This window comes from Lonchura striata, chromosome 9, assembly GCF_050655825.1.
Source record: "Lonchura striata isolate lonStrDom1 chromosome 9, ASM5065582v1, whole genome shotgun sequence".
Lineage (NCBI taxonomy): Eukaryota > Metazoa > Chordata > Aves > Passeriformes > Estrildidae > Lonchura > Lonchura striata.
Genome location: NC_140711.1, coordinates 8,621,788 through 8,693,876, shown reverse-complemented (window position 1 = coordinate 8,693,876; position 72,089 = coordinate 8,621,788). Strand labels below are relative to the sequence as shown.

General features: G+C 39.8%; 1 protein-coding gene across 1 annotated transcript; it reads left to right on the top strand.

Moving 5' to 3' along the window:
* The first annotated feature begins 18,836 nt into the window (after positions 1 to 18,836).
* SLC25A36 (solute carrier family 25 member 36) lies at positions 18,837 to 49,214 on the top strand. The gene is made up of 7 exons (XM_021553639.4): positions 18,837 to 19,006; positions 28,012 to 28,182; positions 32,644 to 32,721; positions 35,301 to 35,401; positions 42,761 to 42,827; positions 44,305 to 44,594; positions 45,316 to 49,214. The coding sequence occupies exons 1-7, from the start codon at positions 18,966 to 18,968 to the stop codon at positions 45,507 to 45,509; spliced, it is 942 nt and encodes a 313-aa protein (XP_021409314.1). The 5' UTR covers positions 18,837 to 18,965; the 3' UTR covers positions 45,510 to 49,214.
* Positions 49,215 to 72,089: the final 22,875 nt, after the last annotated feature.

Genomic DNA, 72,089 nt, shown 5'->3' with positions numbered 1-72,089 from the left:
CACCCATGAGGAACTACTCACTCCAAGTACAGCAAAAATGCAGCTGCTGCTTCACCTCCTCCTGCAATTACTGACGTAAGACCTGCAACACGAGGTATAACTGCTGCCTAATTCAATCTGAGTCAATCTTTAGATGCTTTTCTGCTTCCTATATCTGAATCATAGGAAATAAGGTTGTGTAAACATCTGGACTCTGATATCTGAGTCAATATAAAGAGAAAACATTTTGAAAAGTATCATAGCGCTGCTGTAGAAATCCTTGCCTTACCCATATCTTAAGTACAGCATGCAGTTATGGTCTCTGCATCCCAAGGATACAAATTAATTAACAGGAAGTAAATATAAGGGAAAATAAATAGATGAGAAAGATGAGTGCATATTTCCCAGGTGTGCATAATTCCTAGAACTACAGTGATCATGTACAGTTTCTAGAACCAGTGGCATTGTCCTCTGTTCTTTAACACAGCAGGGAGGATTGTTGGCTACCTTGCTTGATAAAAGGAAAGTATTCCCACATAAGTTTGACCTTAACTTTGCTAATTCCTTCCCTTTCTCTGTCCTATTTATGTAGTTTCCCTGGTGTAGTGTATTTTCAAGGATGGTGCCTGACAGCCTGTGATTGATTCAAATTGGTGTGGCTGCTTCATGAAAACTGGATCTTATTAGCTTAAATCAATTAAAAAGAACAGGAGATTCTAAGGGGGAAATAACATTGGAGTAAAGGGATTTTTTCCCTGAACCAACAGTATCCCTATAATTATTTTCAAATAAATTACATTATTTAATATTAATTACTCAGATAGAAAAAGGACAGGAAATACAACTGTGGCTGAGCTGAAAGCCACTCCCATGGAAGTCTTACTGAGTGCCACTGATTTGATTTTGAACAGGCTCTCACTTTCTCTAGAATATGCATTCTACATGTTTATTTGAAGAAATCTGACTCTGCTTTTTAAAGCTGGGTATTGGAAATGAAAGAGTCTCCCACAGAGCAGTGGATTCTGTACATATAAGTGAGATCCAGCTTCAAGACCTTCTCAATGCCTTACCTCAATGCATTACCATTTTCTGTCTCTGTTCCTCTCTGCACCCAAGTGTGTGGCTTTGCACAGAGCTGGCACAAACTCTTCCCTGATGAGTGCTCTTCACAGAAAGGAATTGTTCTGCTAAATTTATAACCTTTCTTAAAGACACTTCTATTTTACTTCTAGGGAAAAAAGTAAAGGAAAGTCTGAGAAGGTCTGATTACTTCTGAAAGTCAAATAATTGATGTTCTTGATTTAAAGGAGGTGGCTGTGGTTAATTAAAATATCTGTAAGGTTTTAGGGTCTGTATTAAAGAAGCAGGAAAACAAAATATTGGGAAGTTGCCAAGTGAATGGTCCAGAGACTCTGCAGCCAGGACTGAATTTATAAACACTAGAGGAAATTCTGCTGTCCCTTAGGCAACAGCTCAGCTGTAGAAGGGAAGTATGAAACCTAATAACCCTGAGCTTGCAGGGCCCATGGCATCAGTCATATACTGCTTTTAGAATGTCCATCCTCCTAACTGAATTTATTTCAGTGACTCAGTTTTTAAGCCCCCCTTCAGCAGTAGCCAAATTAATATGCAAAACTGAGAATTATAGGAGTAGGCCAAATTCAGCCCTGTGAACTTGGCATAGCTTCCAAAGTTAGTAGAGATCTGAAACAGCTGAGAATGTGGCTCTCTGACCATTCTCCATTAATTTATGATATAAAACAGACAAGACAACCTCAGCACCTGGGAATGCTGAAAATTTGCAGTGGAAGTTAAGAAGAATAAGGTTTACATACACAACTTTTTTGCTTCAAAGACCAAATCTTGGTAGTTGTTTTCATTCATACTATTTATGCTACTGTCTTTATTGTGCAAGGAGACCTGCTGATCAGAGCAAGTGAAAAGAGAACCTGTCCTCAAACATATTTTCTGATTTCTAGCAGAACAGAGGAGGGAACTAGAGTTTTAAAAAATAATCTCTTAAAAATGTAATTGAAATAATACCATCTTCCCATACCTATATTCTATCAAGGGTTGATTTCTTTCCCAATCTGCTGGCCAGGTAATGCCATCACAGCAGCACATTTTTGCACCTGAAGTACCTTTGTGATATAAATAAAACCAGGTATGAGTGAAAATTAATTATACCAGAAAGCAGAACTGATGTTATCAAAGCAATTTCAGAGTGCCTTGGAGATCAGTGAAGTGTGGGTCTATTTTGGTAACACTGAGAACCAGCTGCACTATTACATTTCCCTGCTGTTGTGGCCAGCAAACAGCTCCAGCAAATACACTGCCTGCACTCATCAGCAGCACCAACCTGCTCCTTTCTGCACGTTCCCCACAGGACTGAAGGGGAAAAGCACAAGCTGCACATTTTTGAGCAACCAAAATGACTCTTTTTCCTTGCCTTGCTCTTAACTCAGTCAAGAACTGAGCAAGTTGGACAGATCTCAGGCTAAGCCAAGGAAATTTTCCAAAAGCAGCTGCATCTGCCTTAGTTTATGTCTGGCTAGAAACCCACAGTAACACCATCTTACAAATGCTGGTATTGCTCTGATTGAAGGCAAAAAATTCATGCAGTATTGCTTTAGATTTTTAAAATTTAAAGGCTTGTGATGCAAGGCATGTTTTGAGTCAGAGTTGGGTTGGTAACTTTTTTTCTTGCCAAAAGATAAGTTTCTCTCATTCCAGCCATTGCTAAATCTATTTGATATTTGGACACTATGTAGCATCTGATTATTCTGGTATTAAGGTTACATTGAGTCAAAATCTTCAGAAAAAGCATGGATAGCACATGAATAAAAGCTATCTAAGCAGCCATTGTTTGATAAATTACATCTTTGATCCAGATTTCTTTATAACTCACACAAGAGGGTTTATATAATTTGTTACTAATATTATAAATTAACTGTGAGGTTATTAAAAAAAAAAAAAGCCTGTTTCCATTTTTACATAAAAAATACTCAGACTAAGAGAGGCTGTGTATTTTTTCCAATTTCTTGTAGAGATGTCTCTGTGAGTAATACTAATGAATATACAAATTCCATTTCATATATGCTCTGCTCTCAAAGCCCTGTGAAGTCAGCAGAAGCAAGCCTGCACAGACTCCAGGTGGACTTCAGAGAGCACAGTTTTGCAGCCCTTTCAAAGGGGACTTTTTTTGAAGCAAAGTTAGCATATAGATGAAACTACTGTTTTTACAGCATCTAAATGTGCATTATGGGTCAAATGTCTTAAAATATGCTGTCAAATAACTCTGGCTTGTACACATATTTAGCCATTGGCAGAAACAAGCAGCAACTTTCCAAAGGCCACACATGCTAGACCCTTGAGATCAGACCTGCTTAATAGTGGTAGTATTAGCAATACTGTAATAGGAGTAATTTGATTTTTTTTAAATGCATATTTAGTAACCAGAAGGTGGTGTTACAATGCTTTTGTAGCTATCTGTTCAATATGTACCTCACACACCAATCTCAGGGGTCTTGGTGTTTCTGTTTTACTCACCTCAGTGCTGAGGAGCCTTGCAATAGAACATTTTGTGCTTTCACACTCCCTTCCCCAGCATTGCTGATAACAACACAACTGGCTGGTTTTCATTAAAAGATTTTTAAAGAATTTATACAACACATAATTGCATTACTGCTTTTAAAAAGGCTGCAGTTTCCAGCTCTGCCCTGCTGAAAGGCACCATGAAACACCAATAAAGCACATGCCTGTCTGCTTTTGGTCAAATACATCTTTACTACAACAAATTAATTTTAGGCCCTTTCCACCAAAGGTTGGACTTGCTTCCAGCTGAAGTTGGGCTCAAAATGGGTTGTTAAACACAGCTCAAAGCTTGGCAGAGAGGAACTCAAAAGCAACATGGAAGGGTGGGGAAAGTACATTAGGATTTAATAACATCAGCAAAAGAGTATATGGCAGTATCTTTGTGCTGGTGGCAGTTAAAGAGTTCAGGATCAACTACCATATTTAATTCATATTGCTGTAGATTCATTTGCTTTGATGAAAAGCTACAATTTGGTAACTGCCTGGAAAACACTCTTTCCCAGCACAAGTTCTGCTTTGCCTTATCATGAGCTGTCAACACAACAATTCTCTTCAGAGCTGTTGCAGGTCAAACAGGGGCAGAACATAAAGGCCAAATCCAAATCCTTCTACATATCAAAAGGAGGGGAAGACTACAGTAGCTGTTAACATTAGTTCTAGCCTGAACTAGGACTTCTGATTTCCCATTTTGCAATTTTTTGAAAAACTCATTTTTTCCTATAATCTCTATGTGTTTTTCCTAGATAAGGAAGTTTCTCTAAGATATATCAGTTGAGAAACATTTCCATCTAACTTCAGAATGAAATACAAGCTTTACATAAATATGAAGTCTAACACCTGAGGGAACTCACCACACCACAGGGCAATCAAATCCAATCAATCTTATTCTTAACTTCGTCCCTATCAGACTGAGAACATTTTGTCCTTCACCTCTGTGACTTTTCCAGGCAGTCCATAGAACCACTCCTTTTCTCTGCTCCTTTCTCACAGTAGTGATATTTTCAGCCAAGCTTTTCCAATGCAAATGGAAGCAGTGAGCTTGTTTTGCACTGCTAGCAGGGATCTTCCTCTCAAGGATATCAGCAGCTGTTAGTGTTAGCAAATCCAAAGTTCAAACAACTGTCTCCATATCATTACTGTTCTCCATAAATCTCTCTTTGATTTTGAAATCAAACAAGTCAACCAATACAAGGCCTCTAGCTACTCTTTGCATTGAAGAGTAGCTAATTTATCTGTTCTCAGGATTTTCAGCTAAAGAAAACACTTTGAATATAATCTCTCATATTGGTCCATAAAACAAGTTTGGTTTGTGTTAAGAATTGAAATGCCACTCACTGCTTTCCATGAAAAAAAAAATTCTCTCTTAAAAATCAAACAATGCAAAAGTAATTTACCAATAGGAAGAAAACAACAAAAAAAAACCCAACAACGACAAAAAAAAAAAAACCAAAACCACCAATCTTCAATAAAAGTGAAAATACTCAGTGCTAGTAAAAACCCAACATCTTGAGCTTTAAGCTGTCTGACTTCCTGTCCATTCTCTACTTGACATTTTCTCTCTTCCTATTTGAGATATAGAGGTTTTAACCAGATCCTACCCAGCTTTAGCCAAGCTGGCCTCTTCATCATTGCATGTTCTGGCAATTCTGCCACTTAGAAATTACTGCAGTCTATAAAGTCTTGGGGTTCTCGGCAGAAGTACTAGCAGGGAAAACTGCCTTTTAGAGAAGTGCTGCAGCACAGATGGTAATAACAAATGCACTGTGACTCAAGGCAATGACTGTGTGGATAGGAGAGGGAAAGCAGCAAGGGCAAGGGGAAAATCCGGAACAAATCAACGTTTTATCAATGTCCTGCTGGAAAACCTTCCGAGCTTGGTGCCTTCTTTCTCTGAACACATGGCTGAACTTTAGGTCCAGCAGAGCATGCAGTGACCGTTCTCATGTTGCTATGCACTTCCTTGAGGAAGGAACTGACTGATGAGTGTGAGGACAGTCCCCAAGCACTCACCTGTCCCACATTCACTTCCAGTCCAAATGCTCCCCATGCACAACAGCTGAAGAGCCACAGCATAGCCACAGTCAGCAGCCAAGTAGGATAACAGAAAGATAGGGAGGGAAAAGGTATTATCTCATCTGTCCTATCTTCTTGGAAGCACAAGCTGGTTCTCTGTGCTTAATAGGGTTTTAAATATTTCTTAGAAACTTGTCACTGAACCCAGGCCTTATGGGTTTTGCTGATTAAAAAAATCGTTTTTCTCATTCTTCAAAGCACATCTCAACATAACTCATAACTAATCCTCTTCTCCCTTGGCATTCATACCTACAAGAGATCTACTGACAGTGTACTTATTCTCAGTACTGCACTACAGCCTAGCCAAACTCAGACTTAGCTCTTTAGAACTCCTTACTCTTTAGAACCTGTGAGAATTATAATATTTGCTTTTAGACTTAAATTTCAAAATATCAGACTGGCAGTTTTAATAATACAATTACAGATAACTAAGTCTTTGTTCTGGTAGGTTTAATATACCAGAAATTCAGGCATACTGGCTACAAATGCATGCCTGCAAAATAAAATTTATCATAACCCAGTTGCAAAGCAAGGCTTGGATATTTTGATGAAAATTTGAAGACATACCTTTAATGCTGGTCATTAAATCAATGTGAAGTCCTGACTAAGTGCCCATAACATTACCCATTCAAAATGCATGTTTCATAAGAGTTCATGAAAAGGGCATCAAGCAGTGGAAGGAAGGGCAGAAAGAGGCTGCCTTTGCTCTGAACCTTCAGGAGTAAGTCACCAAACCTTCCCCTAAAGCATCTGCACAGTTATGGCTTTGGGGTCACCAGATGTGCTTGAATCACTTCCTTAATGCTTGCTAGTATGAATGCTTCAAAAAGGAAAATAGGAAAAAATATTATGCATTGAGCTATTCTCTTCCGATATAGCCCCACATAGATGCTGCTTTTGCAACACACTTCCACTGCAGGCAGTAGCTTATGTAAATTATTACTACAATAAAAACATACATTCATACAGTTAAGGAACTTCATAATTTACTGCAGTTTTCTCTGTGGTCTGGATTTTGGCTAGCAAAGGGTTAAAACAAGAAGCATAGACAGAGCTCTGGGCAGTAGAAAGCCAGTTTGCACTGCTAATTCATTTGGGGACTCCAAGGGAACCTTTCCATCTTCTGCTCTAATATCTAAAAAGGTGGATGTGTCAGACATAAAAGAATCTGTGCTCTTGCTGTAGGCACTTCCACTTGCAGGGTTCTTGCAGAAATGTTGTTACAAATGGGTCTGCATTTGCTCCAAACCTTGCCTACAACACTGATAGGCACAGAAAAAAGCAGCTTTCTTGCTTTGCATACTTGTCATAAGAATGGAGAAAGGAACAAACAGGGAGAGAATAAGCATCAGAGACAATGCAGAGACAAGAAGGCTTTGACTGGCTTAGAGAAATGCAGCCTGTCCCTGCTCCTGTCAGGAGGCTGGAACAGGAGCTCCTGCCAAGCTCTGTACAATCAGTAAGTTTCCACTCTCTAGCTGCATGAGCACATATTTTTGTCTCCAGGAGGAATGTTAGATCATCATGTGAATAGGAATGGTGCAGAGTCCAAAGGGCTCCAAGCAGGACAGACACAGATATTGATGAAAACAGTGTATCTAGAGAAGTTGAAAACATCCCTGATAGGAAAAGGACTTTGTTTATTAAAATAAATACATGAAAGGGAATTGCTGAGTGCTTCCATGACCTGGAACAGCTCCAGTTCCAGGTCATGGAAGCACTTAGAACTGAACCACTTTTCTGAAGCCAGCTGGTTTTATCTGAAAGTAAATGCCAAGAAAAGAGGATAAGCAATACGTCAGGTCAGATCTTAGCTGCCCCACTTCACCCTGAATTCTCTGTAAATTTAGAACCTCCCAAAAGCTGTCCTACTATTTTTGTCTCTTATAACATTTAGTAACTTCACCCTTCTATATGGAAAATTGGAATTTCACTGGTTAGACTCCCTGCACCTATACCTCAATGCCACATTCTCTCTCTCTCTTTTATTTCTTTTTTTTCAGTTTTGTGCCATTGGGGAAAAGGGAAGACAGTGGTATGACCATTTCAAGTTTTGGAAAGATACCACAAACACAAGTCATGCAAGGTTCTTGAATGAATATTCAGAATGAAATAATCTTCAAATACTTTTTCACTATTTACTGCTTTATAGACTTAAATGCAATAAAACTATTTTATAGTCAGAAAGTTAACACAAAAATGACCAATCTAAGTGAGTTTATCTACCAATCCAGACATCTCTGTGGGAATAACCTTTGATATCTTTCACTCAGCCTTATTCCTGATTTAATTCTGTACACAAACCTCTCTCTTGGGTGTGGAAACATGTGGCTCCATCCATCTCACAACTGGCTCTGCCTTCTTGCAAAATTATTGTGCAGTATCCAGTGCAATGTAAGAAATCACCATCAACTACCAGAGTATGTTGTCTTTTAGCTCACTTTTCTAACAAGGTTCCTGTAAGTCCTCTGAACTACAGCCAACTGAACACATCTGTTGTTGAGCAGAACACAACCCCATAAAGAGGTACTTCTCTCCTCTGCAAACCCAAGATTAGCTCTTGGAGTCAGAACAACCTACTTCCTAGTTTTGAGGACAAACTCCCTGCCAAAGCACTTCTCAACAGATGTTCTGATTCAGCACTTTCTTTTCCTGTCAAACAACAGTCTCAGCAAAGGCACCTCTACCTACTGAAGACATCATTGCTTGGGGCCTGTGAAACATGACTGGAAGCCAAAATATACACTCAATAAAACCAGAGATAAAACCATGGTATTTATCAAGTCTGTTAGATTATAAGACAGTGGAGGAAAAGAGGATATTAATAATAAAGGTCAATGGATAAATACTGAAGTCTCACCTACCATCAAAAAGGTCATTGTTGGCAAAGACATTTAGGAAATAACACACTTAGGTTCCTTTAGAGCCTGGAAGTGACACATTGAAGTTTGCTCAGTTTTATCCAAACTGAAGTTTTTTCCTTCACACATATGTGCACCACAATGAGCTTTCATTTTGAGTGTTGAAGTAATGCTAAAATAACTGGGAAAAAAACACTGGAAAATTAATGAGGTTGAAAAAAACCAAACCACTGTTTTCTATAAAGAAGACTTGGACATTGACATATTCGCTCCAAATCTACACTCTGTGTTCTATGAAAGAAGTTTGAGCACTGAAGTTTTCACCTGCCATGTCTGGATTATATTGCCTTTAAACACAACCAGTGATTTGGCTGCTTTCTCTAAAGCCAAATTCACACTCCCATTTAAGAAAGGGAAACACTATTGCACTGGAAGAACCCTGCTGTTTATCCTGCTTTTAATTGATGTCTCCATTATCTGACCTCTCAAAAAGGCTACCAAAGCAAACACCACAGTATATGTTTGACTCGCCTACTCTCTCCCTGCCCAGGCTGATTTATTGATTGCAGTTGAAGATTTGCCAACACTGAAGTGCACCTGATCACATTCTGTGTGAATTAAGTTCCACACAGAGTCTGAGGATCTGGAAATGTCATTGTTTGAGGATGCTCAGTTTAATTCCACCTGAAGTATTTCCTTCACACACACACAGCAATGCATCACCTCCAGTACAGTGAGAGAAGGCCCAAAATCATTAAAGGCAATTAAGTTGAGCCTCTATAGAGACTGCATTTCCAAATTCCAGCTACTGAATTTCTTGGAAACAGTAGTCAAAATATGCTTATCTGACCTGGTGGAACATGGTCTTTTGATCATCAAATAGTTTTGGGTTTGGGGTTTTACAGACTACCTAATTGCATATCATTAACATCATGGTATGTGCTCATGATGTGTGATTACACATCACTACTGTTTAAAAATATATGAGCAACATCCAACTGCAGCTGTAATATTCTGTCTTCTAAAGCATGGAGGAAAATGAGGAAATTGTTGGAGCTATATTTCTAAGTATTCTATCTATTTTTTTTCCCAGAATTAGGCTGAGATTGAAAATAAACTTCCACAACAACCCATTGAGATATAACAAGCAAAAAAACCCTTATGTTTCTGAAATGGCATCAGCAGCTGGAAGTGCTGGCAAGTTTCTCATGCATAAAAATTTCAGGATATATTTGCCATCTGATTTTAATTACAGTTCCTCCAGTTAGAAAATATCACTAATAACTACAAGCAAGAAGTGAAAAAGAGAACAACTTTCAATATATCCTCACACCTTCAGTTTTTTCTGTGACTAAGTGACTGAGGAAAAAAAAAGTATCTTGGACTTGGTCTAGGATGGAATTCCTAAAGGCAACTCAGAGAATTAGAAAACAAAAATCCCATCTGTTCACAGCAAATATAAGTTAAGTGACATTGAAAGTTTCACTTGTATCACTTAACATATGCTCAGATCTCAGGATTACCACCTCACTCCCCCAATAATTTAAATGCATCACTGCAATTCCTTTCAGTAACTTTCTTGCATAATATGGAATGAGGGTCCCTGTAAATAACATGGACCCTTTTTCTTGTAATGCTCACCAATGTATTTTGAACTACTTTTCACACATATATTTCAAAGGTGCTTTGAACGCACTCTTAATGAGGGTTCCTTCAATAGCTTTTTTATAAAGTGACAGCCTGAAAATTGTAAGGGAGTTGAATTATAATCTAGAGGCCTTGTTTCAGTGTTTTTTGTAAACAATAGGAAGGCAGTGTTCTTATTGTGATAAATCCTCAGTACTTGTCAAACCCTGAGAATAATACATTCTTAATTTAAGTTTATGCTTACCAGAAGGAAGCAGCAGACATAATAACCTTAGCTCCAACTCATAATTAGCTTACTTTTCTGGAATTAATTGCTGCAGAATGGAAAGTAACTTTACCTCCAAATGCTACAAATTGAGATTTTTAAGAAGAAAGCCATCTACCCAAGTACTGTCATTCAGTGCTTGTTCCTTAAAAAAAAAAAAATAAAAAAGACCAGAGGTTAAAGCAATTCAAAGAGACCTTTACATATTGTTAAAGTAAAAACCTGCCATTTTGTTACCAACATTTATCTCAGAAGCCCTCTATCACCATCCCAGAGATGCAGGGTCTACATATACTTGACAATTCTTTGAATGAAGTTGTAATGCTTCCCTCTTCCATCCTCCCTTAGATATTAGAATTGTCCATATCCATTTCTGAGGATTATTTCAACATCCAGAATGATGACTTTATTGGAGTATTCATTACTGGAGTATTCTTATTCATCATACCAACAAATCAATAACAGACTGTGAAGAACAATGGGAATGAGCAGTAGGAGCTGGGCTCCTACTCCTACTTCACCTTTATTCCAGTGGGGATGTTCCTTCCTTCCTTTGCAGTGACAGATGATGATTAGGAAGGAGAGCTTGGTTTAGAGTAACTGGTAGTATCTTTAAAAAAAGTAATGCAAAACATCTGCTCTAACAGAAGACAGACATAAGCCTCAAGTTACACAGCAAAGCTCCCCTCAGACTCCACTTCATGGAAAAATATGGTCAAATATCTCAGAATTTCAACACCGTGCTCCATTCTGGATAAAACGCAGTGACAGGCAAGGAGTCAAACTTCCACTAATCTGAACTTAGGGCTTGTAGAAAACAGAAAATAAAGTCAGTACTGTACTACACAGCTGGATTTAGGAACACTGGATTCTCTTTGGAGACACTTGAAGCACATGTCTGTTGCATAATCTCACACAGACTTCGCTTTGTGAGCACACAGACTGCTTGGCACACATGGCAAACTAAAATCAAGATAAGATTCAAATATAACTGGAAGAAAGAATAAAGAGTATATTCTTAGCCAGGAATTCTTGAATTTTGAGAGATGGAAATTGAAAATAACTTTTTTTAAAAAGAGAGACCAAAAGTTTCCTAGTATGATTACAAATAGGGGGCTTGAAATCTAGGTCACCATTGACACTGGGTTATGCAGAACTTCTCCTTCATTTATAGGCATAAATATATTATATTTTATCATGAAAATATAATAAATTCAATTTCCTCATCACTTCATGTCATAGGAAAAAAATTAAATATAGTTCTTCCCACCACAGTGACTAACAACCTAACTCCAAATCCAGTCAAAATTTTAAAGATTAGTTTGTCAAAGCCACCATCAAATCTCACTCATTTCACATCACAAAAAACACTGCTCTTTCCACAAGGCTGATAAAATCAAAGTCATCCAAGTTGAAATTTCATCAAGGCTAAGGCATATACAGCATGTTAAGAATGAAACTACTTGAGGTTCATTGTGTCTAGACTTAGAAAATATGCACAGAAGATTTTATAGAGTATTTTCAAAGAACTAGGGAAAGATAACTCACTGTATTTGATTACAGAACACTAAAGATAAGTGAGTTTGTGTTTCACAGGAGAGGAAATAACAACACTGAGAAATGAAGAGTTACCAGGGCTTTCTATCTGAGACTGTGGTGTATCCCCAGAACTTACACAAGCCCACTTGTGCTAAATAAATTCCAGAACAAATGGGGATTTCTCCTGTTTGACCTGATGCCCTGTCCCAGAACCATTATTGTTGAAATCTGTGGTATTGATGATTCTGAGATTGCAAAAACTCTTTGTCTTTTTGCCTTGTTGATAAAGAAGAAGTCATAATTTGTTTGTGCTGGTTTTTAAGGTTGTTTATTCTTGCTTATTACTAACATGTTTTGTTGCCCTGCTGTAGGTCTGTTTTGTAGGGCAGCATGTGGGGCTCTGCACTTCAGTGGGATGTTACAAACATTATATTTAAAAACTACGTGTGTTATATTTATAATAATGTGCTAATATTTATTATCTATGTTTGCTAATATTTATTATCTATGTTGAACAGTGTGTCCCCAACCTAAACTAATAGAAAAATGTTAACACTACAGTGAAACATGGAGGGCATGAAGGAGGAGAAAAAGGACAAGACACACCCAATTTCCTCCATCTTGTCCCCTTTGGACCCCTAATCTAGAATCCTAAAATTTTACTTTTGCACCTGTGCCACACTTAATTATTACTCATATCAAACACTCAGAGCTGGTAATTCATCCTGTAAGATTGAAAACTCTTTTCCATGGACAGAGATCACAGCCAGTGTCTCTGGGGCTCTGTCCAGGGGGGTTCCTGACCCCCTGCCACGGTCCCAGGCCTGCCATGGCAGCCAGAGGGAAGCCCTGGATTCCCACACATTATTTTTTCATCATAAATCTTGTTAAGTTGTTTTAAAGGTCAAGTAAATCCTTGTAAGGATCCTTGAAAGTAAAGTGTTCCACAAAGTCTTGAATAAAATAGAGCAACTTTCAAGTGTTCCTTTTGGTTTTGTTAAACATCTTTTAAACTGGCAGTGCTTACACTGTAAATAAGTTCTTTCCATTTCTTCAAGTGCCTTTTGTAGGCAAAGGAATCACTTCCACAGGCTGTTCAGGGGCAGAAAAACAATTACAATCTACCCTTTTAAAAAAACAAACCCAAAAAAACTTTGTTCCCTCACCATTTTGGAAGTAAATGAGACTGTCAGAAGAATCTGGAACATAAGACATTTCCATAGCTTACAGGAAACACTGAAACTTCATACAGTGAAAATAAAATTTGAAATAATACTTGCCCCATTAGGATAAACAACCTATTAATAATACTCAACATTTTCCCTTTGTAGTAGTAGCTGCTATAACAGTTTTCCTTCTAATTATGGTTTCTACACTTCAAAATTGAGGCTCTGAGTTTTGTGTCATGTGCATAATATAGAGGAAAAAACAATATACTGTGCAGCTACACACCTAAACTTACAATGAATTATCTCTTGCAAAAAACAAAGACTCCTGGCAATATGTCTTTAACTGGTTCATTAGCAGTAATGAAGCTTATTTCTCTAATGTACACCTGGGTCAGCAAATTCCTTGTCCAGGCTTAGACAAGCTGGAGAAGTAACATCTTCTCCAGATGGACATTAATTATTAAACCACATTTATCAGGGGAGAGCAGCAAGGTAACTCACTCCCTAGGCAACTGCCAGTGGCTTGAAAACACTTCCATAACCTCCATGCATACCTAGGAGAGTTGGGTTTGCTCAGTTGTCCAGAGCAGGCTGCTCACATGAAACACCAAAGGCCAGCACAGCCCAGAGTGCAAAGTGTGCTGCTGTGATCCCTCCTCTGCACTGAGACCCAGCCTCTCCAAGAAACACAACAGCCAGGTGCAGGCAGTAACACATGACTGCTAAGCTCCCTGGATTTGCTTACTCCATATTTGCAAAACTTAGGCAGTCACACATTCATTCACCTTCACTAAATGAGTCCCACTTCCTTCTGCCTTTTGATTTAAAAAAAATGTAGAAGTTATGTTTCATTTAGAAGTGAGTAAATTTCTCAAATATTTGAAGGAAATTTATCTCTGAGCCATGGGACATAGCTTACACAGCTCTCTCAAAATAAGCTAAGGACAGAAGCTCTTGCTATGGTGATGGGCTAAAACAGAACTGCATCTTGGATTCACACCTTTCAAAAGAGGGATGCCTTGACAATGTAACCCACCCATCTTGCCACAATTTGAGACTCAACTGGGCATAGGATGCATACAACATTAGAAATCTTTCATTCTACCCTCCAGATGCTGTAGAAAATCACATCACAGACTCTCACTTTTTCTTCTCTACCTGAATTTATTAATGACTCCTGGTGACTCTGCTAATATTGACCTTTAGCTTATGAAGTATTTTACTACTCTGGTCTCCGTACTTTATTGCTCTGACAGATTTCTTCAGCAGAAATCATCTTTTCTTATCCTTTATTTACCCAGTCTAAGCCAAACAAATCTTTTAAGTGTTCCTTGATATGATAAGGCATACATTTGGCAGATAATCTCAATCACTTTTCTGTACACCTCATTCTCTGAATAAACCAGCTGTAAAAACTGACAGCCTGTCATGCAGATTTCTGACCACGGCTGCCATGAGGGCCAGCCATGAGGAATTATCTCCTTTACTCTGTAGTAAGTACCTGCATGTTCCTGACTGTAAAACCCATATACCACTCTCCCAGTGCTCATTTACATGGCACTTATATCCCCATCCCTTTTTTTAAGATCAACTGCTCCTTTTTTCTTTTTTCCCCAATTATTATCGTTTTTGCCTGTCCTCATTTATTTTCTGAATATTATGTAAGCTACAGACTTTAGATAAACAAGCAACTATGCAATAGACTTACAAATATGTATTTACAAAGGTTTTTGTGTCCTCAAGGAACAAAAGAGGCTGGTCCATTCTCAAGCAAAAGAACGCCTACATAAAGTATAAAGACAGTTGTTTATCACACCATCCCTGTTGGCTTTCTTGGTCAAAAGGTTATTTCTAAATCTCCCACTGATCTGTACGATGGTTTTGATTAAACATCTGTCTTGTCTCATTCTGCTTCCTTATTTGTGAAATGGAGTTAAAAATATAATAATAAACAGATTGGTTGAAATGCATCGATAAAATTGAGACACTTTTTAAAACTCTGAGTGGTCAGATTTTGCTAGGACAGAGTATGTGTCTTGTACTTTACACCACTGCACAAATTCACTTCTACCATTTCAAAGGAGCAGTACAAACACACTCATTTTGTTCACTTTCAGAATCAGTACACTTTATGAGCTAAAATATTCATTGTAATATCTTGCTATGATTCCAGATTTGCAACCTAAAATATGTTCAACTCATGACAACAAAAACCTCAATTTCACCATTCATGGTGGTGGTATTTATCACTGGAGTCTGAGTCACATAAGTCAGAAGGCAAGTTATTTATAGGACAGTCTTAAGATTTTGGGATTTACATCTCTAAAATTCTTCTCTCTTCATTGAAAAGTTCTCTGAACATACTAGCAGAGAGAAAAAGAACACTATGTGAGAACCAAACCCCCATCTCCCTTGTTTTGAACAGTTTGTGGAAATAAACTAGATAACATATCAGGAAAATTGTATTTAAAAGGGGGTAAAAACCCCAAATCCACACCCCCCCAACAAAAAAACATCTCGTATAGCTCTCATATAACATGTACTAAAGAAACCCATGCAGTTTCTTCCCAGAGGCTTACTCTAGATCTAAATTTAACCTTTCCACCTTCATTAGCAATAATGAAGCAGCTTGATTTCTCAGTGTCATTAATAAGCATGAGCTCAAGTCTCATTTCTAAGCCAGACATATCAGGAGATTACTGCTGGCTGTTTAACAAGCTGTACTTCATCCACTTACAAATGTTGAATCAAATTGGTTTTAAAAATGCCTTCCATGGAACACAGAAAATAATATATCAAAAAGGAAGCCTCAATCACCCGCTACTCCTTTTCCAAAGCACAAAAGTAGTCATTTAAAGACTAATGTTAGCCTGACTTCCTTCTGAGAGCAGTTTTCCCTCTTGGAGTAATAGCCCACTCACATTTTGTTGCTGCCAAGCCCTTGGGATTTACCTTGTTTTGTGTACTTGTAAGGAGGTCTCATCTCAGCTGCCCCTGCAGGACCACCTACCTTTAGCCATTACAGTTTGGGATGTAATCCAACACTTTATCCCCTGGAATTTACAACTATGATAGTTCTTCAGGCACAGACCATTTCTGTCAGTACTAATTCTGGCCCTGAGACAGCATAGATGTTAAGCCCTGGAAAACTGTGCCTTCCAGGGGGAATATTCCTTCTCCACTCCCACCCACTCCCTTTGCAGCGCATGATTATTCAATCTTACTCCATCAGAAAGAAATACAGGAGAACGTCACACATCCTCGGAAAACCCACACCAAGTGCAATTACACAAAACATTACCTTGAGAAATTTAAAGAAAATATGGCATAGTCTCTGACAATTTCTCAGATTGTAAGTGTTGAGTTCCTAGAAATAAAAAACATGTAAAGAGGAGAACATGAAGTTAGTGGTCACAGTTTTGTGAATAGTCTACATTCACTCACTCTTCTAGAACCCCTTGAAGTATTAGAAAGACTAAAAATGAACATGAAGATCTTACTCATACAAGTCTTTGTAACATTGTATTTTTATTTAAAGTACCATTCACAGGCTATTTTCCCCACTGTCCAATCAATAAGGGGGTTACCATGGGTTGCAATCTTTTAATAAATCACTTTTCTTTAGGTTACTTCCTGGAATGGCTCTGAGGTTGCACCAGTGGGTCACCACATTCTAAAGGGCTCTTTTTGACTATTTCATTACTGCTGGAATTACTCCATTTCATTGTAACCTCAATTGTACACGATTGCACTTTATAGCAAGAACACAAATCTTACTTTTGTCAGCTCTCAGCCCCCCAGGCACAAAGCAGATATCAGAGGTGTGGCAGACTTTCATATTTTCTTTTACAATTAAAACACTCAATATGCACCCAAGGGTCCCACAACCACAGGACACTAAACCAACACAGTATTCTACATATGAAACAAGGAATTGGGGTCTTATAAATGGAAGGAATGAAACAGGGTGTTGGAGCAGCATGGGACGTGGATTAAAATTGTTAGTAAAACAAACTGTAAAAATTTCTGGCAAAAATTCAAACAGTAACAGCTGTAAAGGCACCAACACAGACAGCGAGAGCTGTTGGCAGACACACAGCAGGCTGTAACAGTTGTTAGCACACACACAGAAAAGAAGCACCAACTTTTTACAAAATACACAAAACAACATGTACAACAATCAAACTCAAAATTCCAAGACCAAAACCAATAGTAGAACTCATCAGACTCTTTTGGGGATTCTAACCCCTTTGCATTTCTTTCAGGGATTCCAGCCTTTTTTTTCAGGGACTTTAACCCCTCTATATCTCTTTAGGGGAATCCTATGCCACTGTAACATTATCACATAGACACCAGAACTAATTTACCTTGTATGATCTCATGGTTATTAGGCAGTTCTTTTGCACTGCACTTTCACCTCCCCAATTCAGGGGTCGTCAGGGGTCTTTGATGAAAGGCTTCCAGGGTCTTCTTCTCATCTGAATTTTTCAACTTTGCCCTTGGAGCATGTGCAGTTACAGTGTTCTTTGGTCTGTCTTTGGTCTTAACCAGCCTAAATTCTTTGATTTGTGGCTAACTGGATTTGCACTTATCAATTTTTCATTAGCACTATACTTCTCTATCTCTAAAGCTATCCACTTGGCAAGGTTTTTTTCTTTTTTTGTCTAATCAGCATTAAGCAAGTAGTGAACCATATATTAACCATTGTATTGTACAAAAAGTTGTGTTTTCAGGTTACATAGGTATAAAGAGCTGAGTCAGGTTATACAGGTATCAGGTTATATTGACATATAAAAAGACATTATTTAGGTTATATTGATATCAGGTTACATAGATATATTGGGTTATATTGATATATAAAAAGTCATGATTTAGGTTACATTGGTATCTTATAACTCAAGCTATATAAGCACCTTGTAACTTTGATCTAAGTTATATAGGCATCACTTAATCCCTAAATTTTTGAGGAAAACCAAGGTGAAAGCCACTCAGTGGGCCGGGATCCTCCCTCCAGGAACACCCAAGGAGCAGCCAAGGGTGTTTGGGTGCCTCTTTGAGGACATGGGATAACTGCAGTAGCTGAGGGGATGACCCAGAATTCAAGACTAAGAACAAACAAAAACTAAGGCCTCCCCACACCTCAGTAATGCTGCTGTTCTGGGGTGCTGAGGACACTGGGGCTGTTTTTCATACCCTTTTCCCCACATTTTCTGCACTTGCTGGTTGTCACCTTCTCAGCCCCAGCAGCTGCGGGTGCAACAGAAGGGGTCAGGTTGGAAAGGACCATAGGGCGCATCTGGTTCTGTGGTTCTGCCTCCGTGCTCAGGCAGGGTCATCCCGGAGCACCGGGAGCAGCACGGAACACCGGGGCAGCACGGAACACCGGGGCAGTACGGGGATGGCGCCGCCGCCTCACGGGGCTCCCGCCCCGCCGCCGCCCCACACTATGAGGCAGCGCGCGCGCGACGTCAGACGCCGCAGCCAACGGCGGCCTCTGCTTGACTGTGGGCTGGGAGGCTCGTTGCATATTCACGAGGTGGGCCCCGTGTCTGCGCTGACGTTGCGCCGCCGCAGCCAATAGCAGCCTGTGCCTCCGGGTCATGAATATTCATATCTGCATATTCATAGCCACGCACTTTGGGCGCTGCAGCGGCTGCGGCCGGGGGCGGGCTCGGCCCCGCTTCCCTCACGGCCCGTGTGCCTGCGGAGCCGCGCCGGCGGCGGGAGGCGGAGCCGGCCCGCCCCTATTTATGCCGAGCCCTGCCGGGAGCGGCGCCGTAAGTGTGGGGCGGAAGCGCCCGGCACCTCCTTCCTCCCGCCCGGGTGCAGGCGACGAGGATGAGCCAAAGAGACACCCTAGTGCATCTCTTCGCCGGCGGGTAGGTGAAGCCCCGGGAGCTGCTCCTGCACTTGTCCGGGTCTGGCCCCGCTCCCGTGCCCGCCGCGGGGCGGCCTGGAACGGCTGCCTGGGGACATCTCGGTGGGGCTGCCCCGCTGCTCCGTGCCCGAGGGGCCGCGGGGAGCAGGGAGGGGCCGCGCTCTGCCTCCCGCCCCGTGCCCCGAGGCCTTTCCGGGCCCGCAGCTGCCTCGGGCCCGGCCCCGCGTGTTGCGTTGTGTCACGGGTGGAGCGCGGGCCCGTGGGGAGGCGGGGGTGGAGGCTTCCCGTAAAAGCACCCCTCGGGTTTGGCCCTTATCTGTTTTGGTGGGGATGCGCGCCGGGCCCGCCGTGCCTGGGCTCCCCGCTGCCGGGAGGCTGCCGGGACTGGCCTGGCGGGCGGGCAGTGCCCGCCGGGCACGCTCGGCCGGGGCCGCTGTGTCCGCGCCATGCGTGCTGCGCTTCCTGCTGCGGCGTGGGCACACGCAGCTCCCCAGCCACAAAGGCAGAAGAAATGGGAGGGAAGAATGCACTCAGAAATAAAAGGGTTTAGCCTTAGTTAGGTTTGAGGTAACTTTTGTGCCTTCACAGCTATTAATGAAGTTTCATAATGTATGTTTTTAGGTTTCAGAATGTTTGGGCTGTATTTCTGAAGCCTGTGGTTCTTCCAGGGGCAGGGAGGGAAGAAGGGCACCCAGCTTAAAAGGGAAAGCTGGCGGCCCTGCTGGGCTTGGTTGTAATAGTGTATTTGGGTAGTGAGCATGACTGTAGAGAAGTGATAGAGGACACACCTTGCATCCCATGAGAGAGCTTGAAGCTGTGCTTTCCTTTTGTGGTCCTCGTGGACAAAAATTAGCTTGCTGCTTCTGGCCTGAGGTGTTTGAGGTAGAAGAATAGTGTATTGATTCTGAGCAAGTCTGAGTGACTTGGATGCTTGACAGTACTTTCTCTGCTTCTGGCACACTTTGAAGTATTGTACACCTGATCTAGTTCCTGTGTGGGAGCTTTATCGTCCCCTTGATTTCTTGCACCCTGTTTAAGAGGAGAGTGGTTATGCAGCAGGAGGCCCAAGATGTAGTAGTGTGTACTGTTTTCTGCAGATTTTGCATCCTTGTAAGCATTTAGAAAAACAACAGCAGGAGCTCAAGAAAGATCAGGAGCTGCTGAAGAGAGTCCAGTAGAGGGGTACAAATATGAGGAGGAGTCTGGAGCATCTGTCAGTGTTATGAGAACAGACTGGGGGAGTTGGGCTTGTTTTCTGGTTCAGTCTGGAGAAGAGACTGAGAGGGGATATTATTAATGCATATTAATATCTCCAAGAGGTGCCAAGAGAGTGGTGCCAGGCTTTTTTCAGTGATGCCCAGCAACAAGACAATGACAAGAGACCATAAACTAAAACACAAGAAGTTTCACCTCAACATGAGCAAGAACTTATTTATATTGGGTGGCAGAGGGTGACAGAGTACTGGAACAGGCTGCCCAGGGTGGTTGTGGGGTTTCCTTCTCTGGAGATATTCCAAACCCACCTGGACATATTCCTGTGTTACCTACTCCAGGTGACCTTAGCTTGGCAGGAACACCAGCCAATATGACCTGCAGAGGTTCCTAAGGATTCTGAGAGTGGTCCCTGATTATAGACCTTCAGCTTGACAGCTCTGCACAGGGGAGGTTACTGAGCACAACTGTGCTGCTCTATTGTTATGTCAGAAACAGGTTTATGAACATGAAACTTGAGAGCAGATGAGAATTGCTCAGTTTGCTCGTTCTTATTTATTGCTGAGCAGTCTGGTCGATGGGTATGTGCTGGCCAACTGGGTCAGGGGTTGTGCTGTGAGGAAGAGGCTGAGTATGAGCCACACATTTCCTATAACCTTAGTTCAGCCAAGTTAACACTGTGTATTTGGTCACATTTTGCAGTAGAGAAGTTTACTGGGGTTATCTCATGACTTTGCAAGTGTAGTGCACTGCAGATCACCTGAGTGATCTTTAGTTTTCAGTGAAACTTAAAAGGAAAGAAGCTTTGTAGCTTTGTTTGCCCTAAATTGCATCAGAACCTCTATGGAAACAACATGACTATCTCTATCTGCTGGTGCTTTTTTTCTCTTTTTTTTTTAAATATTCAAGTGCATTCTTCAGTTCTTGCTTTCTGTAATGAAACTTTGACAGATGACATTGCTGTTTAGTAATATAAAGAGGACTATCCTGGGATGTCTCTGTAGCTGCCTAGGCTGTATGGAGTTTTTTGTATATCTTCTCTTTTACCCCCCACTTAGTCAAATAGCTGTTGTCACTATAGACATTATGTTGGTAGTAGAAACTCAGGTGCTTTTACTCTAAACCAAGGATGCAGTTGAACATTCTTAATTCTTAAATTAAAAAGTCATGTAATTGAAATGTAGGATGTAGATCAACATTTTTAATACAAGTAGTAAGTTATGGCTGTTAGACTCATTTTAAAAAGTAGTAGAAAACCTTAGTGTTTTGCTTTATAGGAAATATTAATATGTTTTGCATATACTGCCTTGCAACCATAGAGTGAAAATTCAGGTGTTGGCTACAAAAATACTGTTCAGATTTTCATTATTTATTCTTCATTACCAGAAAGCTTATGACAGTAATTGCGTATCATATAAACTTCAATCAGAGCAGTGAATTTGTGTGCATGTTGTTTCCTCAGCAGAAGGAGGGGTTTGGGTTAGGAGGTGGACAGCTGCTTTTCTGACTTCACACTTGGATAGTCTCAGGTTTGCTTCTTTGTTTCACTCTTGGCATTTCCTGCAGAAATTTGGCTGTTTTCTAATTTAATGTGTGAGGAAGTAGAGGGAGGAGCTTCTTTATTTATCTTGATCATAGAAGTGTCTCAGTTGGTCTGTAATGTAATCATACTCTGTCTGAGGCTCTTAGCAAATCCCTACGGTGGCTAAAACGGTGAAGGTGCAGGAAATGTATTTAACCTAAGTGTTTGAGTTCTCAGCAAGATCAGAAAGGTACTGCTGAAATGTATGAAGTAAAGGTAAGAGATTTCTGATTTCAGAAGGTTGTTAATAATGTGTAGCAGGTATTGTGATGATGGGGGCTTTTTCAGAAAGGAGCCCCTTGAGCCATAACTGAGTAGCCAAGCACTCAGCTCCTCTCTGCCCTAAAACACATTTGTGGCATAACCGTGGATGTATTTCAGAACAAGTGAGAAGGAGTTTAGTGCTTTTCTGTCCAAACTTGAGATTATCTTTATATTCAGATCCAGTTTTGTGTGAAATAAGGCAGTGTTTGTTTAAAGCTTGGGGTTTGCTCCATGGGGTTATTACTAAATTGCGTGAAAATTGCTGTCAGTACTTGAGAAACTATGCCCCTGGTACTTCTCTCATTTCTTTCTAGATGCTTTGAGCTGTTTTTGCTTAATACAAATGTTATTGTAAATATTGATTTACCCATCTCTTGATAAAAGCTACACTGTTCATTTTGATGTTTGTTTTGGGTAATGGAACCCAGTGATGCTTGATCCCCTGGTGGTGTTTTTCCTGTTTTCACTTGTGAGTTTCTATGTGGCGGCACATTGGGGGATTTTACTTTTACACTGTTCATTAGACATCACGAGTTTGATTAGTATTTGTAGTTCATGGATGTGAGCTTAACTTGCACTTTAAGTTCCAACAAAGACTGGAACTCTATTGGTGAGTAGAGTGATTAAGGATTTGTGGCTGCTAGTACTCTAGTTGAACAGTATTATACAGGGAAAAACTGAAAATTTGGGATTAATGAATGCTGTTTCTGAAAGCTGTACTTGCTAAAGCCCTTCTCTATTCTCTGAAGACTGATAATATAAATGTAATATCCAAAGCTGCAACTTTGTTAATGTGAAAGTTACTCTGGTTGTAAGACCTGCATAAAACTACTGATAGACTCGGGACCTGAATTTGCAGTAACTGATGAAGAGAGGAGAAAGTTCTGTTCTGTTTGTAAATGGCTTGGATTTATTTTTTTTGACAGAATTTTGAGCTCAGTTTACATGCTGTTTTATTTGAGAGCCAGTGTTTGTATGGAACTTTCATTTTTGTACAGGAAAGATAAGTAGCTGGTAAAATACATTAATTAATGTAGACCAAAGATCAAGGTCAAGATTTATCTTTAAGTCTTTGAGGCTGTGGTTACAAACGTACTGTGAAAGGTGAATCTGAAACTAGCACTAGGCAACCATGGCTTTTATTTCATAAAATACACCATTATCTCAAGGAATTAAAAAAATGTGCACTGAAAGTGTTAATTCAAAGTCAGGCTACACTGGCATTTGGAATATCAGTCTGCCTTAGAGCATTTCTGGACAGTCCAGTGGCTGAATTTGAGACCCTCATCCATGCTGGAGCTGTCTCTGTTGGTACTTGCAGGGCTGAAAGGTCCCAGTAGAAGATGCTCAACTGCTCTGGACAAGGGCAGTGGCTCCTTAGCAGATACCTTAACCTTGCAATAATAAGAGGGAAGTTTTCCTCTTAATTCCTCTTATTTCCTCTTATGTCTGGAAGAACCTGGGATCCGAGTGCCAAACAGGTTTAGGTTTTTGAAGCATGTATTTTTTTCCTTGGGGTGTCGCACAAATAATGCAGGTGTGTCTGAGGAACATGGTTGTCAGAGCTGTACCTGTTGAACATTTAGCAGAATTTAAAGCCCAGTAGTTCCAGGCTTATTTCTGTTGAACCAGTGAGATGATGGTCTTCTAAAAAACCAGTTCGGATCAAATTAAATGTTTTGTGGGTAGCTGGGGCTTCTTTTGTTGCGCTTTTTTTTCCTTTCCAATATATGCTTTTTAGAGGAGCAATGTTCTTAGTTTAGGAGACCATTGCCATCTTCCTAGACTCTTCAGTCCAAGAAATGTCAAGTAGACGACTGTTCTTAGTTTGATTGTTTTTCTTTTAGGTTTGTTGTGATCCTGCACATAACTACATCTTGTGATGTCCATGTCTCTTGTTCCACTGAGTGTGACGTCTCTTAAATTGTACCAGAAGTCTCAAGTTGAAATTTTAATTGTCTAGCTTGACTGTATTAATAGTGGGATTTTAGTCTTCCTTTTTTAACCTATGTGTATAATTTTGTGAATTTACCTACTGATCTCTGCTTTTCTGTCTTTCAAATTACTTGGAACCTACAGGTGGATTCTCATGCCCTTTTATGATCAAGGTACTTTTGCTGAAAGTCAGCTTTGCAAGCTTGTTTAATACTCACGTGCTAAAGCTGAAGAAGGCTTGTAGTACACAATGATTAGAGGCAAATATCACATTTAGGATAGAGACGATGGGCAAGTGGTCTTCTGAATAGCATTCACTGGAAACTGCAGTAAGCATTCAGACATAGGAATGTCTCAGGATTTGCCATTCTTCACTTCCCATTTATACTGTGTCAGCAGGAGTGTGTTCACCTACTTATTCTAGCAGGTGAAATTCATCTAATCCTGGGGAAAAAGTTACACATTAGTAAATGTTCCTACAAGTCACACTTGTTGGGGCCTGGTGCATGCATGACTGGAGAAACTCAAGCCCAGAGTGGTTTTAGGTGGTAGTAATTTCTGAAGTAGTTTACAGAATCACACCTGCATTTTTGAGAAGAAAACTCCTATTTTTCAAACTGTTAAGAAATGTTTTTCTGAAGTGTTCTAATTCCTAATTTGTGTTAAACCACAAACTAAAAGTCTTCCCCTTAATTTGAACCAGTAGGAGGGGAGCAGGAAAGGTGGCAGCAATCTGCTGGCAATTTATAGAGCACTTGTTGTAGGCTGGAGCTGGTGGCTGGCTGTTTTTGACCTGCCAGGACTCAAGCACAAAAACGTTGCTGTCTCTGGTGGTATTCCCAGTAGTGTGTTAAATAAGCAAGGCTGGAAATACATTTCTAAGTAAAATACACTGTCCTTGATGCTGTGACAGAACAGCTGCTGTGCTTCTTAGAAGTTGCTTATTTGTACAGAGTGCATATTTTTAATTGTTTCTCTTCTTTGTTTACCCACAAGCTCTGTTTATTGACAGTTTTTCATAAACAGATTTTTGTCAAGCCTTGGGGTGTTTATTTTAAAGGTCAAGTGAAGTAGACAAGTCAGGATAGTTACTGGATATGCCTTTGTTTAGAAGTTTAATTAAAACTCAGTGGATCTTGTGACCCTTGAGAAAGTCCTGGTTCCTCAACATATCAAGACACTTCTTTCACTCCTTCAGTTTCAGATGTTGTCTCTGTTATATAGGGCTTTTTGAAGGCTGGGAAAGTGATCTGTTACTTTGACAGAAGTAGAAATTGGGGATTTTGCCAAGACTCACATTACAGAACCACACAGCACTGTAAAACTTCTTTGCTTTCTTCAGCTGCAAGAAGAAATTTGAGCAATCTTGAAGATCGGGGACTGAGAAGAAGTTTAATTCATCAAATTCCACTTAGTGGAAAATATTATTGGGTTCAGTGGAGACATCTTTAATTGTTTAAGAAAAGCCTAACCAAAGAAACACAACACCAAGAAACTGCCAAGGGTGCTGATTATTTGAAATTACTTGAATGGCAGAATGTGGTGCAGGAAAAGGCTCTTAAAGGGAGGCCGGTGACTCTGCTGCTTCTTCGGGATGCATGTGAGTGTGATGCTGGCTGTCCCTGACCAGTGACAAGACCAGCAAGCACAGAGTAGCTGGGTATGAGCCCTCTTCCCCAGTAATCCACTGCTGAGTGGAGGCTGGCTGCCCATCCACCCTGGATTCTGCTGGAAGTGCTGCCGTCAGGCATCGCTTGTGATTTGGGTGTGGTGCAGGGGAGCATGCAGGGCACGAGCTCCAGGTCTCCAGGTCAGTGTTAATCTTCAACTTCAGATACTTTTTCTGCTCTGATGTAGCGGGAGGGGGAGTGGTTAGAGGGGGTCAATTAAGGGCTCCAAACTCCAAGCCCTATTCAAGAATGCAGGTCAAGTTTTTTTGCTACTTCCATGGCATTTAGCTAATTAAAATAAATCATACCTTGTGGTTGCTCTTGTGATTACTGTTGCTTGAAAATAAGTTCTTGTGTAACCTGTCTAAAATCAAATGCAGAAAAGCTTTCAAGAGAGTAAGCTGGTTGCAGGAAAGGAAGTAAACTCTAAAGCCAACTTCCTTCATTGCCTGTACAGGCATGTTACCATGGAGTGGGGTCTGGCTTGAACTGCAGGAAACACAGACAGCTTTCTGTCTGTCTCAGAACTTTAGAGCTTCAGGTCAAATTGTTTTGAGAGCTGACCTACCTGTGCTTCTCATGTGCTGTTGCTGTCTTGAACATTCACATTACAGGCTCTTACTGTTTCCAGCCCTGGCTAAAATAAATACTAGCATATCTACTCTCTTTCTACAACTTATAATTTTAAAATAAGTCTATTTGTAGCTTACTGTTAGAAGTAAGTGAATTGCTTATGCAGAGCAGGCTGCTCTAATGTCTGTGTCAGGCTGTAACTGTATGTGTGCAGCACACACTGAAAAACTGTCTTTCATCTTCCTGTGATAACACTTTTTTCCAGACTTGCAAAGAAATTCAATTATCTTTCCTCAAACCTTGAAAGAGAATAGATTTCAGTCGAATGTTGGAGCTAGGGATGGGCAGGATGCCTTTAGGCTTAGTAATAGGATACCTCTAGGTCACTAGGTTTAAATGGAGTGTTCAGTGAACATCAAGCTTCTACTTGGCAGCTCTACTCTCAGTTCACAAACGGATGCAGTGCTGTATTTTTGGTGTTTTCTGTGGTAGAAGAGTCGCCAGATTACCCTCCTGTAAAAATATATAGGATATCTTGAGTCTTAACTATTACTCCTAATTTGGACTCAACTATTTTTCATTTTGGAAAACATTTTAAAATTTCTTGAACCGGCTTATAGCTTATTAAAGAGTTTGGGGGTGTTTGAGCTTCTTGTGTTAGGAAAAAAATAGCTGATAACTATCTTGTCATAATCAAGCAATTCTTCTAGTTATGTATATGTTAGTATATATATTTATTACAGGAAGCAAATATGGGCCTTTTGACTTTAGTACAAATTGTATTTATGTGTTAGTGGATTTCAAACTGAGCTGTATTAGCATTAATACTTGAACTGGAATGTAGGTTTGCTTCTTCGGGTTGGATTGTTTTGCCTTTTTAAAGGAGATAGGTAGTGTCCTGGCCAGAGTTTTAAGAAGAGTATTTAGCAATGTTAAGAGTACTGATCTCTGAAGGGAATCAAGAGACTGTCTTGGAACTCAGAATTTGTGGATTTGCTCTTTTTCCCTCCAAGGTAGTTGCAGAGCTAGGCTGAGTTCTGGAGAAGCCCAGGAAGGCTCTGAGCAGAGCTGGGCAGGGCAGTGTGTTCTGGCTGCGCTGTGGTTGAGCGCAAGGGCAGCAGCTGCTGTCGGCACAAGCTGTGCGTGGCTTGCCTTGGTTCGCTCTCGGCAATGAGGGACAGACTGAAGCAAATCCAGCAAGTCTTTACCTGCTCAGGCACATGAGCTCTTCTGGCTTTGCAGTTTCTCCTCTACAATACTTGCTCTGCCTTGCTGAAGTGGGCAGGGCTTGGGAAGCACTTGGACAATCACTGTTTTCATGGTACAGTGACCAAAACACAGTCGGGCTTTTGAAGATGTTACTAATTTACAACACCACAGATTTTACCAGTTTTTACACATAGTCCTATGTGCATAGTGCATAAATCTTTTCTGCCTTTAAGAGTTTTTGGCACTTTTTTTGTGGTCAGGAGCACACTAAACATTAAAAAAAAAAAAGGTAAAATTTACCATAAGAAGTTAAACATTGAAGCTACTGAGCTACTTTCCAGAACTGATTTGAACAGTGTGTACTATGCACCTTCACTATGTTTTGTCTGTTTAAATTTTCACTTCAAGTTCTGGGGTTTGCAAACTGACTTGGCATCTTGCTTGCCTTCAAGGGCAAATAACTGTAATTTCAACACATGTTCCTATTGGTTCTTACCAATTCTATGTGAATGTCAGTTTCTTTTTCTCTTAAAAACATGATGATGCTGTTTGTCTTTGCAGCTGTGGAGGTACTGTTGGTGCAATTCTGACATGTCCACTGGAAGTTGTAAAAACACGACTGCAGTCCTCCTCTGTGACTCTGTACATCTCTGAAGTTCATCTCAACACTCTGAATGGTGCTGCTGTCAACCGAGTAACCAGAATTTCTCCTGGACCTCTCCACTGTCTGAAGTGAGTGTACCTGGCACAAGGGTTTGGGTTCATTTTGGGGAGGGAGGAGATCAAAATCTGTATAAAAGATTCAGACTTTTATGTCTGTCATGATGCTGCCAGGAGGTGACTTTCCATATTTTGCCTTTTAACTGCGTTTCTGATTCTTTGAATGTCCTTCATGCTTGAGTTTGCATGTTGAAGTAGCCAGAGCATGTGTACCTTTACAGCTCACATCTCCAAACTGCATCCCCAAAATTCACTAACACTTAAGTGCCAGACTCCCATTTTCATCCTGAAAAAACATTAGTATAAGACTTTTTCAAACTGTTTTGTGTCCAAATCATAGAAGTTATTGAATATGGAGGCAATTAAAATTAACTCAGTTTGTTAGTCTCTTTCAACTTTCAGCATCCACACAGTTTTTGCCTTTGATTATCTTCTGGTGTATGTGTGACTTGTAACATTCTTTTAGAGCTAGTAAGAAATAGCTAAGGCTGGCTTTTGCAGTGATCTGTGTTGTTTGTGTAGTGCCTCACTGAATGGGGGCTGCCTCTCATCTCCTTGTTTGCAGTGCTTGTGTAGTTCAGGAGCCAGCAGGAATGTTGTAAGGCTACAGTTAAACAGCTTGTATGGCCCATAGGAAGGGTTCACTTTTCCCTGGGGACTCAAGCTAGCCAGTTCAGCAGAGGGGGAGGTACCTTCATTATTTGGGGATGAAGGGATATTTCCTACAGGAGAGAACTGCTGCTTCTTGCATTAGAAAGTTGGTTGAGTCTTGACAACTTCTATCTTCTGTTCTTAATTAGCAAGAAGTAGTTTGTAGAGAGCCCTTTCTGGTAGTTGAAGTGTAGAGTTTAAACTTAATCTGGTTAGGGTGTAGGATTTGCTTAAATGGAGCTTGTAACCAAATAGCTCCTTGAATGGAAGATCATTCTTTTCATGAAAGTTTGGGTTCAGAGCCTTTTTCATGGCTCCTTTTTCAGGGTTTGAGGAGTGAACGTGTTGGGAAAAGGTATGTGGAAAGGAAAGGCTTGGATTGTGACCAGCAAGGAGATCTGCTTGGCTTAGTGGTTTTTCTTGATGGAAGTAGAGGGCTTCAGCTTCTTTCTGAGTGTTTGGTTATGAATTTATTTTCTGTTTAGAAATGTATATTAATGAATAGCAGGTTGAATAGATGTGTTTTTGTAATGCTTCTCTGCTAGAAGCCTGCTATGCTTTAAATGCATCCACAAAACTGAAAATAGCTTTGTATTCCCAGGAAGCAAATTCAGACTGAGGTAGAGGTAGCTTATGATGAACTTCATTGGTAGGGTTTGTTTGTTTGTTAGGCTGTCTTTAACAATTGCCTTCTTACATGTCTTGTTTATCTGTAATACAAGAATGTATCTCTTCTGCTGCTTTTGTTCTTTGCTTAGATGTGTTTTCTTTTAGGTCATTATCACAGGGCTGAGATGCAAAGCCTGGGTTTCAAGTTCTTTAAATACAGTAAATATGAAAAATCCCAGATGACATGGCAGTGGACTGTGATAATAAAAATACATATGTGCAGGGCATAATTACTCTTGGTTAAGGGACTAGGGCTGTTTATGGGGAAATAAAACTGTGTTCCTTTGTCACTGTCATGCCCTTACTGTCATTAGATATTTTTTTACTCATAGTTGCCAGGCTTTGGCTGTGTCATAGCAAATTTGGTGCAGTGCTCAAGACTCACATTACACAGTCTAAAAGCAGAGTGATTCAGGCAAATTATGTCAGAATTTCAGTGAACTGACTGCTGTAGAATCACTTCTGCATCTTAAGCATCAGTGGAGGTGACTTGAAAGGCATCTCTGTCAGGAAACAAACTCAAAAACAGGTGACTCTATTCGCTGGCAACAAAAGCAAATTATTTTTTCTTAAATATCTGTGTTGCATATCATATTACATTTTCTCATCATTCATGTTGCACAATTTAAACCTGAGGTCTTGTAATGGAAATTTCACCAGCCTCCCAGCTCAGGCTCTCCATCCATGTGACATAAGAAAGTCGGTTGAGGTTGTATGGAGCACTTATCCTACTCTTCCAACCAGGGATTTGCCCTTAATGACTTTCAATAAACAAATGCAGGCCCTGGCATCTGCTCTTTAGTGCAAAAAGTTTGTGTCTTATTCTCAGTGCACCTCTGGCACTCTTCCAGCTGGTGTCTGAATGCAAAAGAGCATCAGTAACTATCTCCAGTATAATCCTGTCTATTGCAACCGCTCTAACTCTTTGCTGCTCTGTCAAATTCTGGGACTGTAGATCCAAAAGAAGCAAATAGACCTGATAAACTTCATTCCTAAGTTTTGAAGACACTTAGATTCTTGCTGCTTTGAATACAGGTGTAGTTATATGTGCATATATACATGTGTAAGACATTATGTGGTAGTAGTGGTTTAAGTGGATACAGATCCTGTTAATTAGGTTCAGCATTGCAAGGCATAAAAATGCTTTCATGATGACAGGTCCAAATAATTTGTATTTCCAAGGTGTCTTAGAGTGTGTGTTAAGTATTCCAGTTAACTGCTGTGGAGCAGCAGATGCTGCCCACATAGTGAAATGATAGCTGATTGTTATGGACAAAGAGCTGGGATGTTGCTAGACACATTAAATGTCTGTATTCCTAAATAGCAGTGGTAACTGCAGAACCACTGGTTTATTTTTGCTTAGTGGAAGCAAAGGTAAACTTTGAGTTTGACTTAGCAGCAGAGCAGTGGTGAATCAGCGCCATTGAAATCAGGAAGTCAGAACAATCTCAGAATCTCCTTTAATGCTATAGATTGCTTTCACTTGTTTGTTCTGATAGTAAATTCCAAACAAAATTGCCATTTATACAAGGCTTTATTGAATAATTGACTTGTCATTAACCTGCATGGCTCTTTAAAGAAGAAATGTCCAGAACTATTTGTGTGCATAGGCCAATATTTCTAAATCAGTAAGCACAGGGCTCTGTTTTGTAGCATCGGGGAATGTAGTTAATTCTTAACTTTAAATCTGGTTCTAAAGTAATTGCTAGAGCAATTTCCAGTAATGGGATGCAGGTAGTCCTTGTTTTTCTCCCATGTCCTACCATACTTTTTAAAATACTAATGTGATTACCATCTAGATTATGGGGCAGACTGATTTCACTAGAACTGAATTTTCATGCATAATCTTTTACTGTGCCAGGGTACTGTGCTGCATAGGTCTTCAGCTCTTCCAAAATTCCCCAACTATATGGGATCCATATTGCAAAACTAAAGGACTAATAATGCCTTATTTGAAGTCTCAACTTGCTGCTTGTACCATGCTTTCCTGTAAATTCCACAAATGTGCAAGGTTACACTCTGCTGCCACCCAAGCAGTGTTTCCTGAGCTGTGATTATAGTAGCCATGGCACAGGAGATGTAAGGACTCTACTGTGGCTTTGACTCTGCATGAGTCACACTCCTGTCTATTGTTACTATCAGTGAATTACCTTGCATGGCTAGGTAAGGATTGTCTTCCCTGGAATTAATCAAAAGCCAGAAAACCACTGGCTCCACAGCCCAGCAGCAGTGCTTGGTTAGGAGCACACAGGCAGCAGCTCAGAACTGATAGGAGGGAATCCCTGCCAGCCTCTAGGAAGGGTCACTTCTCACATTGAAGTTTTCAACTTTCTTTTGCTATGGTCAAAATAATCATCAGGTCTTAAAGAAAATAGCTAAGAATGGGCTTCTAGTTGAATATTTAGTGGATTTCAGCATTGTATGGGTATGAGAAAGGCAGGACAAATAGTAAAGCAGCCTTACAGATAAAAACTCCTGACATGAAACTGCCCTGTTGGAGTCTTGTGGAATCACACTGGGGTAGCACATGCAGAGCCATGCTGAGGTCTCTCTTAGAAAGGAGGAGATAATAAATTGCCAAAGGTGTCCCTGGCTGGGTGTCGTAGGCAGAAGAGCAACATCTTCCAGAGTGGCTCTCAGACAGCACTGACTGAGTGGAACTGGGCTTCTGAAGTCTTTCTCCTCTTCTGCCTTTTGCTCCCTGGCCCTCTCACTCAAAAAGTTTACAAACACTGGGAGTTGAAGGGTGGTGAAAGGAGTGTAGTGTAAAATAAAGTATTTTGCTTTTGCCTCCTGAACCATCTACATGAATGGGAACATTTCCATGCTTAGTATTTTCTCCCTGATTCAAGGACACTTTCTTTAACTTCCTAACAGATAACTCTGGACAACTCTGTATGTGTTCCTGTATATAAGTTAAATTTGTATTGAGATCAAGTCTTACTTCTGAATTTTGTTTATGGTTTTCATAGTATGTTGAGCAATAATGTCATTTTTAATGCTAGGAATTCTAGGAAATTACTCATCTTTTTTGTGTCCCACACTGTATTACTGTCAGTTACTATGAAAGTTTTCCACATGATGTAATTTTGGTGGTTAGTGTACTCCTTAATTTTGCTCTGAGTGTTACAGTATTGTCTTCTTGTTTTCTAGGATGATCTTGCAAAATGAAGGCCCTCGTTCTCTGTTCAGAGGGCTGGGTCCTAATTTAGTTGGTGTTGCTCCTTCCAGGTAAATACAGACATGCACAATAAATGAAATACATTAAGAGCTTTAATGTGTACTTGAAACAAGTCTTGCTTCTGCAGTTGTAAATACTTAATTAGCAGCAAGTAACCTTTGGTTCCTGGCGTAACTTTTTGCCTGAGGAATTGAGACATATATGTACACCAGAGGTATCTCAGCATTTCCTATCCTGTGTGCTCTTGTAATAGTATTTACTGTTGTGTGCTATTCCTTATGCAATGTTTTGTCCAGGTAAAAAGAAAAATTCTTAAGGAATTGCACATGTAAACTGCAAGTCTGGATCTTGGGTAATACAAAGATGGACTTAGCTTTCAGTTAATTCATCAGGAGGCAATTATGTGACTGTAGCCTCAAAACACTGGATCTTCCTTCCTGAGTTCTGGTGAAGCGCAGCCTTGTGCTCCCTTGCAGAAGGAAGCCTGTTCTGAACTTTCAGAAAGGGTGAGACACTGGATAGGAGGAGAGACTTACCAGCTGTCCCAGAGAAAGCAGATCCAGCAGTGGACTGGGCTCCAAAGGGTACTGGGGCAGTGTAGGGCCGAGGATGTAAATGTGATCTAGTTGGCAGTGTTATTGCTGTTGTCTGTTGCTCTGCATCAGCACAAATACTCCAGCTCCTCAGCTGGTGCTAGCAGGCAGAGAGAAGAGCACTTTATGCCAGAGTTAGAATTTATCCTTACATAGAACTGTTAGCTGAAGTCCATTCCAAAAATAGGAGAATACATGGGAAGAGTATAGAAACAAAGCTGTGTAAAAGTAATAGATTCTTTAGGCCTGGATGAGAATACTTGAAGTTGTTTCCTGGTCCTTTTTTTTTTTCCCCCTTCTGTTTAAGAGCCTTTATGCAGAGGGAATATATTCCACAAAGGTTTTATTCTTTCCTTGACTTAATGCCCTGCTTTTGTTTATTTATTTTGTTTGAAAAGAAAATATTCCTGTCTCCTGCGCACTCAGTTGGAGATTTCTGGTTTGAGGTATTTGGATGTTTCTGAAAAACACTACTAAACTGAACTTTAGCTCTTATGAGGTAATGTTTTTTAGATCCTCTGCATAAATAAGAAAAAAAGTTAATGAAATAATTGTTATCTTTATTTTAGCAAATTTAAGGATTTAGGAACATCAGAGGTGCTTTCTGGTCACTGACTTAGCACTGCCCTTTGGAAAAGCTGAAGCAAACCTAGTAGCATTTGTTCTTGACACCTACAGGATATCAGGACTTCCTAGTCTGGGGAGCCTGTACTTTTGTACAATAGATCAGTCTGTTCTATCAAATATTCAATATTGATATAACTTTAATAGCAATTTTCACCCAGGAGTGGGATCCATTGCATAAGTGACTATCTTCCATGAAGAATATCCTCAGCTGGAAAAACAAAATCTATTTCTTTTGAGTTAATTATATGTTAAATCTTCTGTTTCCCTTTGGTTCTTCCCCTAGGTGAAATACTTAGCTTGCTAAAATGTCTGCTTGATGTAGTGTGTAAACCTTATTTATAAGCACATCTTCATTTCCCTCTGGCTGATTCTGTCTTCAACCAGCACTTCATTTCAATTAAGCATTAGCTAAGTGGATTTAACATCAGCTCTTTGTTTAAATAAGCTGTAGAGAAGCATATTTCATAACACATCCAGTGTACTTAACTGAGTTCAGGTTCCATTTTAGAAATTAGACCCATAAAGCAAGCACTTTATCTTCTTTGTAATAAAGAAAAACATGTTCACACAGCTAATGAGGTTAATGTTCTACTTGGGAAAAGTGGCATGTTCCTTTTTTTCTCTTGCAGAGGGGTATGCGTAGATTTAAAACAACTGAGTTAGAACCTGAAATGTGAGGTTTATATGTGCTTAAAATAAGATTTTTTGGCTTTAATGAGTGAAAACACCCATTTTTCATAATTTATTGAATTGGGTTGCTGACTTTGCCTAGCTTTGTTTGTATACCAGCTCCTGGACTCGTGTAGCACAAATTTACAGCATTTTTCATGTTGTGTTCAGAGACAAAAATCAGTGTCTATTATAAATATAGAATGCTGGAAAAAATGTGAATCACAGCTTCACAGCTGTTCTAGCATTTGAAGTGTAAATATTTATAACATCAAGTTATCAACATTTAAATCTTAAATGCTATAATAATAAAAATGTTGTTTGGTTTTTTGTTCTCTTCAAATTGTGCTGCTATTGAAATGAGTTTAGGTCCATTAGAGGAAGTTTGTTCTGTTATTAACTTTGAAGACTACTGAAACTTTTTCTGTGTTTTTCTTTCTTGGCTGAACTTCCTAGTGTCACAAAAATCACTTTTATATTTCAAAGTATCTGTCCTTACCCTCACTAATTGGTAATTGGAGCTGTTTTGTGGAAAAAACAAATTCAAGTGTCATGTTTAGAGTCATTTCCATTCCTTGAATAGTCCCACTACTTTGCAAGAGTTAATCCTTGGGCAGTTCTTTACTGAGGAAGGGAGTTTTAGCCCAAGATAATCTTCAGTCAGTGAAGTTAATGGTGCTGCTTGTTGAGAATTTTGAAATGTAAAACATAACATAACTTGAATTTTGTTCTAATTTTAGAGCAATATATTTTGCTGCTTACTCAAATTGCAAGGAAAAGTTGAACAATATTTTCAATCCAGATTCTACCCAGGTACACATGATTTCAGCTGGTGTGGCAGGTAAGGATCTGTAACTTTTTAGCTTCATCCTACAGTCATATCTGCAAATGAGAGGTGACAATAAATATGGAAAAAAAATGCCAACAAAACAGAACATGCTCAGTAATTGAATGATGTCTTTTTAGTGGTTATCTGCCTTGGTGTGTCATTAAACAGGCTCTCTGGAGAATATATGCATGAAACTGCACTAAGTGATAAATAACAGTGTGTGTGAACAGTCTTCTCTAGAAAGCCTGCATCCCTGCTTTTTCAGTTGTAAATTTGTGAAATGAAAAATGTAGCCTTCCAAAACACTAACTTACTTCTCTGTAAGCTATAAAGTGTTTGCACTGACTTCTGGTTTAATTCTTCTAAGCAGTTTTTTTTACCACCACTTTCTGCTACAGCTTTGTATATTTTAATTATTTTTGTCTTTCAGAAATGTGCCTGCAGTTATTTGTGCAAATTATATGTAACAGTCCCTCCTCCTTTGTTCATATCCCAGTCTATGGAAAGTTTGCTCTGCCACTAAAGAGTCAGAAGAGCAGATTTCTCATAGTTCTCATGTATTTTCATCTCAATAAAAATAATTCCTATTTTATATCTGCAATGTAACTTCAGTGTATTTTAGCAGATACAAATATTTGTTGCTTGATTTGAATATTTTGTGCTTTGGGATCATTAACAAGGGGGAGTTAAAGGCAACTGAGCGAAGTTATGGTCATGGACTTGTGCTGGAAAAATCAAAACTTGGATTAATAACACTTTATCTCTTGTTGCCTATGCCTTTCTGCACCAAAATAAATGTTCAGATGTTTTTATAGGCCGTGGACACTTTACAGATGAATTCTAACAATTTAATTGTTGAAGTTTCTACGACCTGTCAAATTTCACAGCTAGTCTGTAGAACATGAGTACTGGCAATCTGGAACGGACTGATAAAGGTGTGATGTCAGAATAAGGAATAGGATTTGTTTTCTGTTTAATGCTTGCTAATAATCTGATACATAGAGATTTTATATGGTGTATCAAATATACGTGACATTAGCTTTATACCTAAATGACACTAATATTCATCTCTGGCGCATGAAATGTTATGACAGTTTTTAACCTTTAAGGTGTAAGAAGAGCTCTTTTATCTTGCCCAAGTCAGACAAGGACAATGTAGTGTTGGGTTTTTTTTATCATCTAGAAGTGAGTGTTTTTGTTTGTAGGTGAACAGCAAGGGGATTGGGATGGAAGGGGACTTAATGAAGAGTTCATCCTAATCAGTTAATTGCATCAAGAAAGATTAAGAGTCTTCAGGTCCTTGTCAAAGGAATAAAACATGTCCTTAAGTTGGAGGCAGGGGGAAGTGTGGACAATATAAACAAGTCTGTCCTCAATTGAAGGCAACTTGTGCATCTCATGAAGTGCTGCAGACAAATGAATATTCTGAGTCTTTGGAAGTTCCTGCCCTCATTCTGTAGAGCACATTTATGGAGATGTGCTTGTAGTGCTTTTTCCTGGGTGTGTGCAGCCTCAGGCTGTAGTTTGTCATGGAGCTCTGTAGCTGCTTCCCCTCCAGAAGGTTGGTGTTGTGCATTTGTACATACAGCTGTAGTAGACTGGGGAAATGGATTTGAGCCTCAATTGCTATTTGCTTTTTTATTTACTTCTGTCTATAAGTTCTAACATTGAACAACTCTTGGGGCTGTTAAGTTTCTCATACTTCCAAGGTTCTGCAGTTGTATTCTAAACCACAGTCAGTAAAACAGAATGCTCAGTGCAGGCTCACACCATAGGTTTTGGCACTGCACAGTAAAAGAAGTTCTCAGGATCTTTGAACAACATAACAATTCTCTCTTCTGGTGTTATTCTGATATATGAAAAGGACTCTGCAGTTAAAGTTAACAGTGCTTTCTTGGGAATGTGCTAACTTTTTGTAATTCTAATATATTTCAGAAAATGCACTTAAACCAGCTATTAACAGTTTTACCTGCAAGGTTTGTATTGCTGTATGATGAAAATTACCTTAAAGAAATGGCAAAATAACAGGGGCAAGATCAAATTGTTCTTACTTGGTTGACAGGTTAATACAGAAGATCATTACCATGTTTACTTTGGAACCTAAGATTTCAAAATTGGCAAGGTGGATAAATACTTCAGAATTAGCATAAAATAATCAGTATTGGTGTTTTTCTTTTTCAGCTGCCATTGGTTTCAGTAAGGAATTGAATAATTCAGTCTTAAATGAGGGTTGTTGTTTTGTTGGTGGTTTTTTGTGGGTTGGTATTTTTTGGATATGACCTTTCTGTTCCATAAAGTCAAATACCTAATTAGCATGAAGTGGGATTTGCACTTACAAAGCTTTTCCTGTGGGTTGCAAGATACAGTAATGATGCAAAAATACATTTTTAAGCAGAATAATTGTAATGTTGTTTTATTAAAGTACTCCAAATAGTGAACTACAGTCAACTTTAAATTCTATTTATTTGTATAATGTGCTAATACATGTCTCAGGCTAGACTGATGTCATTATTAAATAAGGATGGTTTTATGCACTTGGTGGTTTTGGGAGTGAAAAGCTGAGATATAGTATTTTAAGCATTTTTTTTGTTGTTGGTTGGTTTTAGGCCTGATTCTTCATTCTCAAAATATATATTTATGGTTTTAAGATTCTTCTACTAAGTTTGTTTTATTCTAAGGAGAGTGAAGTATCTATATATTAGTAACTGATGCCTTATGCAAACAGAAATGAATGCTGTCTTCTTGCTGTGCTAGTTTCCAGCATATAGAGCACATCCCCTTCATACCTAAAATACCTGAGATGACATGAAGAAGTACTTAGCAATCCTTTTTGCTTACTCCTCGGCATAGTTGTGGTTCTCCTTTTGCAAACTAGACCAGGGAATGTATCTGAGCTTGGTACAACACTGTTTGCTTGTGTGAAGAGTTGATTTCTGGTTATTTCCAAGTTAGGCTAAATTCTCAGATTCACTATAAACTCTGCCTTCTCATTGCACTCAACCTCTCTCACCACAGAAAAAAAGCTGTAGAGAACAGGATGAGATACTAGATTCCTATGTGGCTTTCTTGTTTGCTTTTTTCAATGATTCACAGCCTCAATCAGACAATGTGGTTGCAAATCTACTGCAAAACTACTTTGCCTTGTATGCTGTTGCTGTTTTTTCTAGAATTTTACTGGCAAACCAATGCAAATGCAGAATTTTTAAAAATTATTATTTATTTATTTTAAAATAATTGGGACCACTTTATTACTTAGAGATACATCACTTTGTAAGTTTTTAGTGCTATGTACACAGTTAATTCATACCAAATATAATGCATATTTAGTTCACTGATCTTAGAAGGTTGGATTTCATAAGGTATCTTTTCTGTCCCAAGACTAGGCTAGCTTTAATGAATAGTATTTTCAAGGGAGTGGAAAAGGAGATTTCAATTGTAAATTTTCTATATAGGTAAGTATTTGGAGTTGTAAAATTAAATTGCTGCAAATGAGCAGAAATTTCAGTACTCAGTGCATTTTACACATCTATTTTAATATCTGTGGCCTGTTTTGATTATTTTTCTTTCTTTTTTTTCCTAAACTTTTACCTGCAAAGAGTTAGATTTCCCAATAACTAATTGACAAATCCTTCCGCTGGGATTCGATTTGTACACTTGTGTCTGATGAGGTCACTGCTTGTTGTTATGATACAGAAAAGCCTGTGTCTATTTTAGGCATTTACTGTACATTTCTCCCGTGAAAAGAGTGAGATCGTGTCATCTCATGCTCCCCCTCCGCAGGTCACTTCCTGCAGCAATATGGACTAACTTAAACCTCGTGAGTACTGAACTGAGCGTCTCTTGCAGCCTCTAGTGTAAGAACCACACGTGGGTTTGTGATATCTATTGAATAAACACCGTAAGGGGAAGACACTTCTAGCTTGAACTCAGATGATGTGCATTGTGCAAAGACGTCACTTTTCCTTAACTCTATTTAGAGTGATTTTTTTTTTTTCTGTGCCATTCAGGGAAAGGTAGGAAATACCTTTCACTGAGAGCTGCTACTGTACTTAGCTCTGGTCAACTGAAAGCCCCTACTGGGTTAAACAAGGCATTTTGGGAGTTTTTTTTTTCCCAGTGTTCCAGAGCTGCCTTTAAAATGCTGCAGCTGATATTCTGTGTTACATTTATTCAAAGACCTCTTTTCTTTTTCTTTTTTAATATGTGTATATAATCCTTTCTGTCTCTTTCTGTTTACTCTTTTGGTTTGTTTTTATTTTACTACTTTTAAATTTTAATTCATCATTCCATGTTCACATGCGTCTGTATCAATTACATTGGCTTATAGATTAAAAAGCACCAATCCTGTCCTTTGAAATATGATGCATAATAGGAATACCTGGGATCTTACCTGTCAGTAGCTGGGATAGCTGAAAAAATAGATTGAGATATTTCTGTCTGAAGCTGGGATACAATAAAATAAAACTAATGGAGTTTGTAGTATTGCCAGATTTATCTGTACTTGTCATGAATCTGGGGTCTTTCTTGAGCGTGCAATACATTGTACAGTATTATAAAGATCACTGAGGCTTTTAAAAAGAAAAAAGTAAACGATGGAGTTTCATGGCAGTTGTTGACAGCCCCCAAAGTTTGTTTTAACAAATATTTTTGCTACAGATTTTCTGTATTTAAAAATCAAAGTTTATAATTTCAAGTATCCTAAAAGGTATGTTTCATGATTTGGAGGGCTTTTCTTGGTGTCAGCACCAGTCAATTCATTTTTCTTCTTCACTAACTGCATTTGCTACATTAGCTGTAAGAATTGATCTGTAGTCACTCATCTGGAAACCTGAATTGTTGAAGGCCCTTTGATTTGAACTGTCAACTTAGACCTGTGACAGCCATGGGGAAAAATACTGGCCGTGTTGCTGAGTGTCTGATCCTACTGTTGGAAGTGCTACATTTAAATAATGCTTAGAGTGGCCCCAGGAGTGCAGTTTGAGTAGAGTAGGGGCTGCATCCTCTGCCAACCACTTTTCACTGGAAATTTCCATATATACTCTTCCCAGCCAGCATAGAAGTATCAGGCTGCTGCTATGGGTGGATACAGGCACTGTTGTCACTCAGCCACTGCCACTGATGGCACCTGTGCATTGCCTGGTCCAGACTGAGGATTTGCAGACAGCCTTATTTTGAGTTGAATATGAAGGAGAAAGGCTGTATGTTACAGTCTAAGAGTTAAAAAATTCCAAAATGTGCAACTTAAATAGAAATGCAAAAGGATTTTTGGTTTTGTTAACTTCTAATTAAGAAGTAGGAGAGACTTAAGAACTAATTTTGGTTTTTAGAGAAGTCTTTTTTGGAGGATATGTTGGTAAGGCAACTGATTTTTTTTCCCCACCTTATTTCAAAGCTTTTGTTGCAGATCTCTGCATTTCCTAGTGCACTTCATGCCACAGAGATTCTGATTGGAAGTCAAACAAAATTAAAACTTTTAGTGCCAGTGAAAAGAAATAAAACCATACAAGAATGAAGTTTCCTTTCAGTGTAGTTGAACTTGGGCTCAAGCACTATTGGAATCATGGAATCACTGGAATTTCTGTGACATGAAGTGACAGGACAGACAGGTTATGGCTACATGAGCTACAGAGTGTGTTTTGCACACATGGTGTTATAAAAACATCTCATGCCTTGTTATGGCAGAGTAGTTCCCCAGTGCTTGGGTTTTTACATCATTATTTACCTCCATTAAATAGAGATATAGAACTCTTGCCTTGTTAGGATTTCACTCCATTATGTGAAGGTTATATAAGTACTGAGATATAGGAAAAATGAGTAGTGAATCAGAAAAAAAGAAAGCAAACTCCCAATCCTTATCTGCCAGAAGAAGTTGCCAAGTTAAGAAGTTTTAGTCAGTTTAAAAATCTGTTTAATCAGAAAATTGAACAGAAGCCTCCAATCTACTTTTATTCTTCTGGTGTAAGAAAATCAGCTCAATCTTAGTAGCTGCCAAATCAGATAATTTGTTTTTAGAACCTGAACTGAAAACTAATTACCTGTTTAAGCTTTGAGGATGGGCACAGATCAAACTGAGAACAGTTAAGATCCCCTGGCATTTCTGAGTATTGCAGACCTTTGTGTGCAATGTAAACCTAGCTTGTGATTGAACAGGAGTAACATGTATGGAACCCGTTCTGCTAAATCCATTTCTGTGAGCTGTTAGTGATCTGATAAATGAGCTTATCAATAGCCTGTTGCTGGATAAGTACTGTGCCCAGCCATGCACTGAGCAAGGGAACTCTGTCCTTCCTCACACACCCAGTCCATCCCCTTGCAGGAGGGCAGTGTGTCTTTGTAGTTATAAACCAGCCATGTGTGTCACAGAGCAAGTGTCTAAATTTATCATCTCTTGCCTGGCCATGTTCCAGCTTTTCCCTTTTCCTATTCTCTCCTGCAGACATGACACCTCATTGATGGTGCATGTGTGGTATTACTCCTTGAGATGATTTTTTTTTTTAATTTTACTTTTTCCAGAGCTGCCTTTCACTCTGCTTTCTCTTTCTCTCTCCACAGTTGTGCAGAAGTAAGAGTAATTCTTACTTCTTTGTTTTCTTTTTTCCCCTTTTTTATTTTCTGTTTCCTTTTTTCTTATTCTTTTGTTTTCTTTAGTGGACTGAAAATCAAAGCTTTAACCCTTGGCCCTTATGCAAGCCTTTGTAGTTGCTGTCTGTCTGAATAGTTAGAAGTTATAGTATTTACTTTAACAATTTAAACACTCATATGCTTGTAAAAGTATTCCAAGGCCAGCCAACAATCTCTGCTTTGAATACTAAATAAAAGATTAGCACTCAAATGTAACTGCTCTTTATAGTTCATTATTAAAAGGTCTCTTAATTTGCAGTAATAAATGCCTTTTAACTGCACCAAAAGTAGTATTTATTCAGTCTGCATGCTTTTAAACTCGGATTGTATTTCAGGTAACAAAGTAAATTGAGGAAATGTTTTGTAGCATCTCAAATTGCTATTGCTGTCTCTGCAATGCATTCTTATTGACTTTCTTGCCCAATTGGCTGATGTTTGTCTAGTTGGCATTGCTGTTCTGTGGTGTCAAAACAGGGTTGGTATTAGATAGGTAGAGAACTGTACTTAATTTGGCTTATTTTATATGGGGCATCTCTTGCTAAGAATCAAACTTATTCAGTATTAATGTAAAATTTAAAAACAAAGGAAGTGTTTATTGGCTCTATGGATTCACAAAATGGGGACTTGAGAAAAATCAGTATAGTCCGAGTTTTTGCATCCACTGTACCTTAACTGTGTGCATTTGGAACTTAGATGAATTTGTTCTTCTGGTATTATCACATCTAATTGTGTTATTTTTGCATTTTTTAGGTTTTACTGCGATCACAACAACTAATCCCATTTGGTTGGTAAAGACACGATTACAGCTTGATGCAAGGTAAAGTGACAATAGGAAACCTCACTGCTGTGATAACATGGTATTTGAGTGTTGTGAATCTGTTCTGCACTCTGAAATAGAATGAATTCTTAAACATTCAGCATTTCACATTTGCAAAGTTGATGCTGTTCTCTCTTCAAGTTATACTGTCACTTCTTTTTTAAACTGTTCTGAGACATGCTTGAGGCACTGTAGTAGACTGACCAGAAAATTTGGAATGAAAGACAAGGTTAACAGTTTGCTTAAAATCATGCACTACCAACCATATGCTTGCATTTTCATTCAGCAATACATTCTCTTTAACTGTTGAGCAAAACATTCCTTAAATATGGATTCAGTATTATAGAAAATGTTTAGAAAAAGGCTTTAAACATCCTCAGGTTTGGGTTTTTTGTGGCTTTTTTTTTTTTTCATATACAATGAGTTCTAGCTTATATGAAAGAAAATACTTCTTTCATGGATAGAAACGGCTTGAATTGCTGTTTGGATAGAATAGATAGAATTGTCCTAATATGAGATAGCCAATAAATTGTTTGGACCTAGCATAGAATTGACTACAGAAATGGTTCATTGTGAAACTTGTAATGAAAGTAGAGTTTTATGCAAATAGGAAGGAAGACCGACCTTTGTATACCCATCTGTTTAAACCTATAGGGAGAGAATGGTATGATGCCATGTGTCCATATGATTGCCATAACTCCTTAGAAGGTTGTCTGCTGTTTTATTCTGTGACTTGCTCACTCAGACCTCTGCTGGCACAATCCATGTGCTTGCACTTGCAGCTGTAATGAACCACATCTCGTGTGGTGTTGTCATGGGTTTGCATAGTTGTGTACAGTATTCTAACTACTTCAGTATGCACAACTCAATTCAGTGAGCAAGCTCAGAATGGGAATACAACTTCATTTGCCAAATACTGCTTGAAATAGGTATGTCTAATGAGCATTTTCCTTGACATCAGCAGTGGCTTAGTTCAATCAAGTAATAGCTCCCACTGTTGCACTGGTTGCTGTGCCAGTTGTTTGCCAAGAGCTGTAATGCTGAGGGCTGCTGTTTCAGCTCCTAGGCACTGAATGCTGTGGAGCTCTTTATTGAGGCAACAGTTAGGGCAAATCCACTATGCAAAAGGAAATGGTAATTTTTCTCCTGAGTCAAGGACATTGATAGTCCATTTGGGGGTCTGTTTCCAAGCAGATCAGTTCTTTATTTGCATGAGAGTTGGAGAGGCCTAAGGCTGCTCAACATTTGTTTGTGATACTTTTTCTTTAGTCACTGTGTGAAGTTTGCCTTGGATTCCATGTAATGCTTTATCTGTGTTTAGTGCTGAAGGCCTTTGAGACTGCCAAGTGACTTGGAGCCCCTCAGCACCAGTGTTGGGTATTTCATAAGTCTTCTCATTGCTACAAACCTGTTTAATTAATTTTCCAGTCTTGTTGGTTGCGCATGTTGATACTCTGACTTGTTTTCTCCTGTTTAGGAATCGTGGAGAAAAGCAAATGAGCGCTTTTGAGTGTGTCCGCAAAGTTTATCGCTTGGATGGCTTTAGAGGCTTTTACCGGGGAATGTCTGCATCCTACGCAGGCATATCTGAGACTGTTATTCACTTTGTCATTTATGAGAGTATTAAGAAAAAATTACTGGAGTATAAGACTGCTGCTGCCATGGACAATGAGGATGAATCAGCAAAAGAAGCATCGGACTTTGTTCGAATGATGATGGCTGCTGCCACTTCCAAAACATGTGCAACATCAATAGCATATCCCCATGGTAAGTGGGACATGTGCAGCTGAGACCCTGAGTCAGAACCTTCAAAGGGAATCTTCTCAGTCAGATTTGTAGCCAACTTTGGTTTGCTTGGTCAAGAAGTATATCCCTGTCTGAATATCAGATTTAGCAGGTCAACATGAGTATAGTATTCAGAAATGCAAGTGCTTTACAGTGGATATCCAGCATGACCTTTTCTTAGACAAAGTTTATTTTGCCAAGGGATAGGCCAGGGTATAGCCCAAGGTACTCAAAGAGAGTTTCAGATGGAATTTTTCCATATACTTGGCAATTTTCCATGTGCCAGCGAGTTCTCATCTCCGTTCTAGGACTGCAGGCTACCTAGTTTGTGTGTCAGTTGCACTTGATCTTCCTGCAAAGTAGTTCTGCGCACATAGTATGTTAATGAACTGAGTACTGAACTAATGTCAACTTCTGAGGTAACACAAGCCCAAGCAGCAGTCCTCTTCTGGATTGTAGCTAAGCAAATGAACTTGCCTAGTTTAGTCAAATATGTAATACTTGCTCTCTTACACATGCTTGATTTGCCACTCTGTTTGTCTTCCTCCTCCTCCTTTTTTTTTTTTAAGAGGAGTTGCGAGATTGAGAACTTGCAGGGGGCTGTTTTTGTGTAAAAATCCCTGATCAGGTGCTGGGAAAAATAATGAAAAGTGGTGAATGTACCCACTCAATTTTTCTTTTCCCACTGGCTTTCTTTGTACAGAGGTTGTACGAACAAGACTAAGAGAAGAGGGAACAAAATACAGATCTTTCTTCCAGACACTCTCTTTGCTTGTGCGAGAGGAAGGGTATGGCTCCCTTTACCGAGGTTTAACTACACACCTGATCAGACAGATTCCAAACACGGCTATCATGATGTCCACCTATGAAGTTGTAGTCTACTTACTTGATGGATAGCAGTGTGACAAGGTGCAAGAAGGTGGAAGACTGAAAGACTGGAGTGGACCACTGAATGTCAATGCCAATGTGGTGGGCTACAGGAGCGTTGTATGAGGAACAAGCAGCTGTGGACAAAACAGGAGGTTGATTGTGGGCAACTCTGAATAATTTTGCTGCCTTTATTTTGTGGTCTCATGTCAATGTGACAAATGGGAACTGCCTCTTAGGGAATGCCTTCATGCATCTCTTAATTCAGAATTATTCTTTTCTTTTCATCTGTTAGACTAGACAAAGCCATTGAGTCATCTTCAGAGACCTGATGGGTGAGGGAGGGGACATGAAATATGTTCCTGGGCAGTCCTATTACCTTCTCTTAGTGATTGCTCTCAACTACATAATTTTTGTTCTGTTTTACTGCACAGTAACCTGTTGAAGGAATGGCAAGACAGTACTTTTATAGCTTTCTATACCTGACACTTCCATTTAGTTGCTCTGAAGATTCATAAAGAGACTGAGGTAGTGTGGTAAGTGTGTAAAGTTTATCATGTTGCTACCTCAAGACAAAATATGGTGCAGGGACCCAGAACAGTTATTTCTTCACTACAAAAGGTGATACCCATTGTAGCTTTTTGGTTTTGATTGTTCTTTTTTTTTTTTTTTTTTTTTTCTTGATGTTTGAGCAGGTCTGATTGTTTAACTCTTCAGGTTATCAGTCTGTTAATGCTGGTGCATGTGGACTTCTGGTCCTGCTGCATCATGCTTTTTCTTTCCTGGAACTTTTCCTAAGTAAGAGAGGCCTATGAAACATTGGTCCTGTATCATCAGTTTTCCTTGCCAACATGGTCAGGTCACTCACACTGCTAAGGAAGTTGCTGAATGCCACTTTATAGCCTTTTTAAGGATTTGTAATGTGATGAGAAATCTCAGCTAGTCCAGCTTCCCATTTGTGAAGACAGGATTCACTCAGTTTCATGCTGCCTAAGCACAAGCTAATACAGCCCTTAAATATCTGGCAAATCCTTGGATTGCCAATGTTTATATGGGAGTGCTGGAGGAGAGCACGTATCACTGTGGCTGGGGTGACCAGAAACCAGTTGAAGTTGTGATAGATCTTGTCAGTGCAGACAGGCTCTGTGCAAAATGATGGAGAAATTGTAAATAACATTTTCTTGAAAGCATTCCCCCAATGAATGCCGTATCACTTCTGTCAGCTTGAGCCTGCATACTGAGCTATAACCTTGTCCTCCACATTGTCTGATTATTCAGGCATTGGTTTTGTTCTGTAAGCCAATTGCAATATAATGCCTTGCATTCAGCAGTGAGGCTTAGCTGGCTTATTCTGTCATAATTTACAGACTTTTCCAAAATCATACAACTGGAGTGTCAAGCAGTTTAATGTTACAGGAAGTTTTACAGCTTTCCAACAAGTATCTTCTCAGTCTGCATCCATTATCCTTATGAGGAAGATGATCATTTACAAGTTGGGGTCAATAGCTTTCTCCATATAAATGCTGCTACACTGGCATGGACAGAACTGTGCTCTCAGCTCTTCCAGTGTGGTACTTCAGTACACTTGAACTGTGCATCATGTGCAATGGCTTTATTTTATGAATGACTTCTTATGCACTTTGTGGCCTTCTTAGGGCATATGAATTTTCTTCCTCTTACTGATTATCTGGAATCAAACAGTGTTTGAAATATGCAGTTTGGTTTTAAAAAAGCATGTGGTTTGATTTCTGTGTAAGCTGTGCAGGAATTTATGCTGTAAATCCATAGCATCTCTGGCAGTTGTTCTGCAGGCTCTATGTAAAACCTCAAAGCTTGTAGAACAGTCTGTCTGGGTTTTTCTTATTTGCTTTCCTTTATTTTGACCTTTGTTGTTTTCCATACAGTGTCAAAGCATTTGAGTATTTCATGTAATTCTCTGTATTAATTGCTCATCTTCTGAAAGCCACCCATAGTAAATACATTGACCTCGCAGTGCTGTATTGACTTCCCTGCTTGGAAAATGTTCCCTTGTTAAAGACAGCATGGTCTGAGGGGTGACCATGGTGAACTTGATTGTCTCAAAGTGAAAGGAATGCTTAAATGTGTTTTAAAGTGGGCTTTTTCTAGTGATCACTCTAAGAAAAGACTGAAGTATTTATGACTGACCTAAGCTTTGATGTGATGCTTTTGTTCAGATAAATACATGCAGAAATAGTGACTTACTGTAATTTTTGTGATGTGGAAGGTGGGTCACTCCTCACGTTACCTAGATTACTCAGTCATAGCCAAAACTTAAATTGGCAAAGACCATACTCAGTTTTGGAGTTCGTGAATACTTGGAGTAGCCCAGGCTTCATGGGAGTTTCTCTCCTCTGAATACACTGTCCCTTGGTTCTGTGTTTGTCTCCCAGTCCTGGGTATTTCCTGGAATTCCCTGGGTACTGTGTGTGTGCCTTCTCTGGGTAAGAGCAAAGCCCCTGGAGGTGGTAAGTAGGACAATTTAACAAGGACAGTTGAATATGGGAGATAACAGCTAAAAGCAGACAATCAGCTTATTACTCCACCTCTTCAAAGCGTGTTCCAGTTTTGTTTTAAACTTTAGGGGTGATTGTTTTGGCTTCTTTTGCATAACCAAACATAACCCAAATATTTTTGGAGATTTTTCATTATTTTTAAACTACAAGTACCTGCAAAATTACCTCTGATATATTTCCCAAAGATCTTTAAATTATTTATGTAGTTTTCTTGCTATTTATTATAAAAACTCAAGGGAAATAACAAGATGCTTCATTCAATAATATCTTTAACTACAGAGCTGAAAGCAGGGCATTTAACCTTGGTCATCTTGATTTGTATTAGGATGTATTTATGTCCCACCTGTGTGTGCTAGACAGGACGTGTGAAGAGCTCCCGAGTCACGGATCCGTTCCTCGTGTCCCTGGCTGTTCGCAGCCGGGGCTGCAGGTGCGCGGCGGGGCCGGCAGGCGGCACCAGGGAGCTGCGGAGTTCTGGGAGCTGTAGGTGTGACCGAGACATCCAGCGCCTGTCCGCTTACCCATCTCTGCCCCCGCCTCTGTTTACATAACGCACTCCGCATCTTCCCTTGCTGATTGAGGTGTTAATGACAGCGGATCGTTTGGTTGTTAATGACAGTTTCTGCTAGTCTGTTTTTCTTACCACATTTGCAACATTCCTCAGACTGCAGCATTGTAAAAGAATGCTTCCAGAGACAAGAGTGGAGAGCCTTTATAAATGTTGCTTCCTGTTTAAACTGTTCAGATTTGGAAAACAAGCTGAATGCTGAAGTGTGCCTAGGTAAATGTACTACTTTTTTCAACTTTGTCTGTTAAGACTGAGTTATGTAAGTTTTTTCAGTTCTTATATTTAAAAGTCTGCCTACCCTGCATATGTGAAAATAACTATGCCCTCAGAGTCATAGCTAAACACTCACAGATGACAGATTGAGAATACTTCAGTACTCATGTGAGGTTTGCTATTATTCTTGCATACATGTAGTTGGCTGTAAACTATGTGCATTTACTCTGTATTTATATAGTTAACTTTTTGTTTGGATTGCTTTAAACTTCAAAGCAAATTAAAATTGTGCTTCTATTCAAATGTTGCCTGCTGTGCTAAACTGTACACTGTTTTTAACCTTTGTTTTTTTCTATTATTGATACATACCAGTGCCTGCACAGTTGTGATTAAAAATGAAAAATTCATTAACCCAGTAAATCATTTTATCTTGTACCATTTTATAGTAGCTGAAAATAAGGTGTGCTTTGTACCTTTTAGTGTGGTCTTCTTGGATGGATTTATGGCTGACTGAAGCAGTATGTGTTGGTGCAGTTGGATTTGAACAGTTACCTCTACAGAACCAAGCAACCCTGTCAACTGAGATTCAGGAGCTGGTGACCACAGAACTTGTGTCCATTTGAAGTGCCATCTAGCACAAGCCGCTGCTGACAAAAGTGAAGGGCAGTAATTCCTTAAAATGCTCAGAGTTAATTGCATGTGAGGTTATAACCAAGTCCTTGAACCTGACACACTCTTAGATTTTGATATTGTTTTTCTTAAAATAGTTGGTGTTTGAGCTGAAGTCTGTCCTGAGCTTCCTCACAAACTATTCTGCAAATGCATGCATGGGGTTTGTTTGGTGAGTGCTGTTTTTCCCCCTCAATGTGTGTTCTGGAACCGAGTCTTTGCAGCCTCTAATACAGAGGCAAGCTCAATGTCTCTGATGTGATTCTTTCAGCCATTCAAAACTACTTCAAAACTTGTATTAAATCAGCACATCTGTGATAGCTTTTTTTTTCAGTAGGTGTTGCTGTGAATTGCCCTACCTTGCCACACTTTCTAGCTTCCAGGCCAGCCAGGCTTAGAGGTAATCAGTCTGCTGGAACCAGTACAGGCAACCAGTGTTCTTATCCCTGACACATCTGAAATTATGCCTCTAACTGGCATAGCTGTAATTGTCTCTAACTGATCTTTCACTTTTACCCTGCAAAGGAGGCACTTTGGCGGGGCAGAGCTCAGGGTAAGTCTGTGGGGATATTTTGAAGTTCATGCTGCTTTACAATCCCTTATGTTAGAGGGCTTATGTTGAGCTTGCCATGGTCAAAAAGGTTGTGTGTAAAATGAAGGTGTATTTAAAGTGCTAATTGGTCATGACTTGGCATTAATGCAGCAGTGCAGTCTGACAGAGATGCAGCCAAAAAGCACGTGAGGCTTGACAGTGATGTCTTTCACAAAGGAAAGCCCTTATATTTGATAATGCACTTGCACTACAATAAAATGTACTTCCAAAGACACTCCCCTCATCTTGTGAGTGCTGCTGCCAGCCACTGTGCTCTGTGCTGACTCAGAACATCCTTATCTTCTTGCACAGCTTCTGTAAAAGGCGGGAAATGCCAGGACTGGAATCCAGTTTTCATGAGCAAATTGATGCAAAAACAAAACAAACAAAGTCTTGAACTGTGAAAGGTGGATTGGAGCACAGGATCTTCTATTTGTGCAGATGGAATATTTCAAGGGGTGCTCCTATGACTGGACTCACTGCTGCAGACACCTCAGTGATGAGGTTTTGTGAAGTTGACTGGAAGTTTTCCAAGACAAGCTCAAGATGGTGAAATGCTAGTAATTCCAGGTAAACCTCTACAAAGGCAATGTTTCCTCCATTATCTGTGGCTGTTTGAAGGTTGGTAGCTTTTCCTAATCCTGCTCTGTAGCACACACTGGGGATGGAACTAAGGATGTGCACGTTGGAATTGTCTGGAATGCAACCAAAATGCAAAAGCAGTCTGTTTTGAGACTTGGTCATTCCCCCAAACTTCTAAAATGCAATGTGAAATTGAGGCAGCAAATACTTTAATGTAGGAGTGTCACCTTGTAATTAGAAACTTGATAACATAGAACCAGTATTTTAAAGGGAAAACATTAAAATAGGAAAACTACAGACTCTTGTCTATAGCAGAGTTCTGGAGTACACTCCTCTTTTGCAAAGTATGTTACTGACATAAAAATAACTGGCCAGTAAGCAAGAATTGCTGATGTTAAAGCTGAGGATTGTTTGTGATCATCTGTGTTTCACGTGAAGTAAATGCAGGAGAGCCAATCTATATGGGGGTTTTGTGGAGCTATGGGATGTGGAGCCACAGAGGAAAGCTCTTGTTTATTCCTACATGGGTAAGGTCTTGGCTAAAAGAGCACGTGTGTTGTAACAGCCACTGCTGAATTGCTGGTGAATACTGCAAGTTCTTGATGGCCTCTGAAAGACACTGACAAAAACTGGTCTTGGCATTGTCAAAATCATTTAGTGTGGTCATTTTTTTTTTTTTTCCTCTGTGGATGTCTTCAAACAGTTAATCACTGTAACTGAATAATGTAAGTGATTACATTGCTGATCTGAATCTGTCCTGGTCCAGTGCTACATGATGCTTTTCTGGCAGCATTATATTTGTCAGTGTGTGAGGACTGACAGAATGATACTGTCATTCACTGGGATGGTAGGGGAGAATACATGGATTTCATAGGGAATGTTTTGGGCTGGTTCATCCTGGTGCATTCCTGTTTGCATGTAGTGAGGGAGAGTTTCTGCAATGAGCAGGGCTTTGGGGTACTGACTGGGGGAAGTGTGTGAGCATTGTAAAGTTTTCAAGGGAACTTGGTGAGAAGCTGTCCTTGCCGAGTTACAGGCTGAGAATTTTGCTGGAAAGGATAAAAATCTGGAAGTTAGACACATCAGAGTTAGAGCAATAGAAAGCAATATCTTTGCCATAACAAGAAGAAACAGGTAAAACTGGAGTGGAAGAAGTGAGTAGGTAATGTGATTGGGTTTGGCTTTATTAACGTTTTTGTCATTTTGGGTTAGATGTGTAGCAATATTTTTAAATGGGAAAGGTGTCCCCTTTGTCAGCAGTTCTCACCCAAAGGAAAAAAAGCTCTTTAAGTACAACTTTGCAGAATTTTTATCCCAGTTTAGCTGTGCTAGATTATTCTGTTGAGAAGGTAATATTATGGATGTTTTTTAGGGCTACATCAGAGACTCTGCTGTTTCTAGCTCCTCAAGGCCTCCACAAGAATTGCAGCAGAAATGTTTCTGGGAACTCAGGTCACCTCCCTCTAAAGAGAAAAGGCCAGTTCTCCTAGGACTGTTCAATATTCTCTTGGGATAGACTTTGGCTAAAATGAGCACTGCACCAGCATGAGCCTTTTGGATCTGAATGCTGAAGGGAGAGCACATGTTGTGAGAGAAGGACCTCCTCAGTTTCTCTATTTATCCTTTGTATAGGAAAAGGAAGTGAATGCTGAAGACATAACTCTGTTCTTGCTCAGAAGGCCCAGTAATTGTGAATCTGTTCCCAGAAATGGGTCATCCTTCAAGGACTTCTGTGAGAAGTCACAATGGATTTCCTGAGGTATTCTCTTTCAGTCTATCCAGGAGTGAGGTCTGCCTGGGGAAGTGTTTCCCCCCTCATTCCCTGGAAATAGTTGAAGACAGATCTTGCTGTTAAGATTTTCACTGACCACAAATGCTACTTCCTGCAGAAAATTCTTAATTATGTGCAAATAACTTTTTTCCCACTGGCTGCCAAAGGCAGGCAAGCCAAGTTTGTTTCTAAGCTGGTAAATTTTCGTTATAGTTCTCAGTTACTCTTATTGTCTTTTCTGGAGGTATTTGTTTCCATTCTGTCTCTTCTGGAATGTAGTTAGCAGCAAAAGTTTAGAGTTCTGTTACCCTGCACTACCACTGTAAATGTTTCTGGCCTTTGCAGTGACTTGCAAGTTGATTTGGGGAGCTCCAGCTATATTCATGCTGGATATGCTTACAGACTTGGAAATTTGCTATGAATTACTTGACAGAAGAATGATCTATTATTGCTGACACATTTTCCAGAGAGACTACTTGAGAGGAAATACTGAAAAATGGCAACCATTCAGTTCTGCTTGTAGGGTGGTCCAATATTATTCCCTAATTAATTCAGGCAACAAAGATTTAAAGTGCTTTCTTTGCAATATAAAAAAAAAAATTTTAAAAATCACAAAACCAATATAAAAAATATTGACCTTTCCCCACTAGGGAGGAAAATATCTGCCCTAGTCCCTAATTGTTACAAACCAAGGAGACCACTGCCAAAACTTTATAGCTGGGATGTAAATGGAATATTGCCTCTGGAGCAGGAGCAGCTCAGATCTGTTAAAACCACATATACATTTGGACACACATGGCTGAACCACTTACAGCCAGCATTCCCCAAAGCTCAGGACAGCCAGAACTGAACTTTCTTCCCACCACCTTCTTTCCCAGTGTAAGAGACTGTTTCCTTATGGCAGGGCAGGGACACTGGAGTGGTCATCAAGTATGATGGGATATTTCTGTGGACAGCATTCTTGTAATTCGCAGGATCCAAGCTTTTCACTTGGGCTGTCTCTTACCTCGCCCTTCTCACCTTCCATGGAAAGATCAGCACTAAATTTGGGAGGGATGGGATTTTTAGAGATTGCAGATATGGAAAGGTACTGAAAGGTGAGTAAAAGCATGAGAATTCTGGCTTACCAGAGAAGAAAAAACTGTGTGACCATCCCCCTTCTTCCCTAATAGCAAATATCAAGCAAGATACATCTTTGTGAAACGTTGAGCTTTATTCAACCTGTTATTCAAATGGAGAGTTGGCAACATGTGGTGGCAGCATTTGCCATGCTTCCTATTCCTGAAGAGGAAATAAGATTCAGCACTGTAAATTTCTCCCTAAAGAAGGATTCAGGCAAAGAGACAGCATCTGGAGAAAAGGGGGAGTTTCAACAGCTGCTTCAAGTCCCTGGGATGAACAAGGCTCTGAACTGCATTCAGTGTTACACAGTACATAAATATTGCTCAGTTATATCCCATCTTTCCAGTTTGCTTTTTCTGAAAAAGGAGTGGAGGAGCTTTCCCAGCACTTGGTTTCTCCTCAGCCTCATCTCCACCAGCAGCTTGGAGGGGGAGATGGAACAAAGCTGCTGCAATCCCCAGGCTTATTATTGTACTCCTTCCCTCTTTGCTTGAGCCAGACCTAAAAGTAAGAGGGATAAAGGGTGACTTTAAACTGTTAACAAGGAACAAAAACTCCTCCTAATTTGACTCTGCACCTCTTTACTAGATGTGTAAGTTTGTGTTTTTCTTTCAGTTGTAGATTTTGATGATAAAAATGGAGAAAACATTATCTCACTAAGTACAGCAGTTTTTCCTCAAGAAAACTGAAGTGGCATTACAAAATAAACTTATAACAGAAACATCCACAACTATCCTGAGCTGACAGACTAAACAGCATTCTTGGGACTGGGCAAGAAGCCTGGCAGTCTGCTAAAGGCAGGGTAAGAGTGGAATATCAGCAAAATTGCCCTGAAAAATAATAGGTGGGCTATATATAAGAGAAGGATGAAATGGGTTAGGTTGGAAGGGGCCTTATTCATCTTGTATTCATCTTGTTCCAACTCCCCTGCCATGGACAGGACACCTCCACTAGACAGTGGTTTTTGTTCTGACCCTGGCTAATTCACTCTTACATGAAATAAAGGCAAAGAAAAAGCACAATAATTGAGGTATTAGTCAGCTGAGCTTTGGATAAGGAAAAATGAATTATCAGCTCACTCCACTGCAGGGAACAAACAATTTAGCAGTAGTGTTCTCAAAATGGTTTATTATGCTTAAGGAGGTTTAGAGGTGTTTTCTACAGGAAGGACTGATGAGGTGACCTAATATGAGATGATTTAAAATCTCACCTATAGTCTTCTTTGGAATTATGTTGAGGGAATTTGGATTATGATGAGTATTATTACTGTAACATTGAGGAGTGTTAATCATGAACAACCTGGTCTAGTTGGGAGGTGTTCCTGCCCATGGTAGAGGGGTTTGGAATGGGATGATCCTTCAGCTATCTTCCAACCCAAACCCTTCTGTGATTCTGTGAGCAGGACCTCTTTGTGCAAGTGACAGATGTGCACCTTTGGAATGTCACCTGCCTTCTGAGGCCCCAATTAATGCAGAATATTTTACATTACTATTAGTGCATGCAAATTAATTTTCAGCAAACTAAGTAAAAAAAAATGTAGTCAAACATTCTTGATTTAGCTTTCTCTTGGTTTAATTTTTGAAGATTTAGGAGTGTTAGTGGGAAGAAAAGCATGTCTACCTGTAATATCTGAAATAACACTGTAATTTAGCCTGTTAAGTTGAAGCAATACCAAGTGGTTCCTTGTGAAAAAACAGTGTAAGTCCAGGAAGCCAAGAGGGGCTAGTGAAAAGATTTTTATTTTTGTAAAAGGTCGTTTTGAACTTTTGACTCTGAAACTGGGGGCTTGTTCTTGACCCTTGGCATTTCTGGTTTCTGGACTGAGTGTGACCAAGAATATTGAAAACAGAGCTATAGAGGAGTACCCATTTTCACTTATGGAAACTGATAGTCTTGCAAGTATGTGAAAATCTGATCCAGTGTAGTGTACTTTTTCTGCCAGCCAACCCTCCCTATTCACAGTGTAAATGACTGCACTTTTCCCTCTGGGCAAAATGGTGAATTTGTTCAGGCCCAAATGTCTTTTCATTATGCAACTTTCCCCCTTTCTGTCAAAAGCAGTGTATTGGGAATTGCATGCCAGCTAAAGCAATTCCAGTCATTTTTCTCCCAGCTGTATTTCCACCCCTCTGTGGACCCCCCACTTCAGCTTTTCCAGGTTAGCTGGAAGTCAAGAATTAACAAAGGTAAAATTACTTGAAAGCCTAGAAGATTAATCTATGCTGATTATTGCCTTCTTTACAGGGAATCAAATATCTCCTGACATGGACAGAAAGTCTCTAACATGGTGAAAAGTTTGATACTGCTTGAGAAAGCACTTTGAAGGTTAAAGACAATGTTAATATCTTACAGTGAGAATTATGTGCAGCACAGTAGGGTCACTGACAGTAAACCATGAATGGGTCATAGCACTTACAGAACAGAAGTACCACATAAATTCACATTCATAAATAACATCTGGAGTCCCATAGGGCAGGAAAGGAAGTATACTTGAGCTTTCTCATATTTTCCCTCAGTCTGTGAAACATTATGAGAATTACTTCTTATTTAAGGTGACTAAGTGTAAAGGGATGTACATATAAATTACTGAGATCAAGCTCTTGGGGCTCTATTGTAACATTTTGTTGAGCTTATTATGATTGAGGTTCATTCTGTATTCATAGTTTCTGATTATGTCAGCCTAACTGTCAATCAGAAAACATTAACCCATGCTGCTCAAGATGTATTTGGCACCTAACAGCAAGTTGTAGAATTAACAAATCAAGTGAACTATCTTACTGTGCTTCCTACAGAGTCCATTTGCAGATCTCTGAAATGTCATTGCCCTCCAGAGATGAGGACATGAGACACTAGAAAGAGGTGTTGTTTTATAAGACTAGTCAATATAAAAACATGTTTCAGAGTGGGAATTCTAACAAAAAGCCATGACCCAGGTCTTGAATAGCCTGGAAGAAGCTTGAATATATCAGTGGATGTTAGTGTTTTTCTTCACATGTCTGATAAACATTTGGAAGTGGATACAACATGAAAGAGAGTCTTTAGTAGGTCACACTTATAGTAAAGTTTTATTGATGGTGTTTTCTGTACAGGTTGATATTAAGGTTAATTTTGTGGTTGATAAACCTGGTCAATTCTAGTAAGCCAGTAAGTTGTTTATGATATGAGAGTATCTAATACCTTGTTGTGCAGTAGCACTGTTGTTTAAATAGATCATAATGCATCTCCCAAGTATTTATAAAATTTGCAGAAATGGGACCTTGATGTGCAGATTTAATATTACTACTGAGAAATAGTGTGATTTGCAGGTGGTTATGACTTAAAAGTGGCCCGGGAGTGATGGCAGAGAACTACACAGTAGGAGCTTAAAGACTACTGGAAAGGTAAGTAGTTTTTTCCAGTTCAGAACTATCCTTGCCAGCTCCCCAGAAGGGCCTTGCCACTCAGCCAGCCTGGTGTAAACCAGTATTGTCACTGTTCTGTGACACTTGTGCAAGGCTAGAGTAGCTACCAAAGCACCTACAGGCACATAAGAAATTAGTCCCCTCTCACTTACCAATGCAGGACCAAAGAGGGATTCTTGTGTGGTTAAATCCAGATCCTTGTGGGAACTTGTGGCCTATACCATTCATAACTCTACCAGGCTTAATCTTTAAACTAATTAGGTTACTTGCTCTACCGGGAGGTTGCCTCAAAACATGGTTTTCTTGTGTTGAAACTGCTCTAATTCACTGTCCTAGCAGGAGTCCATGGAAATTGGTAACGCCACCGACAATTAACTGCCAACAGCCCTCTAAAGAGTCACTTGTCATAGGTACTTTATATTGGAGAGTTTCCTTGATTTCCTTTTTTCTGCTGGCTTGCTTTTGCTTTTGAGTAGCTTCTTGCATATGGAAAAGTGGCCTGGGTTGCCTTGTTCTTGGATTTGCGTAGTAAAAATGCTGTCTTATTTTTATTTTAAAACAGTTCATCATATTTGTACAAACAAGCTGAATAATCAGCCAGCTATTGTCTTACAGTTAGCAAACAGCACAGCTGGCCCAGCTTCTGTGCACCCCAGCAATTAGTTCAGGCTGACTCTCTTGGGTTGTTTTTTCTGTATCTTGGATCTCAATTGCTGGTTTGCAGCACTGACTCACACACTGTACAAAGTTTTTCTATGGCTCTATAGACACTATATTTCCTTTTGGTTATACATGAAATTATGACACTATTGAAATATTTTTGCTCATAATATTTTTGCTTCCATCCTTCTGTGGGCCTGATTCTGCTGTCCTTAACCTGCCTAAATGAATCCTTCTCATATGATGCCATTGTGCCAGCCTACTACTGCTCTTCCAGCAGCACAGTGTAAGGCTATCCTAAACAAACATTCCAGTAGTTTTTAGCTCTGCTTCATTGCTCACACCTACAACTGCTCCTGTAAGTTTGGAAAACTGCTGTCCTGATGTTACTGCATTGTGTGTGCCTGACCTTCAAGCCTACATTCCTTCAGTGGAGGGTTTGTTTAAAGTCATGGGAGAGTCAACACTTCCATTCCTGGCTCTGCAGCTGTGCACAGCCACCAGTAAATCGTGTTCCCCTCTCAGTGGGCATTAGCCATGCACTGACAGGCTGGGGATATAAATAACAACGTGTGTGGAACTTAAGGTGCATTCAATTGATCTGTCTGATAATAAAATAATTCACTGGCAGCTGGTCTTTATTACAAATTTCATCACTGTTCCTGAAAAAGCTGAGTTGTTACCCTTTTTTTTTTTTTTTTTCCTGAGAAAGTTTTCCATTTCCCATTATTTCCTGCTGGGAACTATATAATTCATAAAACAGGTGACTGCACTGTACTGATTGAGGCTAATGCCAACAGAATGGGTCTTGAGCGGGGTGGGGAGAGCAGGGGAAAGCTCTTCCTGTGGGGGAGGAAGCTGTTCCTTTAGAGAGTTAAATCACTGATTCTTATTTTAGAAAAATCTATCTTCTTTTGCACTACTCTTGATGCCAAAGAAAAATAGATCTACAGGTATTTTAGTGAACCACAAAAAGCTGTCTCTTACCTTTCCCTTTGACAGAAATAGCTTTCTGCTAATTTCAGAAAAGCCTTCTCTGGACACTGTATTTAGAATGGTTTCCTGGATTCCTCCAGATGAGATTTTGTTTCATTCAAAAGGGATTATACATCTTGGGCTCAGAGAGTCTTTAAATTAAAGCTGCCGAAGTGTAATTTAATTTATGCCAGCATTGTCTGTTCCTTAGGCTGTTATCTTGTGCCCTCATGTAAGGTATTTTTACCCAACCAACTGCAAGTCCTAACACAAGCCTTGTATAAGTGAAACCATTAAATTGACAAGACCAAATGGGGAAAATATTATAGGTGCATAGCAGTCAAATTATAAACTTAAATGAGCCAATAATAATTAATTTCTTTTTATTATTATAATTTTGTTTTAATTATTTGGGGAATTGGGGAATCCTGTGAAGCTGAGGTAAATCCTTTGATGTCTAACAGTTTAATTTTCATCATGATATCTGATTGCTATACTCATGCTTTGACATTTTCTTCATGAAGTGAAGTTAGTTTATCATTGAAATCATACAAAACCCAAATAAGTAGCAGTTCTGTGACTGTAGTGCTGGACTGCTTTCAGTAAGGATTTTTCTGTCATTATTCAGTTGAGAACTTGCAAATGAAAACCTTTTGCATTTTTGCCCCTATTCTGAGACAAAGGCTGAGGGATACTTTGATATACCCAGGAATTGTTTCAGGGTCTGGGATAAGTGGGCACATTGGAAATTATCTTTGTTTTCTCAACACAGAACATTTCAGAACAGGACTGGCTTTTGTCTGAGGCAGTGCACTGTCATCAGCTCTCTGCACATTTCCCTGCTATGCTCCTCTAGGTCAGGCACTTTCAAGAACAACTCCTGTGCAGGAAGATTAACTGGGATGTGGCTGAGGAGTGTGAGAGTGAGAAATAACTAAAAATATTTGAAAGGCATATCATGCCTGGTATGGGCACAGAACAACACCATGGGATGGGCTTGCAGGGATGGAGAAGGGGAACTGCTGAATGGTTGAGTATTCAGACTATTTACAGGCTTCCTTCCAAATCTTGTTTGGAAGGCTGGCTTGCTTCCTTAATCTTAGTGAAGCTATCACTTCAGCTGTATTACTTGTAAGGATTTATATTAATAGAACTGCTGGAGAGACTTTTGGTTTCTTGTTGCAAAATGTAAAGAACTATCACCACAATGTAGAATGAAAAGCAGGCTTTTTAAAATCACCCCATAAAACCTCAGTGATCTTGAATGAAAATATATGTAGACTCAGAGAACAAGTATAAAAAAAGTGTAAATTTTGTTGCATCAAGCATGCTGTTCTGAAGGGGAGCTGTGAATTCAGCTTTGAATATTTTCTTGTCACAGGGGTTGCTGTGACCTTCTCAGTAGTGAAGGGGAAGGAGCTGGAGCTCAAAGGGAGCAGGGCCTTCTTTTCCTTGCAGGAGTATCTGGAGCTCTCCAGCTCTCCACTGTTCAGACTGGGAGGGTTGTGTTTGACCATTCTGCACCCAGTTGTGACTGTCTTGCAAGGAATGTTCCTGGAGCTGCCCATTCCCCTGCTCTGCAAGCAGCAGTGCATAACTAAAGCTCTGTTTGTGCCTGCCTCTTCCTGGGCCAGGTTGGAGAGTTTTCCTTTCCAGCATGGTCCATCTGCTGTCACCATTCCCTTTTGGAGGGAGTTTCCTCCTGGATGTGGTGTCGTGCACATCTCAGTGGTGCGGCTTTCTAACACAAATTCATTGGAATAATCAGAGGTATGTTTTTTTTATTTAACTGATTGTTTTGTCAGGAAAGCATCAGAATATGCTTATATGTGGTATCTTGCTGCAGTAAAAGCCAGAGATGGGACAAGCAGCTGGGAATGGGATTGGGGTGACTGTATGTCCATGGTCTGGGCAGCTGGACACACCTGCAGGTGGGTATCTCTTAAAGCTGTGCTTTAAATGTAAATTTTTTGTACATAAATATTAGTCAAATACTTACTTCCCACTGAAAGTCATCCTGAAGGTCAGGACTTGGGTGTGTAACTCCCATTTGTGTCTGTGAAAGCTTCCACTTTTCATTTTGCCAGTAGACATTCCAGTGGGCCCAGCTAATTTTGAGGTACTCAACAAAAGGGAAAAAAACTATAATGTGAAAAGGCTGTTAAATTTTACAAACCTGCTTTGCAATGCAAAACTCATTCACAGCAAAGAAGTTGAATCAAAGACTCACCACCAACAACTAATTATTTAATGTTCTCCAGCTAATGTTATGCTGCCAAAAATGTGTTTCCATCTTTTTCTTTCCTCATTAGAGAAGGATAAGCTTATAAATTACTTTTCTGCTTGAGTTGTTTGATTTGGACTAAATTTTCTTATGTGAAGCTACAAGCCTTCTCTCTCTGCTCACCACCAAACTTGGAAAGAATGGCACATCATCTCTTTGTTGCTGAAACTAGAAGCAAACACATTAAATTGGGTTTTAACATACTTTCCAAACAAAATATATTAAAAATCTTTATATGAGAACCCAGAGACCAGACTGAATGTGTGACTGCTTGTTTCTACAAGGCTTTGAATATAGTGGTACAAAATAACACTGCAGTTGGTTGCTTGTCAAAGACTTGATTTACCTTCAGTTTGCTGGTGTTGTAAACCATTAGAAGTGCTGTAAGATTGCTGACAAGTAGCTTTAAAAAGGCTTTTCTTAGCACACACATGAGAACAAACCCTGGAATTGAGGTGCTCAGGGTAAAGCAGGGAGTTCAACACCTGAACACAGATGCCCCTCAGTATCACCTGCAGCTGGTGGCTTTGCTGCACACCAGGATGAACAAACACTGGCACTCTGTCCTTGTCAGTCAGGGGCAGTTGATGTGAGTGCAGGTAGGATTCCCTGGATTTGATCCTAATGTAAATTCATGCCATATGTGTCCCCTTGTTGCAATATCCAAAGATAAGTATTTTCTAGTACAAGTTCATTTTTTGGACAGCTTGTAGCTGTCCCAGCTGGAGCTAGGAATTCATCAGCTCTTGCAAACAGCATATTTCAGTCTGGTTCAGAGACTGGGAAAGAAAGAAAACCCAGGATGTTACTACTGTGATTTAGTAAATAGTGCTATCCTTCTGTTTCAGTGCCATGCTGTGCTTCCCTCAAAAAGGACAGAGAATTGGTTGGATTACATTCCAAAAGACCTGCTTTCCTTCACTCCCACCCAGTTGCTTGTGATGTTGAGGTCTCAGTGGGATCTGTGACTGACAGCTACACCATGAGGCACCAGCCAGCTGCTCTGTGCAAGAATTCCAGAGATCCTTGCAGCCCAGATTCCCAGCTTTAACTATCACTGCAAACAGAATCTGTCCTCTCAGTCTTGCTCCAGGTTCTGACCAGCCCTGTGTTAAGCTTATCAGATTCCTGGAGATCACAGGTGAGGAGAACACACCTGTATGGTGATGTGGTTTACAGGCTTCCTGTGCACCAGGGCACAGCAGAGCAATGGTTGGAAACAAGGGCAATACACTGGGAAAAACAGAAGTATTTTTATCCAAACAGGTAGTGATCCCTTACATATCCTTAGTGCAGAGACAGCTGGCAATGGTCAACTGGAAGCAATACCACACTTTAGCTAAAGCAAACCTGAATTTATTGAAACAGAGCTGTTCCTATGAGTTGGAAGCATTTGTATTTGTTTTGAGAAGTAAAGCCAGCAGGAGATTCCTTTGGGCTAAGAGTCAAAGTCTGAGATCTTCAAACTAAGGTCTCATTACAAGGCATTTCTAAAAATGTGCAAATAATCAGTCTGTCAGATTTTTGGCAGAACTTTACTTGTATCGCCATAGTGAATGTGACAGTTTTAGTGCATGGAACTGGTCAGTCAAAGAAGTAATTGAGGAATTAAAGTATTGTAGTTGGATTCTTTTTTGCTAAATTCAGCATAAAACACTCTGTGAAAGTAAATGTCTTTAATGCCACGGGCGGAAAAGGAGCTAAGAAAAGGCAGGTTGAGGAGTTGGTGACAACGGCTAAAGATTCCTGTGGGGGAATATCCGCTTGAAGCAGAACCTGGCAAAGCTGTATGAGAAGGTTGGATTGATCAGCTCTGTTTCAGGAGGTGGATGTGTGGGACATCAGTGGGATGCTGGAAGTTCATCGGGGACAAACAGGACGTGGGGAGCCCCCATGCCCGGAACCGCGGCGGGCGCGGCTGGGGCCGGGCTCCGATTCTGGTCAGTGTGGTGCCAGAGCTGTTGGGTTTGTTTGCTTTGTTATATATACTAGTAAAGAACTGATATTCCTATTCTCATATCTTTGCCTAGAGCCCCTTAATTTCAAAATTATAATAATTTGGTGGGAGGAGGTTTGCATTTTCCATTCCAAGGGAGGCTCCTGCCTTCCTTAGCAGACACCTCTTTGTCAAACCATAACAAAATTCCAGTCCTGATAAAGGCCAGAGTATAGGTGGTTGGTTTCTAGTTGTTTGTTTGTTGTTTTCTGGTTTTTGGTGGGTTTTTTGTTTGTTTGTTTTTGGTTGGGTGAACTCTATTTTTTTATTTATTGCTGTTTTCTGGTTTCTGAATGCACAGTGTATTCAGTGTTTGATCTGACATTGCACAGAATTTGTAAATCAGGTTCCTTGGCCTTCAATGTGGATGCTCTGTTTGAGTTTGCTGTAGAACAAAAGGAAGGAAGATGCTACAGACATTCAGATGGCAATTTAACTTTTATAGAAAATGTTTTCTCTGTAACATGGGCAGCCTTAAAGACCATCCACATAACCTGCCTCAAAACTCAGACCTCAGAACTCTGGTGTTCTGACTGTGACTGAGATGGTCTGTGCCTGAGCCTGTTGAGTTCTGGCTCTTTAGGAGCATCACAAATGAAATCACAGCACCCAGGAGAGATCTTGTGTTGCGTAGCCTGAGTACAATCCCAAATCATAAAATCCTTCTGGCAGCATGGCACAGAGCTGGAGTCTTGATCTCTTGTTCTCCAAGTTTCCATATCTGGAAACTTTTCAGCTGGGACTACACAGGCTTTTTAACACAGAAAAACCGCAGAAAATACTCAAAGTGGTACAAATGTTACTCTGCTTTCAGAGATTGCTGAACTTCTATGTGCCTATTTGCCATCTTTAACCATGGCCCTGCAGGCATTTAAAGATTACTGTGGAGCAGTGCCTGCATCCAGACTTCCTTCCACCTGGGTTCCTGGCATCCACAGATGCAGTGCAAGTTCTGATCTTGATGAAGCTCATGGGAGTTGAGGTGACTTGCAGAACTGAGGAACGGGGGTCCTGGGCTCAGTAAAACTGCATTCACACTCACTTGTGTCAGCATGGATGTGTGATATCCTCAGGAAAAACACTGAAAGTGAGAAGAGTACAGCAATCCAGTTATATGCAAAGGAAAGGACAAACTGTCCTTGGATACTTACAGGTCACTTGCCAGGTTTTGATTGCCAACCTCTTCCTCCTCAGCTTCATGAAAATGTTTCCATTGCAGTGGTCATGTCCACATCTAACAATCTGAGTACAGTGATCTCTCTATAGTGGATATTAAACTGTTTATACCCCAGGCAGTGAGTGCCTATTTAACCACTCTTCAGAAGGCTGAAGGAAGTCTGAAAAGGATTTTTAGCAGAACTGCAGTAAAATCATTCAGAGCCATCTTACTTGCTGTCCTGAGGTTCTCCAGCTGCAGCTGAGATGCTGCTCTAGGAAGAAGCAGTGTTATTCCAGCTTGCGGAATCTGTTTCCCTGAGCTGGAGCTCCTTGGTGGGTGGTGACTATGGAATGATATTCTGAGCAGTGCCACCATATGGCTCAGGGGTGCTGAGAAACATCTCTGGGGTCAGTAACTGCTCACAAGTAGCTTTGAGGGTAACAAATGTTCCATCAGGGTGAGTGGGATCCACCCAAGTGTGCCGCTGATGAGCTGCTGTGAATGTGCACTGTGAGCTGGGATTTAAATTGACAGAAGTATCTACATTTATAATGAAAAAATTTTATCTTCCATCCATCTTACTACATAGCTGTGGCCCATATGCCTGCCTCCTAGCTGCACTTGTGGGACTTGGAAATCTTTTGTTTCCTTCCAGCTGAGAATCAAGTGGGGGGGTGGGAGGATGGTGGTGGAAACAGAGTTAGTCTTTATTCAATTCTTGCATTTGTTTGCAGTAGCTCAGAAACAGATTTGTGGAGTTTGTTGCTGGTCTTACTTTTCATTTACAAGGACACTCTGGATAGAAGCAGCTTGTTTTAAAATGCATTAAGACATGATTTAAAAAGAAGTTCAGAAATCATTGCAGAGATGACTAAAGATTTTATTTTATAAACTGTATGCTTTATTTTAAAATGCTGCCAAGTATTGATTATGGTCTTAAAAAAATCCAAAGGACAGAGAGCCTAAGTCAGGGACAGGATATTAATAGACATATTATCAGGTAAAAATAACAACTAATGTTTTGGGAGAGAGGGCATTTTCCTATTAGTTCACCAAATGCCCTTTAAGCAATACACTAAACTCATCTCTTCCACTCTCTTGGCTTTCTGGTTTACCACGTTTCCCTAGTGCAGCCTTGGAAGAGAATGAAAGGCAGAAATAGCTGTAGGGTTTGTACCAAATCCCTCTGTGCCTTTGACACCTTTTGTTTCAAATTCCTGCAGCAGTATTTGACAGAGATGAGTCTGCCTTCAGTTAACATAATAGCCCGTGCTGTACTTAAAGGTAAAGGTGTTCTCTGTCTGGGCATTAGTGAGCAGGGAGGGCTGAACTGTGCCACTGCAGGCAGCTTCCAGTTGTTTCCTTATACAGCCTGCACTGGAGGGAGCTGTCCTGCTGGGACCTCCCAGTGAATCTGCTCCACTGCAGTTGCTTACATGCAGAAATGTTTAAGGTGATTTCCAGCTGTCCTTTGATGTGTACTAACAGGTAGATCCTGCAGGGAGACACGGTGTCATGGACACAAAGATCTGTTGGGAAACCACGTTCCTTCCAAAGGGCATTTTATTATCTGGGCTCCTAACTAGTGCTTCCTTTGGGCAGCAAGCAGAGGTGGAAGATCTGTACATCTGGATGCACTGAAGCATAGTCACATGTGCTTGGTAGATAATACATTTGAGGTTTTACTTAATGCAGTTGGAAGTATAATTCAAAACTGGCATGAGCCAAGTTTAGGATGGTGGCATAGAGTGAAGTGTCAAGGTCAAGAGTAGAGTGGGTCTATTAAGGGTCTGTGAAAACTGCCAAATAGCTTTTTCCTGCTGATAACACAAATTGTGCTACTTTAAGACTATACAGACCGTATAAAATGTTTGACAATATTGCAGTGGATAGTGATGAAAGACAATTATGCTAAAACTGAGGGCATATGTTATCTAACATTATAATATATATATTATTCTATGGATTTCCAGTTATTGATAAGTTTGGCACTATTTTCAATTTTCCTTTTAAGTTAAATTAACTGTAATTCTCTTACTCTTTAGAATCATGCACACTCATTTTCACTTTCAACGCTTGTGCATTTTAGCCAAGAATAATACATTTGTACAAACTGAAAACTGAACTGAATGGGAGTTTTATCTCTGGAATGACTGCATCACACAGAGTATTTCTGCAGCAAAGATGTCAGAACATTTCACTTGTGTGCACTAGGAGAATGGATCCTAGATAATGTCTCTGCTTAGGTTTAAAGTTCCATCTTAGAATTGGCTTTCAGAAAAGGACTGATACAAAGAATGCAACACAGACTGCAGATTTTCAAAGACTTTTAACCTGTCTGTAATAGCACCTACCTATAACTTACATTTAACTTTACCTCTGGAATTAGCTGTTTTTTTATTGTTGTGGTTCAGTTTCATAGCATCTGACATGGTTCTGGCTGGATTGTGCTTAGAGTTCTGTGCTAGGACAAGTCAATGGTGTTGTGATACATCGTACCTTACACTTCGGTATTTCTGTAAAAGCATTTTTAAGAATTTCAGTTTTATTGGATTATGTTCTTCCCTAAATTTAGGGAATGGTACCAAATCTACACAGACTGCAGTTCAGTCTGTGTAGAAAAATCTGCACAAAAACATTCCTCTAGTGTAGAAAAGTCCAGGGAATTGTCTGTACCTTGGATCAGTTTCATTGGAGATATTTGCCAGGTGGGATGGGTGTTTGGGTTAGGGTTTGGCTTTTGACAACATGGGAACAATTGGCCCAGAGAGCCAGCATGGGGGCTGCTGTAAACTCAGTTCAGCTTCCTTGGGAAGGGTGGCTGCTGCTTCTATTTCCAACTAAGGAACACTCAAGGTTAGTTTCAGAAAAGGACTGACAACTCTTGCTACTTTTTGCACAGTTCTTATGCATTCAGAGTTCACTGGGGGACAGGGAAGTGTCTGTGCAATCAGAGCATAAGGCTCACTTGAGCAGCTGGATTAAAAGAGCATTTATCTTCCAACAGTATCCTTATCTTTAGGTACATCCAGAGGCACTGATTCCAGCAACGCAAATAGGAAGCTGTACAAATGTACATTTCATAGGCCTGAATAATGGTATGTCAGGGAAGTGATTATAAAGCCACCAATATTCTTGTCTATACAGAGGCAGACAATCTTTAAATCTGACCAATAATTAGAAAAAAGTTTGTGTTAATAGTGATTAACTTTGAGTGGTGTTTTGGAAAGCATGAGGCTTTGCTTAATAGAGCCACTGTACAAGTGACTGATGATGATATTTTGCTGAGAGCAAGTCAAGAGGAAATTAAATAGTGCATGTTGGATATTGTTGTCTATAACACTAAAAGAATTGTATTGCTTTCCACTATTTCCAGCCTGACTTCTAAAAGAAAAAGATTAATGAATTCCTACTGTCATTGACAGTATCTTGTATCTCTCAAATTACCTCTACCAATCTGTTTCTCTCCCTGCTAGCTAATTCCTGTGAAATTTCTCTGAAGTACCAGTAAAAATTATGGTCAAGTTTCTTCCTAGTAGCCAGTATGTGGGGAAAGGATCTCCATGAGGTGTCCTTGTCAAGGGGGACACCACAGGGTGAGTTTGCACCTGACCGGGCATCAGAGAAGCCACCAGGGACTGAGTTCTTTGACAAAGCTTCAGTTAAAGCTCTCAGCTGTGGAGATGAAGCAAACTTCAGTAGTCCTGCTGCTCACAAAGCAAACTGGCATCACTGGCTTGTAACTGGTCGCTGGATGTTGTGTCTGTGGGCTGCTTAGGGCCTTGAGACTTCCAACTGCAGTAGCCAGCCCATGGAGCTGAAAGTCACAGTAACTGAATGACTGATTAAGATGGTGCTGTTGGTACCATGACTACAAATGTCTTTCACCAGAAGAAAATTTGTTTTCCAAGTTTGTAGTTTATTGGATTTAATGGTAACTTGATTCCTTAACTGCTTTGTGAGCCCTTAGTCAGAAAAGCAGCTGAGATTCTGAATTTCTGCCCGTCTTCATTGCATTTGATGAGGGGAAATTTCCCTAAATGTCCATCAAATTTAACAATGACTAATCTTCAGTAACAGCTGGAATAATGCAAAAAGCACTTGTTATACAAAAATCTGCAAGCATATGGCAAGTACAGTTCCTTGCTTCTGTTTCTACAGCTGAAAATTAGAAAGATTTTGCAATGTCATGGAAACAAAATAGCTGTGCTAATCTGGACAGAGCAGCCCTGCATAACTTTTCAAGGAGAAAAGAAGAAACCTGATGCTTGTTGAATGGCTGAGTCTCTCATGTACCAGTCTTGGATTGGCAATTTAGTGCTTTTGCATCTCGTTCCCTCATATTCACACACGAACCAATGTTCCATCAAAAATAGCCTGCTGCACTGCTATACTTTCAGAGGAGAAATTCAACATATTTGTTTGCATGTTTTCATGCTTTGGAAAAATATTTTAGAATTAGGCTTGCTATTAAGAAAATCACCCTGAGTAGCAGTATAATACCATAACAATCCTTCTTCCAGAAATGCATACTGGTAGCTCTTTGGGGTCTAGTTTCCTAGTTGAACAAGTTTATCCCCACTGCATGAGGGAGAGACAAATTTGTTCTCTGATTTCCTCAATGACAGCACATCATGGATAGCTTAGCAATAATCAGGGTTTAAAGCTGGAATCATTAAAGCATCCGACAAGCTTTTCATATATATTTCCTGTTTGTGTGTCACATCCCAAGAAGGTGAATGTGAACAGAGGTCAGTAGCACACAATGAAAGGTGAATACTGTTGTAAGAACTAGTTCATCATGGCTGTATTTGTGCTAAGAGGGATCCTGATTTCTCTTTTCTGATTCACTTGAAATTTATGTGTAAATTCTCATCTTCTCACTGGATTTGTGCTAAAACCAAGGGGAGAATGTATTCCTTCCACCTACAAATCATGGCCAGTAGATTTGTATGCACCAGTCACATTGGATGTGGGCTCAGTGCTCTACTTTTATATGCAGATAATGGGGGAAAAAAGGAAATGTCAAAACTTCGTTGGTGAAAAAGGCATTTCTAGCAATATATAGTAAGATGGATTCAAACCAGGGAATAATTACTATTTTCTCTTTCTGCAGTTGGTATAATTAGTGCCATGGCATTGTTTAAGGTCCCATTTGGTTAGGCACTGAAATAATAGCCTCCTGAAGATCTCAGTCCTCAACTTTTGTAACTATCTTCCCACTTTCTCTTTAAATGATTTGTAAAATCTGCCGAATGTTAAAGTTTCTCATAAGTCAAACATGTTTTAAATGGGAGAAATATTAATGCAAACACTATTCCTGGTTTATGATATAAAGGAATATTTAAAATAGTGTAACAATATTTTCCAGCTCAAATTTGTCTTCATACTTTTATGGCCCTGTAAAGTATCCCACTTGCATGTGAGAATCCTAAGTAAAGAAAAATAGAGTGTACAATAAGTGATTGTTCCTTCAAGAATTCGAGTGTCAAGTCTTACTGAAGGGATGAAATCTGTGTGCTGTTGGAGATACCTGAGGGGATATGCTTTGTTACCCAGTGTAATATCCATAAACAAATTAGTCTGCATCTCATAATTCCTGCACTTCATTTTCCAGAGTTCTGCTTTGCTCAAATGTTGTCAGACAACTCCTACTGTCAGATGGCACCATAGGAATCTAGAACAAACAAAAAATAATGGCATTACATCATGTCTCTGCTCTTTCCCTCATCTTAGTGACCTTGCCTCTGCATCAAACTAGAGTGTTTGCATCTCCTACTTCCTTTTAAGAAATAAATAGGTCCGTTTTCTGCAACAGGGCAGAATGAGCCAGACATGTCCATGGTACTGCCACAGGCATGTGATTACTTACAAAATATGATTATTAACCATGTAATCATGTGTTTCTCTACTCCATTTTTCCTGGGGTGGTGCTGTTCAGTAGTCTGTTGAAAATGTGCCTGAAACAGCCTAAAGAAATGCACTGAATGAGGATCCCTGCCTGGTAGTTCAGTCCTTTCCAGTTTCCTGAAGGTCACCTCCAGCTGCCTGCCTGTTCACGCTTCAGTTTCTCCTAGTTCCATTTCAATGCTCTGTGCAATAACAGGTTCCAGAATTCAGTTTCTTAAATTTGCATCCTTAAAAAACCCTGCTCTGAAAATCTAAACACTTTAATGATTATGTGAATCCACTCTGCAGGCTTTTATATAATAATTTTGGTTTTCTTCTTGTTGGCATTCATAAACTAAAGCAGGAAATCGAAAAAAAACAAGCAAAATACTTTAGACAATTGCTTCATCTCTGGTCTGGTTGCCAGGTGGATGCTATGGAGTAAAGCCTTTGCTTCTCTTTCATTGGAATCTTTAGAAAAATAGGTACCTTTGTCTTTTGTGAAGAATTTTGTTTAATGATGCACAGAAAATTGTATCTAATAGAACATCAATACTTTTCACTGTAAATGTGCACAAAGGGATTCACCCAGGATGGCATTTTCAACACTGTTAGCTCAGCAATCTCATACACTTTTGTGTTCTTTATGCATAGAAACCATGGTTAGACGCACAGCTTTGAGCACAGCCTTGTGCCACACACTTATTAAAATGTAAATGCCTGAAATCAGCAATTAGCTTTGTGTCCTGGGGTGACTTTAAGATGATTGTACCTTTTGCACCTTTAAGATTGGTTCTGAGACCGAAGCTGGGGTGAAAAGAAGCACAGTGTTATCAGTGACTGCACTCACTCCTGCACATTCCTGCTCCTGGACTGTGTTGTCTGTGGATGGACAGACAGTGGGACACAGCTCTCCTTTGCTTTTAGTTAGTTTTAGCTAGCTGAGGCAGAGAAGTTCCCTGGACTGTGGCTTTTTCCTTTTCTTTGGTCCAGCTCAAACCTGCTGCGGACCAAACACCCAGAAGAACATGGGCAGCTCCCTGGCCTGGGCTGTGGCATTTCCAGTGCCAGAGGGACTGATCAGAGACTAAGTGAGCCCAGCTGCAGCCCACCAAGGGGACTGGCTGAGTTTGTCATGTCTTTGGAGTGGCCAGAGATTTTATTGTTTAATATTGCTCAATTTTTTGTGCTGATGAATGTTTTGCCTGTTAAATAAACAGGTGTTTCCACTTTTTTATCCAAGGAAATCCTTTCCCAAACCAGCTGGGTGAGAGGCCACTTGAATTTGCTTTCTGGATGAATCCCTTTGAAGGTTTTCTCCCCAATTTGCCCCAAACCAGGACACTTTGGGATTTGTGTTATTTGTAAATACGATAGTAAATTTGGACTTGTTCTGAAGCAATAGTTATTCTGTGAGATATGTATGGGAAACCTCACTAAAGGGTCTTCTGTTTGCTAACACTGATATTATGTCTTTGTAGCTTTTGCTGTCTTGGGGCTATGTACTTATCTCCTCTGCACGATGCTTTCATATCATCACTGAACATACCTCAGTGTTGTGGGGTTTTGGTTAAAGTTCTACAGCATTTCAGATGGCTCACACCAGAGTAAGGAAACTACTGGGGCAAGAAAAAAATCTAGACAATTTGTTTAGCCTGTCTTTTCCAGCAGAAACTGGGCAGTCAATGAGCTTGTAGCTGAAATACTTTAACAGGTAATGCCAAAACAAACAAGTGACAAAACTCAGGAGGCTGTAATGCGAGTTCTGGTTCATCTGTGTCATCCTTTTGACTCACCACAAACCCTGATGTTTTGGGGAAAGAGAAAATCAAGCTTTTTGGAGACCTGGACTATATGGGCCATCTCTGCTGAAAGTTCAGAACAGGCACCATTTGTCTGCTTCAGGCCTCTTGATCAATTGCAGTAGTATTTTTCAGCTAGCAGCTATTAATGTTTTATACCTGATAAAACTGGAAAAAGCAGTTTGGAGAATTTGCAGTGGATGCTTAGAGCCCTAATTTCAAGGCACCTTACCTTCTTAAAATGCTTAAAGGGACCTAGAGCTCTATATATAACTTGCTTAAAACTAGCTCCCATTGTTCTGTGCTGCACTGTTACCTGCATTATGAATATAACTGAGGTTGTGCCCTGCTGTAGGTTGGCCATGCTTCCTGACATCTGTGAATTTGCATTAT

Coding starts and splice junctions, on each gene's coding strand:
- SLC25A36 (XM_021553639.4), top strand. CDS start 18,966: ATGAGCCAAAGAGACACCCTAGTGCATCTCTTCGCCGGCGG. Junction 19,007..28,011: donor GTGCATCTCTTCGCCGGCGG/GTAGGTGAAGCC, acceptor TTGTCTTTGCAG/CTGTGGAGGTACTGTTGGTG. Junction 42,828..44,304: donor CGATTACAGCTTGATGCAAG/GTAAAGTGACAA, acceptor TCTCCTGTTTAG/GAATCGTGGAGAAAAGCAAA.